Source organism: Salmo salar, chromosome ssa02 (assembly GCF_905237065.1).
Source record: "Salmo salar chromosome ssa02, Ssal_v3.1, whole genome shotgun sequence".
Classification (NCBI taxonomy): domain Eukaryota; kingdom Metazoa; phylum Chordata; class Actinopteri; order Salmoniformes; family Salmonidae; genus Salmo; species Salmo salar.
In genome coordinates this window covers 73,848,379-73,920,467 of record NC_059443.1, presented here as the reverse complement: position 1 = coordinate 73,920,467, position 72,089 = coordinate 73,848,379, and the positions used below count along the sequence as shown (strand labels likewise).

Sequence of the window (72,089 nt, the reverse complement as noted above, 5' to 3'; positions counted from 1 at the left end):
AATACATCAATTTTGGGGAGTGGACATTTATTGCCTAGGCATTAGAAAAGACTGGAACTATTGTATCTCTCTTGCAAGTTTATATAGCTGTGTATGCATGGGCTTGGTCTGAAGAGTAGAAGGTAATGACGTATGCAGTGACTTCACAAGGGTTGGACTTCAGGTTTAATAAAATAACTTGGGACCTTTTATATTTTGCAGAACTTACTCGGAAACATGCGTATGTTCCTGTTGTCAACTTCTGTCTGCAATTGCATTAATAAAGGTTTTTGAATGATTTAATTAAAGATATTGTCAGAATGTTAATTTCACCAATGAGCCAATGATTGACAAGGAACAAGGAAACGAACCACAACAAGAGCAGTCCATTGCTAACGTCATATCTTTTTTTTTTTAAATCTGCTCAGTGTCTTCACATACTGGGAAGCTCATGTTATAGACAGAATCGTGCTACATGGCAGACCAATCCGAACTCATCTCTCGGCATATCAAGCCCATCCATTATCTCAACCAATCATGGCTAGTGGGAAGGTTCCCCCCTTTTTCCGTGGCTAAACTGACTAGGCTCTTATTTGCAGATGGCAAATATGTTTTTTTTAAGGCATTTCTGCCAAACAAGCAGTGAAGTAGTGCCTAGCTTCTTGAATTGGGTTACATATGAACATTCTATCATTAACCTCTTGCATCTAGACATTCCGCTAGCGGAACGCCTCGCCAAATATCCAATGGAAGAACGTGGCGCGAAATACAAATACCTCAAAATGCTATAACTTCAATTTCTCAAACATATGACTATTTTACACCATTTTAAAGAAAAGACCCTCGATAATCTAACCACATTGTCCGATTTCAAAAAAGGCTTTACAGCGAAAGCAAAACATTAGATTATGTCAGGAGAGTACCCTGCCAAAAATAATCACACAGCCATTTTCAAAGCAAGCATATATGTCACAAAAACCAAAACCACAGCTAAATGCAGCACTAACCTTTGACGATCTTCATCAGATGACACTCCTAGGACATTATGTTATACAATACATGCATGTTTTGTTCAATCAAGTTCATATTTATATCAAAAAACAGCTTTTTACATTAGCATGTGATGTTCAGAACAAGCATACCCACCGCAAACTTCCGGTGAATTTACTAAATTACTCACGATAAACGTTCACAAAATACATAACAATTATTTTAAGAATTATAGATACAGAACTCCTTTATGCAATCGCGGTGTCAGATTTTAAAATAGCTTTTCGGCGAAAGCACATTTTGCAATATTCTGAGTAGATAGCTCGGCCATGACAGGCTAGCTAATTTGACACCCACCAAGTTTGGTGCTCACTAAACTCAGAATTACTATTAGAAAAATTGGATTACCTTTGCTGTTCTTCGTCAGAATGCACTCCCAGGACTTCTACTTCAACAACAAATGTTGTTTTGGTTCCAAATAATCCATAGTTATATGCAAATACCTCAAATCAAATCAAATGTATTTATATAGCCCTTCTTACATCAGCTGATCTCTCAAAGTGCTGTACAGAAACCCAGCCTAAAACCCCAAAACAGCAAGCAATGCAGGTGTAGAAGCACAATGGCTAGGAAAAACTCCATAGAAAGGCCAAAACCTAGGAAGAAACCTAGAGAGGAACCAGGCTATGAGGGGTGGCCAGTCCTCTTCTGGCTGTGCCGGGTGGAGATTATAACAGCACATGGCCAAGATGTTCAAATGTTCATAAATGACCAGCATGGTCAAATAATAATAATCATAGTAGTTGTCGAGGGTGCAACAAGTCAGTAACACAAGAGTAAGTGTCAGTTGGCTTTTTCATAGCTGATATTTGAGAGTATCTCTACCGCTCCTGCTGTCTCTAGAGAGTTGAAAACAGCAGGTCTGGGACAGGTAGCACATCCGGTGAATAGGTCAGGGTTCCAGCAGGTCTGGGACAGGAGGTCTGGGACAGGTAGTACGTCCGGTGAACAGGTCAGGGTTCCATTTTCCAGGGTTCCATTTCCTCCGTTTTGTTCGTGCGTTCAGGTCACTATCCGAAGGGTAACGCGCGAGCGCATTTCGTGACAAAACATTTCAAAATATTCCATTACCGTACTTAGAAGCATGTCAAACGCTGTTTAAAATCAATTTTTATGCTATTTTTCTCGTAAAATAGCGAAATATAAAAATGGAGAAGTCTCGTGAACGCGCATCTCCAGTCTCACTGTCCCCAGGCTGACCACTTACAAACTCTGCTCCTATACTTTGCCCAGAGACAGCAGACACCCCATTACACTTTCTGGCGGCTTTAGAGAGCCAATGGAAGCCTTAGAAAGTGTCACGTTACAGCACAGATGCTGTAATTTCGATAGAGATGCAACAGAAGGACAACAAATTGTCAGACAGGGCACTTCCTGCATGGAATCTTCTCAGGTTTTGGCCTGCCATATGAGTTCTGTTATACTCACAGACACCATTCAAACAGTTTTAGAAACTTTAGAGTGTTTTCTATCCAAACCTACTAATTATATGCATATTCTAGTTTCTGGGCAGGAGTAGTAACCAGATTAAATCGGGTATGTTTTTTATCCAGCCGTGAAAATACTGCACCCAGCCCAAAGAAGTTAAAGAAAGAACGTGATACAAAACACGGAAACAAAAACAACGACAAAAAAACTGTCTCGTAAGGACAAAATGACTATACAGAGAAACAACTACCCACAAATCCCATAGACAAAACACCCCTATTAAATAGGACCTTCAATTAGAGGCAACGAGGAACAGCTGCCTCCAATTGAAGGTCAACCCAATAAACTACATAGAAATGGATAAACTAGAACAAACATAGAAATAGACTAACATAGAACATACCCCAACAAACCCCGAAACACTCTAAACAAACACACCCTGCCACGCCCTGACCAAACTACAATAACAAACAACCCCTTTTACTGGTCAGGACGTGACAACAACAATATACAGATCCGTGCAACCACACTAAAAGTGAGTATTCAACTTAACTACCTTACTAATTAAATGTTGTACAACAATCTACTTAAAGTATTTGAATGACTGTAGCACAATATTAAGTAGACATTTTATTGATAACAGGTCTGTTAATATTTATGCGTAAATAATCATATGACTACAGTTTGTTTGTATTTATACATGTTTTAATATTGTAGAACAGTGAAAGGAGAAACATGGTTAGATTTTTACCTGAAACATTAACTTGTTTAGTGCAGAGATAGTGCAGTATACTGTACCTTGTTTAGTTCAGAGATAGTGTAGTACACTGTATCTTGTTTAGTGCAGAGATAGTGCAGTATACTGTACCTTGGTTAGTTCAGAGATAGTGCAGTATACTGTACCTTGGTTAGTGCAGAGATAGTGCAGTATACTGTACCTTGGGTCAACACCCATTTTATAGCAAGTTGTTGCTGTGAGGGACACACCTGCAGGTTTTTGTCAGGACTGACTAAGGTCACACTGCTTAGATGTTGCATGCATCAACCATTGGTTGACTGACAGATTGCTGAAACACATGATGTGGTTAGCTGATATGTAAAATACCTATCCTGTAAAATACCTATCAACCTATGTTGACACTGTCTGCAAAACTTCACTGGTCAATGCCAAGGTACACACACACACAGTTTTCAGAAGCCTTTTATCAAGACACTATCAACTCAAGCACTTCTTGTCTGTTTCCAGTTTCAGGGCAGCTCTCTGACTTGAGGACAGTTCTGATAGGGAAGACTGGATCAGGGAAGAGTGCAACAGGAAACACCATCCTGGGGAGGGAGGGGTTTAAAGAAGACTCCTCCCCTGAGTCTGTTACCTCACACTGTATGAAGCAGAGTGGAATGGTGGCTGGAAAGAAGATCAATGTGATTGACACACCAGGACTCTTCGACATGAAACTGACTGATACGGAAATGAAAAGTGAAATAGAAAAGGCCATCTACATGTCAGTCCCGGGACCCTATGCCTTCCTGCTGGTGATCAGACTGGGGAGGTTCACAGAGGAGGAGCAGAACACTGTTAAGTGGATCCAGAGGAACTTTGGAGAAGAAGCCTCAATGTACAGGGAAAATCAGTGGAGGAGTTTCTGGCTGAGAGCAAAGATCTACAGAAACTCATCAATATCTGTGGGGGCAGATATCACTCCCTAATCAATGACAAGAGAAAAGACAACACTCGGGTTTCAGAGCTGCTGAAGAAGATAGAGGAGATGGTGTCGAGGAATGGAGGAAAACACTACACCAATGAGATGTACCAGGAGGCCCAGATGAAGATCGAAGAGGAGGAGGAGAGGAAGACACAGGAAGTGGATAAGAGAGAGAAAGAGAGGCAACAGAAGGAGATAAAAAGCATCAGAAGAGAATAAATATTGTCTCGATGCAAGATATCAGCATTGGTCAGTTCGGCCGTATTGGGGTGGGGATACAAATTCTCCTCTCCATTGTGGTTAGCAGCAGGGTCTGTATAAGCCATTTTTGAAGGTTATCAATGCATGGATGCCTATTTCAATTGGGGTGGTTCTGACTCAAAAGAGCATGAGGAATAGGATTTCACCATCTCAGATTGTTCTGAAGTTAAGATTAGTTTTCAACCTATTTTTTTGTTGTGGAAATATAATTTGATCACTGAGAAATTAAGCTAATTGATTACACCCAAACTGGCTATTTTAATTGATAAGATATTCAACAAATATACAAAAGTATGTGGACACCCCTTCAAATTAGTGGTTTGGGCTATTTCAGCCACACCCGTTGCTGACAGGTTTATAAAATCGAGCACACAGCCATGCAATCTCTATAGACAAATATTGGCAGTAGAATGGCCTTACTGAAGAGCTCAGTGACATTCAACATGGCACTGTCATAGGATGACACCTTTCCAACAAGTCAGTTCTTCAAATTTCTGCCCTGCTAGAGCTGCCCTGGTCAACTGTACGTGCTGTTATTGTGAAATAGAAACGTCTAGGAGCAACAACAGCTCAGCCGCGTGTCTGTCCTCGGTTGCAACACTCATTACCGAGTTCCAAACGGCCTCTGGAAGCAACGTCAGCACAGGAACTGTACATCGGGAGGTTTATGAAATAGGTTTCCATGGCCGAGCATCGTACACAAGCCTAATATCACCATACGCAAAGTGTCGGCTGGAGTGGTGTAAAGCTCGCCGCCATTGGACTCTGGAGCAGTGGAAACACGTTCTCTGGAGTGTTGAATCAAGCTTCACCATCTGGTAGTCCGACAGATGAATCTGGGTTTGGCGGATGCCAGTAGAACACTACCTGCCCAAATTTTGTTTGAATTTTGTTTGTTTCCATTCCTGTCATAAATTTTTTTATCTGACCTGGACTTTACTTGCATAAAAATGTTGGATATGAAATGGCAAAGGAATTCGCGCCTCGACATCACATACACATAAAAAATATTCATATCATGTGTAATAGTACAGTATAAACACCATTAATCATATCAACTTTATAAGTCTAAAAACACTATTCCTTACATCTGCCAAGAGGAACAGAGATTTGTCCTTCTCTTTGAAGTGGGTCATCAACAAAAGAATGGCAGAATGGTCTTTTGGCTTTTAAAAATGTTGACAATTCTCTTACTCTTGTTCAGAAGAGCTTGAGTCAGGCGACTGTCAATCACGATGCCGAGGGGGGGGTATTTACATTTACATTTAAGTCATTTAGCAGACGCTCTTATCCAGAGCGACTTACAAATTGGTGCATTCACCTTATGATATCCAGTGGAACAACCACTTTACAATAGTACATCTAAATCTTTTAGGGCGGGGGGGTTAGAAGGATTACTTTATCCTATCCTAGGTATTCCTTAAAGATGTGGGGTTTCAGGTGTCTCCGGAAGGTGGTGATTGACTCCGCTGTCCTGGCGTCGTGAGGGAGCTTGTTCCACCATATGGGTGCCAGAGCAGCGAACAGTTTAGACTGGGCTGAGCGGGAACTGTGCTTCCTCAGAGGTAGGGGGGCCAGCAGGCCAGCGGTGGATGAGCGCAGTGCCCTCGTTTCGGTGTAGGGACTGATCAGAGCCTGAAGGTACGGAGGTGCTGTTCCCCTCACGGCTCCGTAGGCAAGCACCATGGTCTTGTAGCGGATGCGAGCTTCAACTGGAAGCCAGTGGAGAGAGCGGGGGAGCGGGGTGACGTGAGAGAACTTGGGAAGGTTGAACACCAGACGGGCTGCGGCGTTCTGGATCTGTTGTAGGGGTTTAATGGCACAGGCAGGGAGCCCAGCCAACAGCGAGTTGCAACGAGTCGCAGAGACATAACTTGGTGAAAAGGAAAGGGAAAAGGAAAGGCCACTGTTCCTGGAGGTCACTGATGCTTGGAGGAGGACAAGAGTCCTATCCATTGTTACAGATAATATCCATTCTTCATTTTCTTAAAAAATGACAAAGAAAAAAATGTTAGGCTATGTGCTGCACTCCATACCAGCACAAGAAGACAAACAAACAATTTAAAGAAACATTTGTATTATTTTGTACTTTTATGTATTTTTGGCATTTTTGTCCCATTTATTACATTTGCCTCGCTCCCTCATAGCATAAACCAACAAATTAACTATTTACAGAACCTTTTAAACCTTGTGTGTGTGTGTACACTCTTAGAAAAAGGGTTCCGAAAGGGTTCTTTGGCAGTCCCCATAGGAGAACCCTTTTTGTTTCCATGTAGAACCCTTTTGGGTACCATGTAGAACCCTCCGTGGAAAGGGTTCTACATGGAACCCAGAAGAGTTCTACCTGGAACCAAAAGGGTTATACATGTAACGTTACCTGGAATCAAAAAGGGATCTTCAAAGGATTCTCCTATGGAGACAGCCAAATAACCATTGTACGTTCTAGATAGCACCTTTTTTCATAACAATTACATACAAATGTTACATTCATCAATCAAGATCTCACCTTTTTGGTTGAAGGACTGAAGCAATTCCCGGCACTATATTGGCGTCAAATGGTCTTTTATGTCCTCCGGTTGAACATATTCAAGGTCTTTAATATTCTCCACTCTAACATTTGCCCTCAGATGCGCTGACAAAGATCTCACCGTCTCGGTCTCCAACTCGTGGAATTGGTGTTTAATTGCATCTTGAAGACCTTCCATGCCTACACTGGTTTAAGAAGAACACGCTGAGTGATGCAGGGAAACAACAGAGAAACCTGAAAGATCAACAAGAAAGATCAATGCAACAGACCGACATGTCAACTTGGCTACTGTTAGCTAACACAATCCAAACAAGCTAACGTTAGCTAGCTAGTTAGTAGCTTAGTTAAGCTGCTCAAAAATATTTAGGCGACTTTTCCACAAAAATAAAATAGCTTGAGTAGAACAGAAAGTCTTCCCTCAGAGACATTTACGTTATTTTACTGTGCATTCTACAGTGTTTTACTGTTGAAATTACAGAACAGTCTTACAGTGTACAGCATGGTCCAGCAAGTTCATGTTTTCTACAGTTTACTAAACCACTACTGATTTAGAACCATGAAGTTACCTCAAGTCAGCACAAAGACAACAGGAGCACTGCCTCCGCTATTCCAGCACCATTTTAACTTAAACATTGAAATATCATCAAATCAAGAAAGCTATATCTGCATAGTTTAATACACAGAAACACACATACCAAAAACAATTTAGTCCAATCAATGTTGATAAATATCATGTGGCTTCCCATGGTACTGATTTCTGTCTGTGTGCGTGTGTGCGCAAGTAAAACAAAACATGTTCAGTCACCCTACTTGTAGACTAGATGAACGCCAATGCCATCCTCCTCTCTTTCATGTTGGCTAAACGGTCTATGACTCTGTCATACAGTACACTTTACATTTTTTGTTGTCATAGGCTACCTAGCTAAAATGCTTGCTAGCTTAAACTCCTCACATTGGCAACAATGAACCAGCTAAGTTAGCTAGCTAGTTAAAGTGAGCCTACTAGGTTACATCTAGGCAAAGATAGAACTTCAATCTTCTTAGGCCAGTGGCACAACATATTCATTTATGGTTAGATCAGAATGCTGTCATAATCATTGACCTGTACAGAGAATTAAGTCAAAACTAAGTCTCCATCCATGGCTTAGGAAAGGGCCAATTTAGCAAGCTAGCTACTGCAGGACATCAACACAAACAGACCAGAAACAGACACGTTTTTCTGAAGATTACATTTTTCTTAGGATGTGATTTCATTGGTGTATCCAAACAGGCCTCCCTTGGGGCCGTTTTGCTGCACTTTATAATGTTTTTATCAAGAGAGGCCAATGCTTGCTGGCATCAATCAAATGCTATGGCGGCAACATGTTATATATTCTATTTTGGTCCAGACGACATCAGACACATGGGCTACACATACTGAGACAGAGGGGCGTTTTCCTCACTCGGATGATTTCTCCGTTGAGATTCAGCCACTTGCAAATTAACGGAAAATTATGTAAACGAAAGAGGAATTATTTTATAATTGTTATTCTTTTATTGGTAAAATATTTTTGGAAGTCTGGCTTCCATTGGCATCAATGAGTACACATCACTGCCCAAATGTTTGTAATTATAAGCAGAAACATATATCTAAAAAAGCCTGTCAAAATATCGCTCCGCCATTTCTGACTGTACAGCGCATTTTCTATATTTGCGGGTTACAAACGATTTATGGTCAATTCTTCGTCTGCGTTGGTTTTACAACATTTACAGTGATGCGCCTTTGCAGAACTCAGGGCATTCATACTTCTTGCGCTTTATACAAAATATTTGGATCGAAAATGTATGAATTACGTTTCTGTAAGCCTATACCTACAAAATAAATACAAAAAATTGGCGATAAAAATGTGCATATGCTGCACATTTTAACATAAGGAATAGTGTTTTGGGGATTTTTTATAGATTGTTTTTAAGGACGCGTAAATGTGGCTCATTTGGGCAACAAACCTCTCGTTAATTGATGGTGAATGCATATGTATGTCCGAAAAATGTCTGAAGGTCCGGTAAATTAAAATCTTCCCTGTCATGTTGGATGGAAACCTATCTATAGACCCCCTAAAGACTCTGGCAAGTGTGCTAGTCCAGTGTCAATTTGATTATGTTGCACATCATGGTTCACCAGCAGCCCCAAACATACAAAGAATATGCTACCAGCCAAACAAACTTGTAAGAATTGTACTTAAACTCCCACCTCATACTCATCTGGAAGTTGAGCATTTTTTTCGTCTCTATCTCTGTAATGTGTCTGTATCTCTATCATTGTATATGTATTTATGTAAAAAATAGGGACTACAATGGAAATAAACCCTTGACTTTATTATGTAATCCTGGTCACTTAAAATGTTTTTTTATATTTGATATTTGTAACGTTGGGGAGGGAGTTGCATTTTTTTAAAGTGTTGGTTAATGGGTCTGGCTGGTACACATATATACAATATCAATGTAAGAAAAACACAACAACATGATGCCAATAGAATATTACTTGGGAGAGTGTAATGAATACGATGGGAGACAGAGAGCTGGTTTCAAGTGCAGGGCGCAGCAGGTGTTTATTTAGTAAAGGACCACAGGAGGAGGCAGGTAGCTGGGTCCAGGGACAGGCAGAAGGTCATACACAGGGAATCCCAAAAGGTAAGAGTACAGGCAGGGAAAAAGGCTAATAACGTAGTCCAGGAGATCAGGCAAGAGGTTGATAACAGGAAATCCAATACGCAAAAGTACAGGCAGGGAATAGGCAAAAAGCGTTGGACTACACAGGACAGAGGACTAATACGGGAAAACCAGCACTTTGAAATGAAGTGTGTAACAAAACAAATCAATACCTCACAATGATGGGGTGCAAAGAACTGAACAAAGTAGTGTGTGTAAATGACATACAGGTGTGTAAACAGGTGATCAGAATTCAGGTGATTGGGATCTGGAGAGTGAGCTGCATTCAGGGGATCTACGTGTTTGAGAGTGTGAGTTGGAAGCAGACCTTACAAACCCTGTATAAATCATACTTTGACCCTGCTCAAATCTTACTTACATTACAGAGAGAGAAATCAATGTTGTTTGTCTAATTATTTTGTAATATGAAAGAGAAACCCGCACACTAATCTTGCTAGTATAACTTTTCTTTATAAAGCATTATTTTCTAAACACAATACTTAAACTATGGGTTTTTAAATTATTATAATTTTTTTAAATCACAAGAGACTTCTCAATCATCAACCAACATTTTATGGGTGGAAAAGAATGGTCAATTCATGATTCTAAGAAATAAAGTTAGCTCCATAATGCTGTCTCCAGCATCTTGTTGACCATTCTGCACTTTAACACTGAAAGGTCAGGGTACTAAAGGTCGAAGGGTCAAATGGTCATGGTCACTGTCAGTGGTCTCTCATCAGATGCAGATTGTTAGTATCCAGACAGACAGTGGTCTCTCCTCATAGATAGTTAGAATCCAGACAGACAGTAGTCTCTCCTCATAGATAGTTAGTATCCAGACAGACAGTAGTCTCTCCTCATAGATAGTATCCAGACAGACAGTGGTCTCTCCTCATAGATAGTTAGTTAGTATCCAGACAGACAGTGGTCTCTCCTCATAGATAGTTAGTATCCAGACAGACAGTGGTCTCTCCTCATAGATAGTTAGTATCCAGACAGACAGTGGTCTCTCCTTATAGATAGTTAGTATCCAGACAGACAGTGGTCTCTCCTCATAGTTAGATAGTTAGTATCCAGACAGACAGACAGACAGTGGTCTCTCCTCATAGATAGTTAGTATCCAGACAGACAGACAGTGGTCTCTCCTCATAGATAGTTAGCATCCAGACAGACAGTTGTCTCTCCTCATAGATAGTTAGTATCGAGACAGACAGACAGTTGTCTCTCCTCATAGATAGTTAGTATCCAGAGAGACAGACAGTGGTCTCTCCTCATAGATAGTTAGTATCCAGACAGACAGTAGTCTCTCCTCATAGATAGTTAGTATCCAGATAGACAGTGGTCTCTCCCATTAGATAGTTAATATCCAGACAGACATTGGTCTCTCCTCATAGATAGTTAGTATCCAGACAGACAGTAGTCTCTCCTCATAGATAGTTAGTATCCAGACAGACAGACAGTGGTCTGTCCTCATAGATAGTTAGTATCCAGACAGACAGTGGTCTCTCCTCATAGATAGTTAGTATCCAGACAGACAGTGGTCTCTCCTCATAGATAGTTAGTATACAGACAGACAGTGGTCTCTCCTCATGGATAGTTAGTATCCAGACTGACAGTGTTTTCTCCTCATAGTTAGATAGTTAGTATCGAGACAGACAGTTGTCTCTCCTCATAGATAGTTAGCATCCAGACAGACAGTGGTCTCTCCTCATAGATAGTTAGTATCCAGACAGACAGTAGTCTCTCCTCATAGATAGTTAGTATCGAGACAGACATTGGTCTCTCCTCATAGATAGTTAGTATCCAGAAAGACAGTAGTCTCTCCTCATAGATAGTTAGAATCCAGACAGACAGTGGTCTCTCCTCATAGATAGTTAGTATCCAGACAGACATTGGTCTCTCCTCATAGATAGTTAGTATCCAGAAAGACAGTAGTCTCTCCTCATAGATAGTTAGAATCCAGACAGACAGTGGTCTCTCCTCATAGATAGTTAGTATCTAGACAGACAGTAGTCTCTCCTCATAGATAGTTAGTATCCAGACAGACAGTGGTCTCTCCTCATAGATAGTTAGGATCCAGAAAGACAGTAGTCTCTCCTCATAGATAGTTAGTATCCAGACAGACAGTGGTCTCTCCTCATAGATAGTTAGAATCCAGACAGACAGTGGTCTCTCCTCATAGATAGTTCGTATCCAGACAGACAGTGGTCTCTCCTCATAGATAGTTAGTATCCAGACAGACAGTAGTCTCTCCTCATAGATAGTATCCAGACAGACAGTGGTCTCTCCTCATAGATAGTTAGTTAGTATCCAGACAGACAGTGGTCTCTCCTCATAGATAGTTAGAATCCAGACAGACAGTAGTCTCTCCTCATAGATAGTTAGTATCCAGACAGACAGTAGTCTCTCCTCATAGATAGTATCCAGACAGACAGTGGTCTCTCCTCATAGATAGTTAGTTAGTATCCAGACAGACAGTGGTCTCTCCTCATAGATAGTTAGTATCCAGACAGACAGTGGTCTCTCCTCATAGATAGTTAGTATCCAGACAGACAGTGGTCTCTCCTTATAGATAGTTAGTATCCAGACAGACAGTGGTCTCTCCTCATAGTTAGATAGTTAGTATCCAGACAGACAGACAGTGGTCTCTCCTCATAGATAGTTAGTATCCAGACAGACAGACAGTGGTCTCTCCTCATAGATAGTTAGCATCCAGACAGACAGTTGTCTCTCCTCATAGATAGTTAGTATCGAGACAGACAGACAGTTGTCTCTCCTCATAGATAGTTAGTATCCAGACAGACAGACAGTGGTCTCTCCTCATAGATAGTTAGTATCCAGACAGACAGTAGTCTCTCCTCATTGTTAGATAGTTAGTATCCAGACTGACAGTGGTCTCTCCTCATAGATAGTTAGAATCCAGACAGACAGTGGTCTCTCCTCATAGATAGTTAGTATCCAGACAGACAGTGGTCTCTCCTCATAGATAGTTAGTATCCAGACAGACAGTAGTCTCTCCTCATAGATAGTGTCCAGACAGACAGTGGTCTCTCCTCATAGATAGTTAGTTAGTATCCAGACAGACAGTGGTCTCTCCTCATAGATAGTTAGAATCCAGACAGACAGTAGTCTCTCCTCATAGATAGTTAGTATCCAGACAGACAGTAGTCTCTCCTCATAGATAGTATCCAGACAGACAGTGGTCTCTCCTCATAGATAGTTAGTTAGTAACCAGACAGACAGTATTCTCTCCTCATAGATAGTTAGTATCCAGACAGACTGTGGTCTCTCCTCATAGATAGTTAGTATCCAGACAGACAGTGGTCTCTCCTTATAGATAGTTAGTATCCAGACAGAGAGTGGTCTCTCCTCATAGTTAGATAGTTAGTATCCAGACAGACAGACAGTGGTCTCTCCTCATAGATAGTTAGTATCCAGACAGACAGACAGTGGTCTCTCCTCATAGATAGTTAGCATCCAGACAGACAGTTGTCTCTCCTCATAGATAGTTAGTATCGAGACAGACAGACAGTTGTCTCTCCTCATAGATAGTTAGTATCCAGACAGACAGACAGTGGTCTCTCCTCATAGATAGTTAGTATCCAGACAGACAGTAGTCTCTCCTCATAGATAGTTAGTATCCAGATAGACAGTGGTCTCTCCCATTAGATAGTTAATATCCAGACAGACATTGGTCTCTCCTCATAGATAGTTAGTATCCAGACAGACAGTAGTCTCTCCTCATAGATAGTTAGTATCCAGACAGACAGACAGTGGTCTGTCCTCATAGATAGTTAGTATCCAGACAGACAGTAGTCTCTCCTCATAGATAGTTAGTATCCAGACAGACAGTAGTCTCTCCTCATAGATAGTTAGTATCCAGACAGACAGACAGTGGTCTGTCCTCATAGATAGTTAGTATCCAGACAGACAGTGGTCTCTCCTCATAGATAGTTAGTATCCAGACAGACAGTGGTCTCTCCTCATGGATAGTTAGTATCCAGACTGACAGTGGTTTCTCCTCATAGTTAGATAGTTAGTATCGAGACAGACAGTTGTCTCTCCTCATAGATAGTTAGCATCCAGACAGACAGTGGTCTCTCCTCATAGATAGTTAGTATCCAGACAGACAGTAGTCTCTCCTCATAGATAGTTAGTATCGAGACAGACATTGGTCTCTCCTCATAGATAGTTAGTATCCAGAAAGACAGTAGTCTCTCCTCATAGATAGTTAGAATCCAGACAGACAGTGGTCTCTCCTCATAGATAGTTAGTATCCAGACAGACATTGTTCTCTCCTCATAGATAGTTAGTATCCAGAAAGACAGTAGTCTCTCCTCATAGATAGTTAGAATCCAGACAGACAGTGGTCTCTCCTCATAGATAGTTAGTATCTAGACAGACAGTAGTCTCTCCTCATAGATAGTTAGTATCCAGACAGACAGTGGTCTCTCCTCATAGATAGTTAGGATCCAGAAAGACAGTAGTCTCTCCTCATAGATAGTTAGTATCCAGACAGACAGTGGTCTCTCCTCATAGATAGTTAGAATCCAGACAGACAGTGGTCTCTCCTCATAGATAGTTAGTATCCAGATAGACAGTGGTCTCTCCCAATAGATAGTTTGTATCCAGACAGACATTGGTCTCTCCTCATAGATAGTTAGTATCCTGACAGACAGTAGTCTCTCCTCATAGATAGTTAGTATCCAGACAGACAGTAGTCTATCCTCATAGATAGTTAGTATCAAGACAGACAGTAGTCTCTCCTCATAGATAGTTAACATCCAGACGGACAGTGGTTTCTCCTCATAGATTGTTAGTATCCAGACAGACAGTGGTCTCTCCTCATAGTTAGATAGTTAGTATCCAGACAGACAGTAGTCTGTCCTCATAGTTAGATAGTTAGTATCCAGACAGACAGTAGTCTGTCCTCATAGTTAGATAGTTAGTATCCAGACAGACAATGGTCTCTCCTCATTGTTAGATAGTTAGTATCCAGACTGACAGTGGTCTCTCCTCATAGATAGTTAGAATCCAGACAGACAGTGGTCTCTCCTCATAGATAGTTAGTATCCAGACAGACAGTGGTCTCTCCTCATAGATAGTTAGAATCCAGACAGACAGACTGTCGTCTCTCCTCATAGATAGTTAGTATCCAGACAGACAGTGGTCTCTCCTGATAGATAGTTAGAATCCAGACAGACAGTAGTCTCTCCTCATAGTTAGATAGTTAGTATCCAGACAGACAGTGGTCTCTCCTCATAGATAGTTAGTATCCAGACAGACAGTGGTCTCTCCTCATAGATAGTTAGTATCCAGACAGACAGTGGTCTCTCCTCATAGATAGTTAGTATCCAGACAGACAGTGGTCCCTCGTCATAGATAGTTAGTGTCCAGACAGACAGTGGTCTCTCCTCATAGATAGTTAGTGTCCAGACAGACAGTGGTTTCTCCTCATAGATAGTTACTATCCAGACAGACAGACAGTGGTTTCTCCTCATAGATAGTTAGTATCCAGACAGACAGACAGACAGTGGTCTCTCCTCATAGATAGTTAGTATCCAGACAGAAAGTGGTCTCTCCTCATAGATAGTTAGTATCCAGACAGACAGTGTTCTCTCCTCATAGATAGATAGTTAGTATCCAGACAGACAGACAGTAGTCTCTCCTCATAGATAGCTAGCATCCAGACAGACAGTTGTCTCTCCTCATAGATAGTTAGTATCCAGACAGACAGTGGTCTCTCCTCATAGATTGTTAGTATCCAGACAGACAGTGGTCTCTCCTCATAGATAGTTAGTATCCAGACAGACAGTTGTCTCTCCTCATTGTTAGATAGTTAGTATCCAGACAGACAGACAGTGGTCTCTCCTCATAGATAGTTAGTATCCAGACAGACAGTGGTCTCTCCTCATAGATAGTTAGAATCCAGACAGACAGACTGTGGTCTCTCCTCATAGATAGTTAGTATCCAGACAGACAGTGGTCTCTCCTCATAGAAAGTTAGTATCCATACAGACGGTGGTCTCTTCTCATAGATAGCTAGTATCCAGACAGACAGACAGTGGTCTCTCCTCATAGGTAGTTAGTATCCAGACAGACAGTGGTTTCTCCTCATAGATAGTTAGTATCCAGACAGACAGTAGTCTCTCCTCATAGTTAGATAGTTAGTATCCAGACAGACAGTGGTCTCTTCTCATAGATAGTTAGTATCCAGACAGACAGTGATCTCTCCACTTATATAGTTACAAAACAGAGATGCTTGTTCTAGGTCCCAAGAAACAAAGAGATCTTCTGTTGAATCTGACAATTAATCTGGATGGTTGTACAGTCGTCTCAAATAAAACTGTGAAGGACCTCGGCGTTACTCTGGACCCTGATCTCTCTTTTGAAGAACATATCAAGACTGTTTCAAAGACAGCTTTTTCCATCTACGTAACATTGCAAAAATCAGAAACTTTCTGTCCAAAAATGATGCAGAAAAATTAATCCATGCTTTTGTTACTTCTAGGCTGGACTACTGCAATGCTCTACTTTCCGGCTACCCGGATAAAGCACTAAACAAACTTCAGTTAGTGCTAAATACGTCTGCTGAAATCCTGACTAGAACCAAAAAATTTGATCATATTACTCCAGTGCTAGCCTCCCTACACTGGCTTCCTGTTAAGGCAAGGGCTGATTTCAAGGTTTTACTGCTAACCCACAAAGCATTACATGGGCTTGCTCCTACCTATCTTTCCGATTTGGTCCTGCCGTACATACCTACACGTACGCTACGGTCACAAGACGCAGGCCTCCTAATTGTCCCTAAAATTTCTAAGCAAACGGCTGGCGGTAGGGCTTTCTCCTATAGAGCTCAATTTTTATGGAATGGTCTGCCTACCCATGTGAGAGACGCAGACTCAGTCTCAACCTTTAAGTCTTTACTGAAGACTTATCTCTTCAGTAGGTCCTATGATTAAGTATAGTCTGGCCCAGGAGTGTGAAGGTGAACGGAAAGGCTGGAGCAACGAACCGCCCTTGCTGTCTCTGCCTTGCCGGTTCCCCTCTCTCCACTGGGATTGTCTGCCTCTAACCCTATTACAGGGGCTGAGTCACTGGCTTACTGGTGTTCTTCCATGCCGTCCATGGGAGGGGTGCGTCACTTGAGTGGGTTGAGTCACTGACGTGGTCTTCCTGTCTGGGTTGGCGCCCCCGGGTTGTGCCATGGTGGAGATCTTTGTGGGCTATACTCGGCCTTGTCTTAGGATGGTAGGTTGGTGGTTGGAGACATCCCTCTAGTGGTGTGGGGGCTGTGCTTTGGCAAAGTGGGTGGGGTTATATCCTGCCTGTTTGGCCCTGTCCGGGGGTATCATCGGATGGGGCCACAGTGTCTTCTGATCCCTCCTGTCTCAGCCTCCAGTATTTATGCTGCAGTAGTTTGTGTCGGGGGGCTAGGGTCAGTCTGTTACATCTGGAGTATTTCTCTTGTCTTATCCGGTGTCCTGTGTGAATTTAAATATGCTCTCTCTAATTCTCTCTTTCTCTCTTTCTTTCTTTCTTTCTCTCGGAGGACCTGAGCCCTAGGACCATGCCTCAGGACTACCTGGCATGACAACTCCTTGCTGTCCCCAGTCCACCTGGCCGTGCTGCTGCTCCAGTTTCAACTGTTCTGCCTGCGGCTATGGAACCCTGACCTGTTCACCGGACGTGCTTGTTGCACCCTCGACAACTACTATGATTATTATTATTTGACCATGCTGGTCATTTATGAACATTTTAACATCTTGACCATGTTCTGTTATAATATCCACCCGGCACAGCCAGAAGAGGACTGGCCACCCCTCATAGCCTGGTTCCTCTCTAGGTTTCTTCCTAGGTTTTGGCCTTTCTAGGGAGTTTTTCCTAGGGAGTTTTTCCTAGCCACTGTGCTTCTTTCACATGCATTGCTTGCTGTTTGGGGTTTTAGGCTGGGTTTCTGTACAGCACTTTGAGATATCAGCTGATGTACGAAGGGCTATATAAATACATTTGATTTGATTTGATTTGATTGACACCGGCCAAACCCTAACCCGGACGACGCTGGGCCAATTATGCACCACCCTATGAATAAGCACAAACTGAATGAGGTCTGTTACAACTAAAAATATATAAATACCAAATTATCAAAGAAGTGTCTACTGTATTTGTCAAAATGTAACTTGTCTATAGCGTAATATCATTTTTGAGTCTCTCTGGATTTATTATTTATTTATCTATTATTTATTTACAAAAAATGTTGTGTGATATCTTTATATTGTATTGTACAATGCTCGTGTAAGGCAATGTTTTTTTTAAGCCTATGTCTCACTTCCGCATCTGTTGTGAAATGTGACAGAGTTAGAGCAGCGTTTGTCAGGCCATGAGACATCTTGAAAATCAGTCTTCTCACAACACCGTCTGAACAAACTACAAACTATTATGACCCCTTCTATGGAAAGATGAGACTCACATGGCGAACACAATAGTGTTCTCCGTTTTGCTCTATGACCTCCGCAAGCACCTTGGGACTCGTCTGACCTTGGTACAGCTGACCAGCCAACGTCTGTCGGTAGCGTCTGAACAGTTTGGGCTACACACTAATATGACCAATCTGAACAGGTGCATGTTGGTAGGGTTGTTCTAGGACGCCCACAGGCCTCACAAACCTCATCGGAACGTCCCCCAGTATCAGTTGAAAGAATGAATAGAAGTATATATGGAGACTGTTTAGTTCCAAAAATAAGGGGTTAAATACATGTAAAACAAAATGTTAACGAAAGTTTTCTGATCTTTTTCATATGTCTCAGATATAGGACAGACTTCAGAACTAACTACATTTAGATTTTTGGGGGAGATCCATGTAGTGAGTCTGTTATTCAATGCGACACATAAACTACTGCAGCATAAATACTGGAGGCTGAGACAGGAGGGATCAGAAGACACTGTGGCCCCATTGTAAATAAGAATTTGTTCTTAACTGACTTGCCTAGTTAAATAAAGGTTAAATAAGTAAAATAAATAAATTCAGCAATCTGAATTAACCTAGAGGGCTCCCGAATGGTGCAGCGGTCTAAGGCACTGCATCTCAGTGCAAGAGGTGTCACTACAAACACTGGTTCATTCCAGGCTGTATCGCATCCGGCCGTCATTGGGAGTCCCGTAGGGCAGTGCACAATTGGCCCAGTGTCGTCCGGGTTAGACGGTTTTGGCTGGCTGAGGTTGTCATTGTCACCAAAGCCCCATATACAGTGGGGGGGAAAAGTATTTGATCCCCTGCTGATTTTGTATGTTTGCCCAATTACAAAGAAATGATCAGTCTATAATTTTAATGGTAGGTTTATATGAACAGTGAGAGACAGAATAACAACAACAAAAAATCCAGAAAAACGCATGTCAAAAATGTTATAAAATGATTTGCATTTCAATGAGGGAAAAAAATATTTGACCCCTCTGCAAAACATGACTTAGTACTTGGTGGCAAAAACCCTTGTTGGCAATCACAGACGTCAGACGTTTCTTGTAGTTGGCCACCAGGTTTGCACACATCTCAGGAGAGATTTTGTCCCGCTCCTCTTAGCAGATCTTCTCCAAGTCATTAAGGTTTCGAGGCTGACGTTTGGCAACTCGAACCTTCAGCTCCCTCCACAGATTTTCTATGGGATTAAGGTCTGGAGACTGGCTAGGCCACTCCAGGACCTTAATGTGCTTCTTCTTGAGCCACTCCTTTGTTGCCTTGGCCGTGTGTTTTGGGTCATTGTCATGCTGGAATACCCATCCACGACCCATTTTCAATGCCCTGGCTGAGGGAAGGAGGTTCTCACCCAAGATTTGACAGTACATGGCCCCGTCAAATGATGCGGTGAAGTTGTCCTGTCCCCTTAGCAGAAAAACACCCCCAAAGCATAATGTTTCCACCTCCATGTTTGACGGTGGAGATGGTGTTCTTGGGGTCATAGGCAGCATTCCTCCTCTTCCAAACACGGCGAGTTGAGTTGATGCCGAAGAGCTCCATTTTGGTCTCATCTGACCACAACACTTTCACCAGTTGTCCTCTGAATCATTCAGATGTTCATTGGCAAACTTCAGACGGGCATGTATATGTATTCTTGAGCAGGGGGACCTTGCGGGCGCTGCAGGATTTCAGTCCTTCACGTCGTAGTGTGTTACCAATTGTTTTCTTGGTGACTATGGTCCCAGCTGCCTTGAGATCATTGACAAGATCCTCCCGTGTAGTTCTGGGCTGATTCCTCACCGTTCTCATGATCATTGCAACTCCACGAGGTGAGATCTTGCATGGAGCTCCAAGCCGAGGGAGATTGACAGTTCTTTTGTGCTTCTTTCACTTGCGAATAATCACACCAAATGTTGTCACCTTCTCACCAAGCTGCTTGGCGATGGTCTTGTAGCCCATTCCAGCCTTGTGTAGGTCTACAATCTTGTCCCTGACATCCTTGGAGAGCTCTTTCGTCTTGGCCATGGTGGAGAGTTTGGAATCTGATTGATTGATTGCTTCTGTGGACAGGTGTCTTTTATACAGGTGACAAGCTGCGGTTAGGAGCACTCCCTTTAAGAGTGTGCTCCTAATCTCAGCTTGTTACCTGTATAAAAGACACCTGGGAGCCAGAAATCTTTCTGATTGAGAGGGGGTCAAATACTTATTTCCCTCATTAAAATGCAAATCAATTTATAACACTTTTGACATGCGTTTTTCTCGATACTTCTGTTGTTATTCTGTCTCTCACTGTTCAAATAAACCTAACATTAAAATTAGAGACTGATCATTTCTTTGTCAGTGGGCAAACGTACAAAATCAGCAGGGGATCAAATACTTTTCCCCCCCACTGTACTACCCACCACTGCGACCTGTACGCTCTCGTTGGCTGGCCTTCGCTTCATAATCGTCGCCAAACCCACTGGCTCCAGGTTATCTACAAGACCCTGCTCGGTAAAGTCCCCCCTTATCTCCGCTAACTGGTCACCATAGCAGCACCCACCTGTGGCACGCGCTCCAGCAGGTATATCTCTCTGGTCACCCCCAAAGCCAATTCCTCCTTTGGCCGTCTCTCCTTCCAGTTCTCTGCTGCCAATGACTGGAACGAACTACAAAAATCTCTGAAACTGGAAACACTTATCTCCCTCACTAGCTTTAAGCACCAGCTGTCAGAGCAGCTCACTGATCACTGCACCTGTACATAGCCCATCTATAATTTAGCCCAAACAACTACCTCTTCCCCTACTGTATTTATTTATTTATTTTATTTTGCTCCTTTGCACCCCATTATTTCTATTTCTACTTTGCACTTTCTTCTACTACAAATCTACCATTCCGGTGTTTTACTTGCTATATTGCATTTACTTTGCCACCATGGCCTTTTTTTTGCCTTTACCTCCCTTATGTCACCTCATTTGCTCACATTGTACATTGACTTATTTTTCTACTGTATTATTGACTGTATGTTTGTTTTACTCCATGTGTAACTCTGTGTTGTTGTATGTTGTCGAACTGCTTTGCCTTGATGACAGCTTTGCACACTCTTAGCATTCTCTCAACCAGCTTCATGGGGTAGTCACCTGGAAGGCAGTTCAATTAACAGGTGTTAAAAGTTAATTTGTGTGAATTTCTTTCATAATGTGTTTGAGCCAATTAGTTCATTTTTAGTCATTTAGCAGACGCTCTTATCCAGAGCCACTTACAGTAGTGAATGCATACATTTCATACATTTTTTTCCTTTTTTCGTACAGGGTATCATTCACTATGTTTCATTCTAAATGGACTAGACAAGTGATTGATTAGCAGTATAAATTGCAAATACAACAGTGCTAAGGTTACACCACATAACACGTGGAGACAATACAATCCTTTTCGTATTTTTTTAATAATTTTTTTAACCCAAAAATATTATGGTTAGCCTGTTTTAACAGTCTAGACTAATTATTTTAGGTCACAGAAGAAGTCTAAGATAGTTACTTACTGGCCAGGCGAAACTGAACGGCAAAACTATCCTGGATCTTTCATTCTTCGCAGAGCTCTTCAAAGAAAATCCATTCCCTCCCAGGACAGGCGTAGACCCGGACCCGAAGCTGCAAGGACCCGCAGCCGAGACCCGCGACTGGTATTCCTTCAAACACACTTTAAAATACGTATCACACTCATCCATCCTGCATTTCCGATCCCCGGCGATCCGTGAACCGTCACAACACTGCCCGTTAAGAAGCTCTCCGTTCCGGTTGTTCATAGATAAGATTTCCAACTCGAATTGTCCTGTTCCCTCGGCCACCTTTGCATAAAACCACAACAATAATGCATGGAAGCAAAAAACAGCAATGCCAACAACCGAGCCCAGTCTCAAAATCATGCCTCCGGTGTTGTCTTGTCGCTCCGCTAGGAAACTACACCGCGTCTGTCCGGTTAAAAGCACCAATGCACTTCTCCAGCGTAAACATGCACGGAGTAGAGAACAAGACACAGCTTTACAACACAGATTACATTTTTAAAAAATGCTTCCTTTTTCGTCTGTCTGCTCAAGTTCTTCTAGTTAGTTCGTATCGTTATATTCCTTTGCTATCCATTTCTTTCTTTCTTTATTTGCAGGTTGGTATACTCTGTCTGTCCACAACTGATCTGAACGCTTGTCCTAACTAGTTGTGTTGTGACAAGGTATATACAGAAGATAGCCCTATTTGGTAAAAGACCAAGTCCATATTATGGCAAGAACAGCTCAAATAAGTGAAGAGACATGACAGTCCATCATTTCATTTAGACATGAAAGTCAGTCAATCCGGAAAATGTAATGAACTTTGAAAGTGTCTTCAAGTGTAGTCACAAAAACCATTAAGCGCTATGATGAAACTAGCTCTCATGAGGAAAGGAAGACACAGAGTTACCTTTGCTGCAAGTTCATTAGAGTTTGTTAGAGTTAACTGCATCTCAGATTGCAGTCTAAATAAATGCTTCACGAAGTTCAAGTAACAGACACATCTCAACATCAACTGTTCAGAGGAGACTGCGTGAATCAGGCCTTCATGGACAAATTGCTTCAAAGAAACCACTACTAAAGGGCGCCAATAAGAAGAAGAGACTTGCTTGGGTCAAGAAACACGAGCAAAGGACATTATGGAAATCTGTCCTTTGGTCTGATGAGTCCAAATTTTAGATTTTTGATTCCAACCTCCGTGTCTTTGTGAGATGCATGAACGGATGTTCTCCGCATGTGTGGTTCCCACCGTGAAGCATGGAGGAGGAGGTGTGATGCAGACCAGAGAGTGTTGTGTTCAAGGTCACCACTAGAGGGACCAAGCAGACCAAAGAGTGTTGTGGTCAAGGTCACCACTAGAGGGTGTGCCAACTTCTGTTTGTACCGTTTGGGCTTCAAAATAATGTGATCCCACTGTGGAAAGGGGAGATTCTCACGAACTCTGTTTTGCTCTACGACCCCCACAAGTGTCATGGGACTCGTCTCAAGGTAACCCAAACAAACAAATGAAAGTATGGATGTATTTCTCCAATCATCTCCACTCCTCCTGTTCTTTCCTCCAACAATTGGAACAAACAGACTATAGCATGTCAACATAATTTAATGTAATTATAGTACTGTTGACAATATGGCAGAAATCATACAACACTGGACACACCCTGATTAACCTCAAATCATAAAAAATAGGAAAATCAAATGAAGTCTACATTAGGATTTGTAAACAATAAAATACACATGACTAACTGGTTATTATTTTTTTCTTAATATATTATTTTTGGGGGTGGGGATGTATGAACAGAAATAATCAAGAAATGTGTACTGGAAAATATATTATTATTATTATTATTATTATTATAATTATATAATTATCTCCCCCCTCCTGTTTGCACTGACCATTGAACAGTTTGCAGAAAGAATTAGACAGGACTCAAACGTAAGGTATCAGTATGGGTAAACATGAATATAAACTAAACTTATTTGCAGATGATCTCCTGATATACCAGACCAATATTGAAAAGTAATGCCCCCTTTACTAAAAGTATTTTCAGAAGGAGATGTCTCTAAAATCTCAGGATATAAAATGTATGTGGGAAAAATAAAATGAATACCTCAGTATCTACAGCAATCCTTTAACAAAACATATGAAATACAAAAAACACACACAGTACCACTCAAAAGTTTGGACACCTACTCATTCCGTGTTTTTCTTTATTTTTACTATTTTATACATTGTAGAATAATAGTGAAGACATCAAAACTATGAAATAACACATATGGAATCATGTAGTAACCAAAGTGTTAAACAAATCAAAATATGTTTTATATTTGAGATTCTTCAAATTGCCACCCTTTGCCTTTGACAGTTTTGCACACTCTTGGCATTCTCTCAACCAGCTTCACCTTGAATGGTTTTCCAACTGTCTTGAAGGAGTTCCCATTTATGCTGAACACTTGTTTGCTGCTTTTCCTTCACTCTGCGGTCCGACTCATACCAAACTCTCTCAATTTGGTTGAGGTCCGGTGATTGTGGAGGCCAGGTCATCTGATGCAGCACTCCACCACTCTCCTTCTTGGTAAAATGGCCCTTACACAGCTTGGAGGTGTGTTGGGTCATTGTCCTGTTGAAAAACAAATGATAGTTCCACTAAGCCAAAACCAGATGGGATGGCGTATCGCAGCAGAATGCTGTGGTAGCCATGCTGGTTAAGTGTGCCATGAATTCTAAATAAATCACAGACAGTGTCACCAGCAAAGCATCCCCCACCATAACACCTCCTCCTATCCTCATGCTTTACGGTGGGAAATACAGCTGCGGATCATCACAAAGACACGGCGTTGGAACCAAAAATCTCCAACTTGGACTCCAGACCAAAGGACTCATTTCCACCATTCTAATGTCCATTTCTCATGTTTCTTGGCCCAAACAAGTCTCTTCTTATTATTGGTGTCCTTTAGTAGTGGGGGGCGGCCGTGGTCCCTATGTTGCTTATGCCTAGGGCTAGCTCTGCCTTCGTATTTGGTTGGTGATTTATGATTGTATGTCCACAGGATGGAAGGAGGCAGGGAGACATGACCCTCCACTGCATCACTATGTGACCCGTTTCAAGAAGCTAGGCATTTGTCACACGTCACTACTTCACAGAATAAGCATTTGAATATTTCAATTTTTTGTTTTTATGAAAATGTGTTTTTTGGCAGACATGCCTTGCAGATCGTATGAACTTTAATGTACCTGAATACCAAACTTGTATGCCATCTGTAAATATGAGTACAATTGTAAGAGTTACGGAAAAACCACTGGATCTTCAGCTATTTCTAGTTACAGAAAAACCACTGGAGCTGGAAAACTATAGACTGTAGCTATTTCAAGTGCATCCGCAAGGAAGAAGATGTCAATATGTGATGCAAGTTTGTACTACTATAGTACTTTTATACATGTCTATCGTGTCAGTAACTTGGAAAGTGTTACAGGTTTGTTATCTTTTTATGTGTGAACCCTTTATTCACCACTGCCCAGGGAGTCAGGCATCTGAACTGAGATACCAAACTAACTTTAAAACACACTTTGAAAATAACAACAACAAACAGTGGCGGCTCTACCATCAGGGCAGAGCCGTAAGATGTTATAAATGAACATTGGTGAAATGGAAAATTATCAACTACAATAAGATATTAATGAACATGTTTTTAAGTACAGTAAGATATTATTAATGAACATTTAGGAAATATAATGTTTTCAACTACAGTAAGATATTATTAATGAACATTTAGGAAATATGATGTTTTCAACTACAGTAAGATATTATTAATGAACATTTAGGAAATATAATGTTTTCAACTACAGTAAGATACTATGCTGTCACTGGCCGGTGCCTGAACTTTGACACATAGGTTTACATTGAAACCTTGCGGCCACTGTAGGAAAGTTCAGTGGAGAAGAAGAAGACTGTTTGTTATAAACTCCCTCAGATTGTTACATTTTATTGAAAGGGAGTTGGGTCAGCAGGAAGTTAGAGAGAGAGAAATGACAGCTAGTGAGTACATTCTGTCTCATATGATTGCTGAGTGTAACACTAAGCATGCTGAAATTAATAAATGTTGATAAACATTCAGAAATAGCTAAGTTGATTTTGGTCAAATTAAGCAGTTACCTTTGAAACGCTATAGAGCTAGCTAGCTACCAGCTTCTTACTCTGTGTCAAAAAACATGAATTCAGGAAGCCAAATATTATTGGCTTATTGTATGATAGATGCAGTGTCACATTTAGGACGCATTCCTCTGCACAGGCGTTGCTGACACATGTCAGCTCTTACAATATGTATCAGCTAACAATACTATCATCTAACAATACTATCACCTAACAATATTATCAGCTAACAATACTATCATCTAACAATACTATCACCTAACAATATTATCAGCTAACAATACTATCAGCTAACAATACTAAAAGCTAACAATACTATCAGCTAACAATACTAACAGCTAACAATACTATCAGCTAACAATACTATCACCTAACAATACTATCAGCTAACAATACTATCACCTAACAATACTATCAGCTAACAATACTATCAGCTAATAATTCTCTCATCTAACAATACTATCATCTAACAATACTATCACCTAACAATACTATCATCTAACAATTCTATCAGCTAATAATACTCTCATCTAACAATACTGTCATCTAACAATACTATCAGATAACAATACTGTCAGCTAACCACATCATAGCCATCTGGTGCCCGATGCCACATTCGATGACATGGCACGCAACCATTGGTTGATGAGTCTGAGCAGGGGTTCCTTATCCCCTCATTTTAATACAACATTGGTAACGTCTTATTCTCTTATCACATTTAAAATACTGTTAACCATCCTTAACTTCGTAGAAGGTGTTGTTTACAACGCTAGATAGTCTACTGGTGCTAAGAACCTACAGTCAAGGCGAGCTCCAACTGTCAGTCAAGGCGAGCTCCAACTGTCAGTCAAGGCGAGCTCCCCTCCCACTCAGTCTATTAGCTCCTTGTCCACTCAGCTTGTCCTCTCAGCCCTCTAGCGGACTAGTGCCCAAAAACCTGTTTTAGCATGGGCAGTGCCATTGAGGAACTTTCACAATTTGTAAGTAGTCAACTGGGTGGGACTTCCTATGGGTTAAGAAAGGATCACATAATTCCATCCAGGTCGTCAGGAGGGATCAGCTAATGAATTATACTTGTGAGCAAACATTCCACAACTTCAGATGGCAGTAAATCCCCAACTTTGGCTTTATACCTGTTCAAACAACACACTCCAGGTGGCAGTGTGCACCCTTTCAGTTTGTTTACTAACTCAACGCTCATAGAAGTAGTAGAAGAAGAATATTGACTACATCCTTATGGAGATGGCCTCAATGGCACTGCCTAGTTCAGGGGTGGGCAAACATTTTGTCTCAAGGGCCACATTCAGCTTTTGAAACCAAGTGAAGGGCCACATACTATATGTGTGACAAAACATATGAAGCCTTTGTTCAAGTTGACACACAACTAGTAGTGTACTGTAACTGTACATATGCTGCTAAGATTGCAGAACAATTCTGTCACTGTATTATCTCTACCTACAATCGGACTCACAGCCACAAAAAGTAAGTGCAAACTTCTGAAATATGAAAAACCATGTTTATATGACTGGAAACAGCAGATGTCTGATACAGACCATCTCCGTTACTAAAGTACAGTCTGAGTGACACAAATAAGAGCTACAAGTATAGAATTTGAGTTCATATTGAATGGGCTGTTTATGACAGCATATTATGGAACAGTTTTCATTTTAATTCCACCCTAAAAAATAATATTGTGAGCCACATACAGAGCATACACAGAACAACATTTGGCTTCATGTTGATATGTAGATGGTCTATAACTCTTTATATTAAAGCAGATTACTGAACAGTTCTCAAATCATCTCAGCCCAAACAAAGTACAATCTGAGCCATTGTAGTAAGTGTTCAATGTCAAATGAATGGAGACAAGTGCATTGATAATTCTCACTGCAATAACCATCACCATAATAATAATGAAATAATGTTGAAAACAGGCAAAGAAAACATAAGCCTGGCTCTTGGTGATTCTGGTCTTAATGTGAGCAATGAGTCTGGTCACCTCTCTTGGAAAGGGCATCAAAGTCTGGTGTCATTTCTGAAGTATAGATCCTCAGAACAGCTGACAAGTGGTGATTTGTTCAATTTGACCTGTTAGGGGATTTGTTGTAGTTCATGATTGAGAAAGTTTTCACACACATATGTGGACCCGAATAAAACAGCATCCTCTGGGCTTTTTCATGTTTGGAAACTTTGTTTCATTCAGTGAGCCATAGAACTGGTCTATTGTTGCTGTTTTGTACTTCTCTTTTGAAGCACTGTCACATTGGATGGCGATGAGCTCCAATTGTGTATCTGGTGGTGCTTTCTCACTGTTGAAAGACAGGGGGCATGATACAAGCTCCAGCTCAGTCTCAATCATGGTGAAGTATGAGAAGCTGGAAAACTCAGCATGCAGGTCAATCAAAGTGCAATCAAAGGGAGCGTTCAGTGCGGCACTGCGATGTGGGAGCGTTCAGTGCGACACTGCGATGGGGGAACGTTCAAGGCGGTTCTGCGATGTGGGAGCGTTCAGTGCGGCACTGCGATGGGGGAGCGTTCAGTGCGGCAACTGCGATGGGGGAGCGTTCAGCGCGGCACTGCGATGGGGGAGCGTTCAGTGCGGCACTGCGATGTGGGCCTGTTCAGTGCGGCCAGAGTCGGAAAATGAGTGAGAGACCGGCTGCTCATTTGTCTGGAGAACAACATAAGTTTGGCCTTGCATGCTTCACGTTGGAATACAGTTCATGCACAAAAACACAATTTCCCTGCAGTTTCACATTTAGATGGTTCAGATGCCCCAATATGTCCACAACGAAAGCAAAGTCGCCCTGCCAGTCTGTGTCTTTCAACTCAGAGATGTCATCAGCTTTACCAACCGTATCAAGGAACATACCTATCTTCCCTCTCAGTTCCAACACACGGCGAAATACTTTTCCCAGGCTTAGCCAGCGCTCATTTGAATGGTCCTGGTGCTCTGCCTCTGTGTCATTGAGCAGCTGAATGAACTGACGATGCCCATTTAAAGTTGACAAGTTTTACAGCCACTTTGACAACATTTTCCAGCTTTAACACACTGTTACACAGGGATTCCTGATGAATAGTCAATGCCTCCGTGTTAGTGGATTCTCCTTTTACTTTGTCTTGTCATCTTTTTAGTAGGCCAATGTTTTCACCGGTTAGATTTGGTGATTCATCTGTTGCAAATCGCACACTCCATTAAAACTTGAGGCATCTATGGCATTGTGTTGTGTGACAAAACTGCACCTTTTAGACTGGCCTTTTAATGTCCCCAGCACAAGGTGCACCTGTGTAATGATAATGCTGTTTAATCAGCTTCTTGATATGCCACACCTGTCATGTGGATGAATTATCTTGGCAAAGGATAAATGTTCACTAACAGGGATGTAAACACATTTGTGTACAAAATGTGAGAGAAATAAGCTTTTTGTGCATATGGAAAATTTCTGGGATCTTTTATTTCACCTCGTGAAACATGGACCAACACTTTACATGTTGCATTTATATTTTTGTTCATTGTAATATTGTGTGTTGCCTTGTATTTGTTCTGGATTGTCTTTAAGCTTTTTATAAAATATTTCAATTGAAAGTTGTCATTTTTATGAGTTTGCCAGATGTACAGTAACTGACTATCCCTTGGGGAGTATGTTTGTTGTCATGTACTGCATAATATAAGCTGTTTTCCTTTAGATGTTTCTATCATAGTTGCTTAGTTGAGATTTACTTGATGTTAGTGTGTATTCAGTGTCTGTAATTTCCATGATAATCAACAATAATTTAACACAACTAAATTATGATTAACAAAAACATTTCCCTTTCTCAAATTTCCTGTAAAAACAATTATGACGTTTTCAACTGGCCATTTGGCTTGTTTTATTTGTCTCAGTCTCCACTCAATAGCCCAACCATCAACCACATAGTAAAAATAGACATGCAGGTATTGCATGGAATCACCAATCGCCTGGAACAAAGCGTATACATATTTTCTGTAGTGCAATCATTCTCTTGTTAATTATTTTCACGAATTGTTATAATTTTAACGACAATTTTAAAACTTGTGTGTTTCCACAGATTCAGGGATGCCTTCTGACCTGAGGATAGTTCTGCTGGGGAAGACTGGATCAGGGAAGAGTGCAACAGGAAACACCATCCTGGGGATGGAAGAGGCGTTTAAAGCAGAGGCGTCTCCAGGGTCTGTCACTGCAGAGACTAAGAAGAAGAGAGGAGAGATGGATGGGAGGAAGATTGAAGTCATCGACACCCCAGGGCTCTTTGACACATCAGTGGATGCAGTGAAGATGAAGGTAGAAATAGACAAGTGTATTGAGATGTCAGGTCAAAAAGCTGCTGTTGATGATAGAGAAGATGGTGGAGGAGAATGAAGAAAAATACTACACCAATGAGATGTTCCAGAGGGCCCAGGAAATACTGGACTGGGAACAGAATCCGGTTGTAAAATTAGTCAAATCATGTAATGTATCTGTAAGAATACTAACAACACCATTGTGGTTCCCTGTAGTTCTGGGAAAGCAAATGCGAAAGCAAAGAATTGGCATGAACAAAAAGTTCAGGGATTTGCTGTGGGGAACACATACAATCAGGGAGGAGATCAGAGAAAGTGCAGACTTATCAAATCAAGAAAATATAGTGGACTCAGGAGCAAAGACAGGTTCTGACGTTCTTGTATCAACCCAAGCCGGCCCAGTATCAGCCCCTGCTGCCACAGCTGCCCCTATCCCAGCCGCCATCATGGCAACCACCTTTACAGTCCCCATTCCACCACTTGCAAATGCATCTCTCTATCTGACAGTGGGAGCTGTTGTAGCGTGCATCTTTGCAGTATATGTAGGTCTATCTTTGATGGGATAGAAGTAACAATAGATGGGAGAGATAAGATGTGGAGCAATCCACTATAGATTATTTAGTGTTGCAGTTGATTAGAGTGCAGCAGTAGTACTGTTATAGTGTACTGCATGTGATCTGTAGTGAGTAATGTTATGGTGTACTGTATGTGGTCTGTAGTAGTAATATTATAGTGTACTGTATGTGGTATAGGCTCATCAAAGAGAAGGTCAATTACAATAAAATTGAGCACACAGCCATGCAATCTCCATAGACAAACATTGGCAGCAGAATGTCCTTACTGAAGAGCTCTGAGTTTCTATGTGGCATCATCATAGGATGCCACCTTTCCAACAAGTCAGAGAGCAGGACAATGATAACTTGAGATTGGAAGATCAGCCATTTTGATTACCAGTATCTACATTCCAATGAGTTTATTACAGCATGCAATTGTTTGTGTTTGTATTTTTTTTAGCAATCAGTTCCACTTTATTTCAAATATATACTTTTATTATGTCTTCAAAAATTATATGAAAGTAATAATCTATTTAAAAATAATGTACATTTAGCATTTAGCTATCTGTATTTCATGGTTGATTTCTTAAGTATTTTTGGTGGCTGGGACAGGTGCCCACAGCGTGAAAAGACAGGGGGCTTGTCTGCGAGGACTGCGGGTTCCCGCACAGGCGTGTCACCTGACTGTCTAAGGGGAGTATTGATGGGTGAGGGAGCGGCCGACCTGTGATCCCCTGGCTCTTCGCCCAGTGCCTCAGGCCCCATGTGACTTGCTGGGGTTCTGTCTTTTGTCATGCGACCCCTTTGACCATCAGGGTTCTGAGTAGGTGCTGGCTCAGCAATCCGAAGGTCAACCTTGTTACAACGGTACAGTGATCCATTCACTTCGACCAAGTAGAAGCGTGGTGCCACTTTCTGTACACAGGATCCGAGTCTCCAGAGGCCCGTCCGGTCCCCTGGTAGTGGCTTCATCCGCACCGTTTCACCCACCCTGAGCTCAGGTAAGTCTTTTGCTGATTTGTCATAGATGAACTTAGAGACCTGTCTTCTGTGATGTAGCTTCACCAGCACGTCTGTCACCACACATGGCTCCAAGAGAGCGCTGGCTACTGGCAGAGCTGCTTTTAAGCGCCGTGCCATGAGGCGCTGGGCCGGGCTGCTATCCATGCCTTCTGTCGGGGTATTGCGCCACTGCAGGATTGCTTTCCAGGCATCTTTGCCCTCTCGCAGAGCTTTTTTTGCAGAGGTTCTTTGCGATTTTGACCCCGGACTCCGCCTTCCCATTAGCTTTTGGGTGTCGTGGTGATGAAGTGATGTGCTCGAATTCCCAGTCTGCAGCAAATTTTCGGAACTCAACTCCGGAGAATTGGGGTCCATTGTCTGAAATTACCCTATCTGGCTGGCCATAGCGGGCACACCGAGCCTTGCAGCGTTTGATCGTTGTCTCTGCTGAGAGGTCGGGGAGGAGGTCAATCTCCCAGAAGTCTGAGTAATGATCGACTACCAGCAGAAAGTCTTTGCCACTGTGCTGGAAGAGATCTAGACTTACTATCTGCCAGGGGCGCATCGGTAGCTCGTGGGACATCATCGTCTCTCTCTGTTGCTCAATGGCATATTCATTGCAGATTGTGCATTTACTGACATAGTCTTTGATTTCACTCTTCATTCCTGGCCAATACAGTGTGTCACATGCTTGTCTGTAACAGGCCTCACCTCCTATGTGACTTGAGTGCACGCGCGCCAACATCTCAAGTTGCACAGACTGGGGAATAACGACTCTCTGACCCTTGAATATTACTCCTTTTTGAACACTGAGCTCCTCTTTGACTGGCCAATAATCTCTGACGGCTAAAGCAGTTTCTTCCTTGCAGTCGGGCCAGCCCATCAGAATCACAGACCTCAATGCCTGGAGTTGCTCGTCCCTGTCTGTGTGCTGTCTGATTTGTATAAGGCGCTGGTCCGTGACATTGAGGTAGTCAGCCATGTTGATGTGTTCAACATTCACTTGCTCTGTTTATAAGCTGCACACAGCGTGTCATTCATGCATGGAGCGTGTGTGAGTGCCTGATGCAGTAGCCCTGCTGAACGTGTCACTCACATACATCTCTGGCCCTGGCTTATATACCACCTTGAGGTTGTAGTTTTGTAGGGCCAGTAGCATGCTCTGCAGTCGTTTCGGGGCATTCAGGAGAGGCTTGCTGAATATAGCAATAAGGGTGTGATCTGTCTCTGCGTTAATATTGTTGCGCCCGTACAGGTAGTGGTGGAAGCGTTGGCATGCAAACACAATGCTGAGGCACTCCTTCTCTATCTGGGCATAGTTCTGCTCTGTTGGGGTGAGTGCCCTAGAGGTGAATGCCACAGGCTGGCCCTCCTGCATGAGGCAACAGCCAAGTCCATACTGGCTTGAGTCAATCTGAATCGTGACAGGTTTTGACACATCGTAGTATCGCAGTACATGTGTCTGGGTGACCAGTTGTTTTATTTCCCTCAGCGCTCACTTCCATGTTTTGGGAGCCAATGCCAGATGGTGTCCTTGTCCATGAGCCTTCTTAGTGGCTCACACACTCCAGAGAGCCGCGGTAGGAACTTGGCCAGGTAGGTGACGAATCCGACAAAGCGCTGCACTCAGATGGGTGGGGCATTTCCAAGACAGCCTTCACTTTTTCAGGATCCGCCTTCAATCCGGTGGAGGACAAGATGTGCCCATGAAAGCGAACCTCTGGCACTTTAAACTGAAGCTTTTTTATGCTTAGCCTTAGCTTGACCTGTCTACATCTGAACATCAGGGCCAGCAGCTTGGCGTCATGGTCACATTCTGCCTCCTCATCACTGTCCCCACAGCCGACTACGAGGATGTCATCCGCTATGGGTTCCACGCCACTGAGTCCCATCAACAACTTGTGCTGTTTCCGCTGATACACCTCTGGAGCCACGGAGACACCAAACGGGAGCTTCAACCACCTCTTCCTGCCCCAGGGTGTCCAAAAGGTGGTCATGTAGCTGCTGGGCTCGTCGAGCTTGCACTGCAGGAAGGCATCTCTGGCATCCACGAGCGTGAATACTCTGGCCTTTGGGAGCTTGTAAAGAACATCCTCCAACGTGGGCATAATGTAATGTGAGCATCGCAGAGCCCGGTTGAGGTGTTTAGGATCAATGCATATCCGTAGCTTGTCTGGTTTCTTGAAGATGACCATATTACTTATCCAGTCTGTAGGCTCGATGACGGATATCATGTGGCCGTCTGCTTCGGATTTGTCAAGCTGAGCCTTTGTAGCTGCTTTCATGGCCACTGGTACATTGCAGGGTGCACACTGGACAGGCTAGTTTGCTGCGTCCAACTCAAAGTGGACTTCGCCGGGAACTGACTCGACCGGTGCGTTGAAGACATCATGGTACTTGCTTAGGAGTGTCTCCTTGCTCAGGGGCCCAGCCTGGTCTATAATGTTAAGATCAGCTGGGATGGTGAAGTTAATAAGCCTAAGGCGCTCGCATGTAGAACCTGACAGTAATGGCTGTTGACTAGCCTCAACGATTTCAAACTCAAGGGTGTGTTTCTGGCCACGTAAAACACACTCTGTCACAAACAGGCCTAAAGAGGTCATGAACTGGCCTGAATACAGTTTCAGCTTGGTGCTACTCTGTGTGAGTTTGTCTCTGGGCGCGAGCCTCCTTTTATCTTTAAGGCTCATAACGTTACATGTGGCCCCTGAATCTAGCAGGCATTGCTGTGGTTTATTATTAACCTCTATGGGCTAGGTGGGACGCAAGCGTCCCACCCGTGGTGCACTCCATCAACAGCAGGTGCATTTCAAGAGCGGCAAATTTGAAGCCAAATAAATGTCAAAATTCAAATTTTTCAAACATACAACTATTTTACACCCTTTGAAAGATAAACATCTCCTTAATCTAACCACGTTTTACGATTTCAAAAAGGTTTTACGGCGAAAGCATAAATTTAGAGTATGTTAGGACAGTACATTTACAAGAGTTGTGTGTAATGTTGTGCCAATTCAAAGACAGGCGTCACCAAAACAATAAAATCAGCTAAAATTATGCACTAACCTTTTACAATCTCCAACAGATGACACTCCTAGGACATTGTGTTAGACAATGCATGCATTTTTAGTTCTATCAAGTTCATATTTATATCCAAAAACAGCGTTTTACTGTGGCGTTGATGTTCAGGAAATCGTTTCCCTCCAATAACCGGCATTCAAGTCACCACCACAAATTAAATAATTAAAATTAGAAAACATTGGTAAAATATTATATTGTCATTTAAAGAATTATAGATTTACATCTCTTTAACGCAATCAACTTGCCAGATTTAAAAATAACCTTACTGGGAAATCACACTTTGCAATAATCTGAGCACTGCGCCCAGAAAAATACGCGTTGCGATACAGACTAGCCGCCATGTTGGGGAGATCTAAAATCGAAAATACTATGTAAATAATCCATTACCTTTGATTCTCTTCATCAGATGTCACTTCCAGGTATCACAGGTCCATAACGAATGTAGTTTTGTTCAAAAAAGCTCATCATTTATGTCCAAAAATCTCCGTCTTGTTAGCACATGATCTAAGCCCGCCGGACTTCACTTCATGAACGAGGGGAAAAAATATATTTACGTTCGTTCAAACATGTCAAACGTTGTATAGCATAAATCATTAGGGCCTTTTTTAACCAGAACATGAATAATATTCAAGGTGGACGAATGCATTCTCTTTTATAACGTATTGGAACGAGGGTACCCAACATGAACTCGCGCGCCAGGTGTCTAATGGGCCATCATCGTTCCATGGCTCTTGTTCGGTCAGATCTCCCTCCAGAAGACTCAAAACACTTTGTAAAGGCTGGTGACATCTAGTGGAAGCAATAGGAAGTGCCAAAATATTCCTCAGCCCCTGTGTTTTTCAATGGCATAGGTTTAAAGGTAATACAACACATCAGGTATCCACTTCCTGTCAGAAAATGTCTCAGGGTTTTGCCTGCCAAATGAGTTCTGTTATACTCACAGACACCATTCAAACAGTTTTAGAAACTTTAGGGTATTTTCTATCCATATACAATAAGTATATGCATATTCTAGTTACTGGGTAGGATTAGTAACCAGATTAAATCGGGTACATTTTTTTATCCAGCCGTGCAAATACTGCCCCCTAGCCCTAACAGGTTAACCTGTTAGGGCTAGGGGGCAGTATTGACACGGCCGGATAAAAAACGTACCCGATTTAATCTGGTTACTACTCCTGCCCAGTAACTAGAATATGCATATAATTATTGGCTTTGGATAGAAATTTATCGTGAGTAATTTAGTAAATTCACCGGCAGTGTTCGGTGGGAATGCTAGTCACATGCTAGTCACATGCTAATGTAAAAAGCTGTTTTTTGATATAAATATGAACTTGATTGAACAAAACATGCATGTATTGTATAACATAATGTCCTAGGGTTGTCATCTGATGAAGATCATCAAAGGTTAGTGCTACATTTAGCTGTGGTTTGGGTTTATGTGACATTATATGCCATCTTGAAAAATGGGTGTCTGATTATTTCTGGCTGGGTACTCTGCTGACATAATCTAATGTTTTGCTTTCGTTGTAAAGCCTTTTTGAAATCGGACAGTGTGGTTAGATTAACGAGAGTCTTGTCTTTAAAATGGTGTAAAATAGTCATATGTTTGAAAAATTGAAGTTTTTGCATTTTTGAGGTATTTGAATAACGCGCTACGGGATTCCACTGGCTGTTACGTAGGTGGGACGAAATCGTCCCCTGGCCCTAGAGAAGTTAAGAGTTTCCCCAGTATATGCCTGATGTTTATACATTGTACGTGGTGTGGAAAATATCCAAATCAAAGAGAATGTTTTGGTAAAGATGAAATGTGAAGTTAGTGTCTAAAATTGGATTTGAGTAAAATCCAGGCCTTGCTCTTAACGTGGTACGCCCAGAGAACTGCCCTAAAGGCGGTTACGCCCACTTCTGACCCGAGGGTATAAGACAGGAGATTGGAGAATTAACATTAGACTAAGAGACCCCAAGCTGCAGCGAAGGTCTAAATGGTCAACGAACCCAAAAACGAAACACAAGGAAGAAGACCAAGGAATCCTTTTCTACACAAGCTATGGATGAGTAGCTGTGTCTAAGCGGGTGATTTCAAGCCGAACCACCTAGCCTCCACTCTCCATCGAATCGTGGTATCTACACTGTGAGCTCTGAGCTACAGAGCTGTCTGTCCTCAGGCGACACCACAGAGAAAAGGGAAGAAATCAGACCACCAAGCCAAGAAGGACACTGACATCGTGAGGACAATCAGAGAGTTGCGTCGGAGCTCTGCGCCTTTGAGAAGCCTAAACGAGCCACGCGGGACGCCCATCTGAGACCTCCAACACGTAATTACATCATTATATTCTGACCCATAAGAGCGGCAGTTCGGGGCATGGCTAGGTTTAAATAAGCATAGCTGACAAATTAACTCAAATGTATATTTCTCTCGTGTACTTTCTTTGTTTCTCTCTCTTTTGAAATCCCCATTTTGGGTAACACGCGCCACAGTGTGTTGGCCCGTTATACTAAGTCCTAATCAATAGCCTAGACTGTGTTTTGTGTATGTGTATTTTTATCATCATTTTAGCTTGCTAGTAAATAAATAATCAACTAAGATTGGTGTGGTAAACTCATTGGTGTAGCCCGGGTTCGTGCAGATTCCTGGATTATGCGACATCAGAAATGAGACATTAGAGGAAATTGTTTGAAGTAGCGACTGTTGTAAAATCGATATTCTGATATTCTTTGAGTTAATTTGGGAAATAGAAACTCAATAAAACTAATTTTCCCATGGTGCCCCAAGTTAATGAGTTAATAATTGCTTGATTCATTGCTTGATTCATTTAACCACGCAATTATAAACAGTTAATCATTCGATGAGCAACAGTCGTCACATTAACTAATACAACGTCACGACACTAGCATTAAACTTATCTTAGAAAAAACAATCAATCTTAACATAATCACTAGTTAACAACACATGGTTGATGATATTACAAGTTTATCTAGCTTGTCCTGCGTTGCATATAATGGATGCGTTGCCTGTTCATTTATCATTGAATAACAGCCTACTTCTCCAACCAGGTGATTTAACCTCTATGGGACCGGCGGGACGAATTCGTCCCACCTACGTAACAGCCAGTTGAATCCTGTGGCGCGATTTTCAAAACCTTTGAAATGCTATTACTTCAATTTCTCAAACATATGACTATTTTACAGCTATTTAAAGACAAGACTCTCGTTAATCTAACCACACTGTCCGATTTCAAAAAGGCTTTACAACGAAAGCAAAACATTAGATTATGTCAGCAGAGTACCAAGCCAGAAATAATCAGATACCCATTTTTCAAGCTAGCATATAATGTCAGAAAAACCCAGAAGACAGCTAAATGCAGAACTAACCATTGATGATCTTCATCAGATGACAACCCTAGGACATTACGTTATACAATACATGCATGTTTTGTTCAATCAAGTTCATATTTATATCAAAAACCAGCTTTTTACATTAGCATGTGACGTTCAGAACTAGCAAATTCCCCGCAAACTTCCGGGGAATTCGCTAACAATTTACTAAATTACTCACGATAAACGTTCACAAAAAGCATAACAATTATTTTAAGAATTATAGATACAGAACTCCTCTATGCACTCGATATGTCCGATTTTAAAATAGCTTTTCGGTGAAAGCACATTTTGCAATATTCTCAGTAGATAGCCCGGCATCACAGGGCTGGCTATTTAGACACCCAGCAAGTTTAGCACTCACCAAAGTCAGATTTACTATAAGAAAATTGTTATTACCTTTGCTGTCTTCGTCAGAATGCACTCCCAGGACTTCTACTTCAATAACAAATGTTGGTTTGGTCCCAAATAATCCATTGTTATATCCAAATAGCGGCGTTTTGTTCGTGCGTTCAAGACACTATCCGAAAGGGTAAATAAGGGTGACGAGCATGGCGCATTTCGTGACAAAAAATGTCTAAATATTCCATTACCGTACTTCGAAGCATGTCAACCGCTGTTTAAAATCAATTTTTATGCAATTTTTCTCGTAAAAAAGCGATAATATTCCGACCGGGAAAGCGTGTATACGTACAAAGAAAATAAAAACATATCGTGCCCTCGTGCATGAGCCTGAGTCTCAGAGTACTCTGACCGGCCACTATCCAAATGCGATAATGTGTTTCAGCCTGGGGCTGCCTCGATATCATTCAGCTTTTTCCCGGGCTCTGAGAGCCTATGGGAGCCGTAGGAAGTGTCACGTTACAGCAAAGATCCTCAGTCTTCAATAAAAAGAGCCAAGATGAACAACAACTTGTCAGACAGGCCACTTCCTGTTCAGAATCTTCTCAGGTTTTTGCCTGCCATATGAGTTCTGTTATACTCACAGACACCATTCAAACAGTTTTAGAAACTTTAGGGTGTTTTCTATCCAAAGCCAATAATTATATGCATATTCTAGTTACTGGGCAGGAGTAGTAACCAGATTAAATCGGGTACGTTTTTTATCCGGCCGTGTCAATACTGCCCCCTAGCCCTAACAGGTTATTAAACTAGGGAAATTGTGTCACCTCTCTTGCGTTCTGTGCATGTAGAGTCAGGGTATATGCAGCAGTTTGGGCCGCCTGGCTCGTTGCGAACTGTGTGAAGATCATTTCTTCCTAAGAAAGACCATAACTAATTTGCCAGAATTGTACATAATTATGACATAACATTGAAGGTTGGGCAATGTAACAGCAATATTTAGACTTAGGGATGCCACCCGAACGGTTCCGTATTTCCCTGAAAGAATAAACATTTTGTTTTCTAAATGATAGTTTCTGGATTTGACCATATTAATGACCTAAGGCTCATATTTCTGTGTGTTATTATATTATAATTAAGTATATGATTTGAAAAAGCAGTCTGACTGAGCGGTGGTAGGCAGCAGCAGGCTCGTAAGCATTCATTCAAACAGCACTTTCCTGCATTTGCTCTGCTTCAAGCATTGCACTGTTTATGACTTCAAGCCTATCAACTCCTGAGATTAAGCTGGCAATACTAAAGTACCCATTAGAACATCCAATAGTCAAAGGTATATGAAATACAGAGAAATATTTTATTTATCTGTTATTTTACCACATAAGTTGGCTGAGAACACATTCTCATCACAGCAACAACCTGGGGAATAGTTACAGGGGAGAGGAGGGGGATGAATGAGCCAATTGGAAACTGGGGATTATTAGGTGACCATGATGTTTTGAGGGCCAGATTGGGAATTTAACCAGGACACCAGGGTTAACAGCCCTACTCGTACAATAAGTGCCATGGGATCTTTAATGACCTCAGAGAGTCAGGACACCCATTTAACATCCCATCTGAAAGACAGCACCCTACACAGGGCAATGTCCCCAATCATTGCCCTGGGATAATATTTATTTTTTACACCAGAGGAAAGAGTGCCTCCTACTGGCCCTCCAACACCACTTCCAGCAGCATCTGGTCTCCCATCCAGGGACTGACCAGGACCAACCCTGCTTAGCTTCAGAAGCAAGCCAGTAGTGGGATGCAGGGTGATATGCTGCTGGCTAAATAGTCCTATAAAAACTACAACCTAAAACTTCTCACCTGGGAATATTGAAGACTCATGTTAAAAGGAACCACCAGCTTTCATATGTTCTGAGCAAGGAACTTAAATGTTAGCTTTTTTACATGGCACATATTGCACTTTTACTTTCTTCTACAACACTTTGTTTTTGCATTATTTAAACCAAATTGAACATGTTTCATTATTTATTTGAGACTGAATTGATTTTATTGATGTATTATATTAAGTTAAAATAAGTGTTCATTCAGTATTGTTGTAATTGTCATTATTACATTATATATATATATATATATATATAAAAATCGGACAATTAATCGGTATCGACTTTTTTTTGGGTCCTTCAATAATCGGTATCGGCGTTGAAAAATCATAATCGGTCGACCTCGTACACTGCTGTAGTTGGTGGCGCCAAACGGCCTGTGGTGTGTGTGTGTGTGTGTGTGTGTGTGTGTGTGTGTGTGTGTGTGTGTGTGTGTGTGTGTGTGTGTGTGTGTGTGTGTGTGTGTGTGTGTGTGTGTGTGTGTGTGTGTGTGTGTGTGTGTGTGTGTGAGAGAGAGAAAGAGAAAGAGAAAGAGAAAGAGAAAGAGAGCTGTATCTCAAGGTTGAAACCAAGACTGTTCTCAGGGCAGCTCTGCCGGTTTTGACTAGCAGAAGATACTTTTCGTAGCAGGTTACGAGAATTAACGCAGCAAGTTAGGATAATTAGGTAAAGGTTAGGGAAAGCTAAAATACTAACAATGTCCCCGACGCGACTCGAATCTATCTACAACCAGGCCTGCCCTGAGAACAGACTTGATTTCCACTAATGCGATGCTCCTCGCCAAACGGTCTGTGAGGAAGACTCATGAGAAAATAAGCTTTCTGTTCTACTCTAGCTATTTTATTTTTGTGGAAAAGCCTAAATATTTTTGAGCATCTGATAAGTTTGTAGTAATTCCATATACTATATTCTTCTATATACCTACTGCAGGTTTTCTTAACTAAGCTACTAACTAGCTAGCTAACGTTAGCTTGTTTGGATTGTGTTAGCTAACAGTAGCCAAGTTGAAATGTCAGTCTGTTGCATTGATCTTTCTTGTTGATCTTTCAGGTTTCTCTGTTGTTTCCCTGTCTCACTCAGTGTGTTCTTAAACCAGTGTAGGCATGGAGGGTCTTCAAGATGCAATTAAAAACCAATTGCCTGAGTTGGAGACTGAGACGTTGAGATCTTTGTCAGAGCATCTGAGGGCAAATGTTGGAGTGGAGAATATTAAAGACCTTGAATATGTTCAACCGGAGGACATAAAAGACCATTTGATGCCAATATAGTGCCGGGAATTGCTTCAGTCCTTCAACCAAAGAGGTGAGATCTTGATTGATGAATGTAACATATGTATGTAATTGTTATGAAAAAAAGTTGCTATCTAGAACGGTAAATGGTTATTTGGCTGTCCCCATAGGAGAATCCTTTGAAGATCCCTTTTTGATTCCAGGTAACTTTACATGTATAACCCTTTTGGTTCCAGGTAAAACTCTTCTGGGTTCCATTTAGAACCCTTTCCACCAAGGGTTCTAGCTGGAAACAAAAAGGGTTCTCCTATGGGGACAGGCAAAGAACCCTTTCGGAACCCTTTTTCTAAGAGTGTACACACATGTTAAAAAGGTTCTGTAAATAGTTAATTTGTTTTCCCTCAAAATAAATGGTTTATGCTTTGAGGGAGCGAGACAAATGTAATAAAAGGGACAGAAATGACAAAAATACATAAAAGTACAAAAATATACAAATGTTTCTTTAAATTGTTTGTTTGTCCTCTTGTGCTGGTATGGAGTGCAGCACATAGTCTAACAGTTTTTTCTTTGTCATTGTTTAAAGAAAATGAAGAATGGATATTATCTGTAACAATGGATAGGACTCTTGTCCTCCTCCAAGCACCAGTGACCTCCAGGAACAGTGGCCTTTCCTTTTCACCAAGTTATGGCTCTGCGACCACTTCAATACCCTCACTGGCATCGTGATTGACAGTCGCCTGGCTCAAGCTCTCCTGAACAAGAGTAAGAGAATTGTCAACATTTTTAAAAGCCAAAAGACCATTCTGCCATTGTTTTGTTGATGACCCACTTCAAAGAGGAGGACAAAACTTTGTTCCTCTTGGCATATGTAAGGAATAGTGTTTTTAGACTTATGAAGTTTATATGATTAATGGTGTTTATACTGTACCATTACACATGATATGAATATTTTTTATGTGTATGTTTTGTGATTTTAGGTCACTGCAACTCGGGTTGATATCGAGGCGCGAATTCCTTTGCCATTTCATATCCAACATTGTTATGCAAGTAAAGTCCAGGTCAGATAAAAAAATGTTATGACAGGCATGGAAACAAACAAAATTCAAACACAATTTGGCCAGGTAGTGTTCTCCTGGCATCCGCCAAACCCAGATTCGAACTACCAGATGGTGAAGCTTGATTCAACACTCCAGAGAACATGTTTCCACTGCTCCAGAGTCCAATGGCGGCGAGCTTTACACCACTCCAGCCGACACTTTGCGTATGGCGATATTAGGCTTGTGTACGGATGCTCGGCCATGGAAACCTATTTCATAAAACTCCCGATGAGCAGTTCCTGTGCTGACGTTGCTTCCAGAGGCCGTTTGGAGTGTTGCAACCGAGGACAGACACGCGGCTGAGCTGTTGTTGCTCCTAGACGTTTCTACTTCACAATAACAGCACTTACAGTTGACCAGGGCAGCTCTAGCAGGGCAGAAATTTGAAGAACTGACTCCTCTTGAACTGCACTGTTGGTCAAGGGCTTATAAGTAAGTAGTTCACGGTAAGGTCTACACTTGTTGTATTCGGCGCATGTGACAAATAAAGTTTGATTTGATTTGTATCTGACGTCTGTTGATTCTCATTGTACAGTATAAATCTACTCTACTGCTACACTTAAACCACTGAGTGTATTCCCCACTCCAACCTCTTAATTTCCACATCTTTATATGTCAGGGTCTTTCAGTCTTTTTAAAGACATTTAACCCTGAAAATACCCCGTTAAAACACTTGTAACGGGATCTACTACTGGAGCTGCTACCATCGTCAGAACAACTGCTGTTGCTGTCAACACGCCATCTTAAATCTGCTTCTTCTTGACTTTATATTTCCACTCATTCTGTTTCCTGTTCTTTCCTACACCATCCCCACTAAATACACACACTACCATTTTAATATATACTATATATCCCCACTAAATACATACACTACCATTTAATATATACTATGTATCCCCACTAAATACATACACTACTATGTACTATGTATCCCCATTAAATACATACACTACCATTTAATACATACTGTCATGACGTTGCCCTGTTGGCGGAGGTTTATGACCCCCCCCCATAAATACCTTTCCCCTTTTTCTCTCCACTCTACAGAATGGACTCTTGGAAAGCCCTTTGGTAACATAGAGTATGGTAACATCAAAAGGTTGGGAACCTAACAATATCTCGGTAATCCAACCAGTTGAAAGTGTCCGTTGGTACTTAAAAAATGTGATGTCAGATCAGTTGTCGTCTGAGACATTATTACTGATGATTGGACAACATAAACTGTATCTTGGAAAGTCTACACATTCTAGTTATCAGATTCACATGGAATTGTTGTGCAATTTAAATGTTTAAATATGAAACTATTTGTGAAAAGATTTAAATGTAATTTTAGCTTCTAAATGAAAGAATTGTTTTCTTAAGTGAACTATGCTCACACAGTGGCCCCGCCCAAGTGAACAGGCATTGGTTGTGAACTATGAAACATGCCCTTCTCTCCCTCACTACAAATGCCCATTGACGAAAGTCAACCTCTTATAGTCCCGATGACGTGAGGACTGCTGTCCATACTTTAAAAAGGGCGAATTTCAATGTGGAGGTGACGATCGACACGCTGAAAGGATGAATTTCGACTATACCAGCCAGAATATAGCATGAGCTTATGGTATAGCAACTTGGTATGAACTTTGAAGTGATACATCCTGGCCGTCGAGTTATCAGCAGCAGCTGTGGACGTGCGTGGCCTGGGAAGGGACGGAGAATCTCTTCGGAACGACAGGGTACTACATCGTATCCGTTCTACCACCGAACAACAGGGTATTACATGGTATCTGTTCTACCACCAGATGAACGACTACAACGTATCTGCCCAGAAATACTCTTCAAAGGACAAGGGAGATCTCTGCTGGGCAACCCAGCCTTCCATCTTCAACCAATCTATCGAAGCGCAGCTCAGAGTAAATATACTGCTCAAAAAAATAAAGGGAACACTTAAACAACACAATGTAACTCCAAGTCAATCACACTTCTGTGAAATCAAACTGTCCACTTAGGAAGCAACACTGATTGACAATAAATTTCACATGCTGTTGTGCAAATGGAATAGACAACAGGTGGAAATTATAGGCAATAAGCAAGACACCCCCAATAAAGGAGTGGTTCTGCAGGTGGTAACCACAGACCACTTCTCAGTTCCTATGCTTCCTGGCTGATGTTTTGGTCACTTTCACTCTAGTGGTAGCATGAGACGGAGTCTACAACCCACACAAGTGGCTCAGGTAGTGCAGCTCATCCAGGATGGCACATCAATGCGAGCTGTGGCAAGAAGGTTTGCTGTGTCTGTCAGCGTAGTGTCCAGAGCATGGAGGCGCTACCAGGAGACAGGCCAGTACATCAGGAGACGTGGAGGAGGCCGTAGGAGGGCAACAACCCAGCAGCAGGACCGCTACCTCCACCTTTGTGCAAGGAGGAGCAGGAGGAGCACTGCCAGAGCCCTGCAAAATGACCTCCAGCAGGCCACAAATGTGCATGGGTCTGCTCAAACGGTCAGAAACAGACTCCATGAGGGTGGTATGAGGGCACGACGACCACAGGTGGGAGTTGTGCTTACAGCCCAACACCGTGCAGGACGTTTGGCATTTGCCAGAGAACACCAAGATTGGCAAATTCGCCACTGGCGCCCTGTGCTCTTCACAGATGAAAGCAGGTTCACACTGAGAACGTGACAGACGTGACAGAGTCTGGAGACACCGTGGAGAACATTCTGCTGCCTGCAACATCCTCCAGCATGACCGGTTTGGCGGTGGGTCAGTCATGGTGTGGGGTGGCATTTCTTTGGGGGCCGCACAGCCCTTCATGTGCTCGCCAGAGGTAGCCTGACTGCCATTAGGTACCGAGATGAGATCCTCAGACCCCTTGTGAGACCATATGCTGGTGCGGTTGGCCCTGGGTTCCTCCTAATGCAAGACAATGCTAGACCTCATGTGGCTGGAGTGTGTCAGCAGTTCCTGCAAGAGGAAGGCATTGATGCTATGGACTGGCACGCCCGTTCCCCAGACCTGAATCCAATTGAGCACATCTGGGACATCATGTCTCGCTCCATCCACCAACGCCACGTTGCACCACAGACTGTCCAGGAGTTGGCGGATGCTTTAGTCCAGGTCTGGGAGGAGATCCCTCAGGAGACCATCCGCCACCTCATCAGGAGCATGCCCAGGCATTGTAGGGAGGTCATACAGGCACGTGGAGGCCACACACACTACTGAGCCTCATTTTGACTTGTTTTAAGGACATTACATCAAAGTTGGATCAGCCTGTAGTGTGGTTTTCCACTTTCATTTTGAGTGTGACTCCAAATCCAGACCTCCATGGGTTGATAAATTGGATTTCCATTGATTATTTTTGTGTGATTTTGTTGTCAGCACATTCAACTATGTAAAGAAAAAAGTATTTAATAAGATTATTTCTTTCATTCAGATCTAGGATGTGTTGTTTAAGTGTTCCCTTTATTTTTTTGAGCAGTGTATATTTCTTGGATTTTCCTTTTCCGAATGTGTGGTTATTTAGAATGCATAAGATTCTGTACTTACGATATCATAGCTTCATAAGGTCCGATAGAGACCCAATCCTTTTGTTCCTCAGTCTTCCCGCACTTTCATTCAAACCCAACCCCCTTTCTTTTTGTAACCAGCCGTCATATCGGTTTCGTCCGCTAGGGACGTTTCCCTTTATGACATAATTAGTAATCAATGTATGATCCATCCTGTATATATGTAATTCTGTGTAATTATTTAGGTATTTTGTAAATAAATAATTAAACCAAATGTTGTATTGCAGATTCAACTTGTTAGCCAGGGTTCGTGAAGATAACCAAGAATTTTACGACTTTCAGATGAGACTGAATAAGGTGATGATTAATAATTGGCTGCTATTGATATAAAAGATTACCAGGTCTTTAAGAGTTTATTAGAAAGACAACAGCTCTATAAACATTATTCTGTGGTGCCCTGACTTCCTAGTTAATTACATTTACATGATTAGTTTAATCAGGTAATATTAATTACAGAGAATTGATTTTATAAAATAGCATGTCATATCATTTAATCCATAGTAAAGACACGACAATACTATATATCCACACTAAATACATGCACTAAGATAAACATGGTCAACTCCTGGGCTGCTTTCAAAAACTGTCATGATTTGAGTTGAGGAACAATGTAACTATAGGTGATGAGAGGGTGATTGTGTACAGTGCAGCAAGAGTTTTGTTAACATTTTCCACGTTCCCACCCTGCTAGGGCCATCCTGCCACACGGCTAGCATATCTATAACATTGCAAATGGTTTTGAAAGAACTGTTATATCATTCAGTAAGTACCGTTGCCATTCGTATTGAAAAGTTAAGACCAACTGAACGCACACCTGGTGTTTTAAAAGCCTAGCATCTCCTTAGTGCATTCAAACCCTTGGCTGAAGCCTGCAGCTAGACCTGCTGCCACCAATACTGGTGAAGCAGACAACATCCCTAGTCCTGCTGTGGCTAGACCGCCATACGCTGCCAGTTTACAGTAAAACGTAATATCACTGGTCTTTCTCTGAGCCTCTTCATAGTCAGCACTGGTGTAGTGTTCTCCTCCATTGTCCTCCACCACCATCTCCTCGATCTTCTCCAGCAGCTCTGTAACCTGAGTCTTGTCTTCTCTCTTGTCATTGATTAGGGAGTGATATCTGCCCCCACACATATTGATGAGTCTCCGTAGCTCTTTGCTCTGAGCAAGAAACCCTTTGACTGTTTTGCCCTTCAGTTGATCTCCATGTGTGAACAGCAAGATGGTGTACATTGACGCATCTTCTCCAAAGTTCTCCTGGATCCACTTAACAGTGTTCCTCTCCTCCTCTGTGAACCTCACCCCCAGTCTGATCACCAGCAGGAAGGCGTGGGGTCCTGGGACTGACATGTAGATGGCCTTCTCTATTTCTCTTTTAATCTCTTCTTTAGACATTGTTGTGTCATAGAGCCCCGCGGTGTCGATGACATCAATCTTCCTCCCAGCCACCACTCCACTCTGTTTCTCACTCTGAGCAGTCACAGACACTGGAGATTCCTTCACCTCAAACACTTTTTTACCCAGGATGGTGTTTCCTGTTGCACTCTTCCCTGCTCCAGTCTTCCCCACCAGAACTATCCTCAGGTCAGAAGGCTGCCCTGAAACTGGAAACAGACAAGAAGTGCTTGAGTTCATAGTTTTCAGTAGCCATTTATCAAGACACTATGTGTGTGTTCATGTACAGTATGTGTGTGTGTGTACCTTGGCATTGACCAGTGAAGTCTTGCAGACAGAGTGTCAACAGGAACATAATCTTCAGAGTCCCTCCTGTACCTTGTTCCATCTCTACTACTGCAGCCAATCAAAAACATGGAAACAGGCAATGACCTCAATACAAAATACAAAGTCCACATTTCTTCAGTGACTCATCCAAAGGGTTTGGCCAAGTTCCAACATTCACAGATGAGGAAAGACTAAATTATTTATTTTTTCAGCTATTTGACTTGTAAACAATAAAAACTAGAAAACTAGAAACTATACTGTATGATATGCTGTACAACTGTTGTAAAACACAGTACATTCCCTAATATAGGGCGTACATAACGTAGTCATATATGGCGTGTCAAATGACATTCTAAACATGGCTATTATTCTACCGTTGCCTGGCTGCTACATATTAAGACCAGATAGACCAGTTAGAGGGAGTGTTCCCATTACCATCAAATATCACATCTACTGTGTAGACAGACAGGAAAAGTTCAAACAATAATTAAGTAGAATCAGTATAACTGAAACCAGTGCTTAATGAGTAAATTGGGAGGTGTCGGGAACACAAAAGGTGCATTTCTCTGCTCAGACTTTGCTGACGCTAGATCTTACAACGCCAGGAGAGGTATTTTACATATCAGCTAACCACATCATGTGTTTTAGCAATCTGTCAGTCAACCATTGGTTGATGCATGCAACGTCTAAGCAGTGGAACGCGACCTTAGTCAGTACTGTCAAAAACCTGCAGGTGTGTCCCACACAGCAACAACCTGCTATAAGATGGGTGTTGACCCAAGATCAGCCTCCTTGAACGAGACACGGTATACTGCACTAGCTCTGCAGTAAACAAGCTAAATGTTTCAGGTAAAATTTTAACCATGTTTCCCCTTTCACTGTTAAACAATATGTATAAATACACACATATAGCAGAATGTGATCGTTAACAGCTACATGATTTTACTGTTTTGACATAATCATGATTATTTATGCATAAATGTTAACAGACCTGGTATCAATAAAATGTCTACTTAATATTGTGCTACAGTTATTAAAATACTGTAGAGTAGATTGTTATACAACATTTATTTAGTAAGGTAGTTAAGTTGAATACTCACTTTTAGTGTGGTTTCACAGATCTGTTAATTGTTGTCCCCTGTTGTCACTGAGAGAACTGAAGCAGTGGGCCTGCTGGTTTTGCATAGCCAGATGCCGCAGGTGGGTGGAGATTTACCTCAACGACCAATGGAATGGTCTATAACTCATGCAAAACTAAAGCGCCCAATATGCTGCACCTTACATTCTGTTAAGTTTCATTTTCCCAGCAACTAGTCATTTCTAGCCAATGAGAGAGTGCTGCTAGGCAAATATTATTCTACTCAGGACTGAATTCTGATTGGATGTTGCTTTTTAACTTTAACCTTGGCTACTTGCCAGAATCAGAAGATAGGCCACATCTTTGGGTAAGACGAAATGTGTTGGACACATGGGACACAAAAAAAGGTTAAAAATGTAATAACATATAAAACTGCATTTTCAAATGTAACTTTATACTTGCCTAGCCTGGTCCCAGATCTGTTTGTTCTCTTTAAAGTATTGTAACAAAACTGTCTTGATACATATATTTAGACCGGTTGTGACATATCTTACATTATTTTAAGGCTGGTTATGACACCTACATAAAGAGTCAAAACCCACAGAACCTACCACTGTAGTTATTTTATGGATGGTTATGACACCTACATAAGAGTCAAAACACACAGAACCTACCACTGTAGTTATTTTATGGATGGTTATGACACCTACATAAGAGTCAAAACCCACAGAACCTACCACTGTAGTTATTTTATGGTTGGTTATGACACCTACATAAGAGTCAAAACCCACAGAACCTACCACTGTAGTTATTTTATGGCTGGTTATGACACCTACATAGTCAAAACCCACAGAACCTACCACACAAGGCAAAACATTCCATTACAACATAGCCTATATCATTTTCTGAAATTGACCTTTGACCATTAAATGATCATTGTAATTGCGCACACATTGATGTCATACATGCACCTACCCCAATGCTCTGCTGCTGATGACTGGGATGAATGCAGAATTTTGTCATGAGACTGAGAGAAAGTCATGTTTTTTTTCCATCATACCTTAAAATAAACTTGTAGAAAATACACTTTATGAGACGATAAAGAAGCATTATGACCATCCTAATCATATAAGTCAGATAGGCCTATCATGCCCTTATGTCAGTCATCAGTCAAAAATAGGGTGTCTTGTCCTGCTCCTGAAATATGCTCCTCCATTCATCCAACTTTTTGCCTTGTGTGGTAGGTTCTGTGGGTTTTGACTCTGAAAAGTGCAAATCAATCCCAGAACAACAGCAAAGGACCTTGTGAAGATGCTGGAGGAAACAGGTACAAAGGTATCTATATCCACAGTAAAACGAGTCCTATATCGACATAACCTGAAAGGCCGCTCAGCAAGGAAGAAGCCACTGCTCCATGGGGACAAAGATCGTATTTTTGGAGAAATATCCTCTGGTCTGATGAAACAAAAATAGAACTATTTGGCCAAAATGACCATCATTATGTTTGGAGGATAAAGGGGGAGGCTTGCAATCCAAACAACACCATCCCAACCGTGAAGCATGGGGGTGGCAGCATCATGTTGTGGGTGTGCTTTGCTGCAGGAGGGACTGGTGCACTTCACAAAATAGATGGCATCATGAGGATGGAACATTTTGTGTATATATTGAAGCAACATCTCAAGACATCAGTCAGGAAGTTAAATCTTGGTCGCAAATTGGTCTTGCAAATGGACAATGACCGCAAGCATACTTCCAAAGTTGTGGCAAAATGGCTTAAGGACAACAAAGTCAAGGTATTGGAGTGGCCATCACAAAGCCGTGACCTCAAACCTATAGAAAATGTGGGCAGAACTGAAAAAAGCGTATGTGAGCAAGGAGGCCTACATACCTGATTCAGTTACACCAGCTCTGTCAGGAGCCAAAATTCCCCCAACTTATTGTGGGAAGCTTGTGGAAGGCTACCTGAAACATTTGACCCAAGTTATACAATTTAAAGGCAACGCTACCAAATACTAATTGAGTGTATGTAAACTTCTGACCCACTGGGAATGTGATGAAGGAAATAAAATAGAGGCAAAATAATTACAATTTAGCATTAACACTGGATTGATAGATGTGCAGATGATGTGCAAGTAGAGATACTGGGGTGCAAAAGAGCAAGTTAATTAAATAACAATATGGGGATGAGGTACTTGGGTGTGCTATCTACAGATTGGCTGTGTACAGGTACAGTGATCGGTAAGCTGATGCTTAAAGATAGAGAGGGACATAAGTCTCCAGCTTCAGTGATTTTTGCAGTTTGTTCCAGTTATTGGCAGCAGTGAACTGGAAGTAAAGGCGGCCAAAGGGAGTGTTGGCTTTAGGGATGACCAGTGAAATATACCTGCTGGAGCGCGTGCCACAGGTGGGTGTTGCTATGGTAGCCTTCCACAAGCTTCCCACAATAAGTTGGGTGAATTTTGGCCCATTCCTCCTGACAGAGCTGGTGTAACCGAGTCAGGTTTGTAGGCCTCCTTGCTCACACACGCTTTTTCAGTTCTGCCCACACATTTTCTATAGGTTTGAGGTCAGGGCTTTGTGATGGCCACTCCAATACGTTGACTTTGTTGTCCTTAAGCCATTTTGCTACAACTTCGGAAGTATGCTTGGGGTCATTGTCAATTTGCAAGACCAATTTGCAACCAAGCTTTAAATTCCTGACTGATGTCTTGAGATGTTGCTTCAATATATCCCCAATTTTCCGTCCTCATGTTGCCATCTATTTTGTGAAGTGCACCAGTCCCTCCTGCAGCAAAGCACCCCCACAACATGATGCTGCCACCCCCATGCCTCACAGTTGGGATGGTGTTCTTCGGCTTGCAAGCGTCCCGCTTTTCCTCAAAACATAAAAATTGTTATTTTTTTGCCAAACAGTTCTATTTTTGTTTCATCAGACCAGAGGACATTTCTCCAAAATGTATGACCTTTGTCCCCATGTGGAGTTGCAAACCGTAGTGTGTCTTTTTTATGGAGGTTTTGGAGCAGTGGCTTCTTCCTTGCTGAGCGGCCTTTCAGGTTATGATGATATAGGACTCGTTTTACTGTGGATATAGATACTTTTGTACCCGTTTCCTCCAGCATCTTCACAAGGTCCTTTGCTGTTGTTCTGAGATTGATTTGCACTTTTCGCACAAAAGTACGTTCATCTCTAGGAGACAGAACGCGTCTCCTTCCTGAGCGGTATGACGGCTGCGTGGTCCCATGGTGTTTATACTTGCGTACTATTGTTTATACAGACGAACGTGGTACCTTCAGGCATTTGGAAATTGCTCCCAAGGATGAACCAGACTTGGAGGTCCACATTTTTTTCTGAGGTCTTGGCTGATTTCTTTTGATTTTCCCATGATGTCAAGCAAAGAGGCAATGAGTTTCAAGGTGGGCGTTGAAATGCATCCACAGGTACACCTCCAATTGACTCAAATGATGTCAATTAGCCCATCAGAAGCTTCTAAAGCCATGGCATCATTTTCTGGAATTCTCCAAGCTGTTTAAAGGCACATTCAACTTAGTCTATGTAAAGTTTCTACTCACTGGAATTGATACAGTGAATTATAAGTGAAATAATCTGTCTGTAAACAATTGTTGGAAAAATTACTTGTGTCATGCACAAAGTAAATGTCCTAACTGACTTGGCAAAACTATAGTTTGTTAACAAGAAATTTGTGGAGTTGTTGAAAAACAAGATAATCACTCCAAACTAAGTGAATGTAAACTTACGACTTCAACTGTAGGTTATCAGTTGTAGTAAACTGGCATATTTATGTTTACCAATAGATGGCGGTGTTGGCTCGATGGGGGTTTGCTTTCCGCTCTCCGTAGCCATTTCCTATGTCTGCCTATATAACCGTAATTAAGAAAGCTTCAGGTAGCTTATGCCAGGTGCATTAGCGAATGTTATTCTAAGTTACAATTAAATACTAAACCGTACTTACGTGTCAGGAGTCATCAATCTAAGAAGCCTCTAAGGATATTACATATTTGGCGACAAGGATAACTATGGAGGACTGCGTTGGATTTTTTTGCCACGCATTTAATGGAGTGTTTGGCATGCGACGCGGGATGTGAGACTCAAGTGAGCGGTGGAAGATTCTGAAGGCCTGATTTCCTGGATACGGGTAGGACAAATTATTGACTGTGTGAGGGGAGAGAGAATCGGAAAAGATGGCTTTGGCAACAATAGGCTCGCTACCACCATTTGATCCTATAAATCAGGAATGGGAGGAGTACTGTGAAATAATGTAACATTTCTTTGCTGCTAATGAAATAACTGATGCTCTGAGTAGGCTGCCCGTTCCAGAAGTCATCATTCAGGAAGAAGAAAATTACCAGGTCTTGATGATCGATGTGTCGGATGATGTGCCGGTGAACACCGTACAAATCAGGCAATGGACTTCAAAGGATGTGACATTATCACAAGTGCATGAATTTATCCTGAAAGGATGGCCTACAGTGACAGAGCCTCAGATCAAGCCTTACTATGCTCGCTGCTTGGCCTTGAGTGTTGGAGATGGGTGTGTTCTGTGGGGTTCAAGAGTAGTTATCCCATTGCAAGGGCGGGGTATTATTATTTTACCTTTATTTATCTAGGCAAGTCAGTGGGGTAGGGGGCAGTATTTTCACGGCCGGATGATAAACGTACCCAAATTAAACGGCCTACTACTCGGGCCCAGGAACTAGAATATGCATATTATTAGTAGATTTGGATAGAAAACACTCTGAAGTTTCCAAAACTGTTTGAATGATGTCTGTGAGTATACTACTGATTAATTTTTAGAATGTGGAAGAACAGTATATATCCAGTGATGATTTCAGTTTGTGGAAGAACAGTATATGTGACATTTTGCATGACACTTGTAAGATGTCCTTTTTAACACCTGATATGATGTTTTAAGTACTTTCAAGTACAGATGCCCTTCCTGTAAATAACTTAAATGCAATATGTAGTTAATTCATTTGTATGGAGGTTCATTTAAAGGTGGTCTATCAACTTTAGCACTGATGACTTTTCTTAAAAGTTGAGTCATGAAATCTTAGTCTCATTTAAAATGAAGCCCTCAATGTGAACATACCATAGAATAACTACAAAAATAGAATACAATTAAATTAACTCAATCAAAAGAAGCACAACTTGTACATATCAAATATGGATCAATGTGATGTGCCAATATGCATGTCCATTATGCAGGTCCCTAAGGTCAATATTACAAAACGTTCAGAAAACCATTCTCTTTGCGTTTAACACTATGATCAGCAATTAAGTTTTGAATTGCGTTAAACCCATGCTAAAGGCAAGAAATGTCCTTCTGTACTGAGGTGACAGCAGTAAATAAGTATTAACTGCTTAGAGTTAATGCTAAATGTGGTGACAGAGAGATGTACTGTATATTGTAATGAATAAAAAAAGGGAATCATTAGGATATTTTATTGTTAGAACAACATGTTGCATGTTGATGGGATGTTAGTAAACTATTTTCTGTGCAATACCTGTGACTTTTAACCACCTCACTGAGGTGATCTGTAGTCCAGCTGGTCGCTTGAGGACAGAATCTGGAAGGTGCCTGAAGACTTCACATTGCATCCTCATCACCTTGAATGGTTTTGCTGGTTGTGCTTCAAGTATCATCTTTGAAACATCATCAGGTGTATGAAGGACTGACTCCTTGCACCTCTTCTCGATAGTGGCAAAAGATCGATCACAAGGAAGAAAAGAATGACCAGAGACCATGAACTTCTGCTCAACTTGGGTAAAGTAACCCATAGAGACGAGCATCGACATCAGATTGAGCATCCGCCAGTTGTTATTCTGCCCACTGCATCTGTCACTGAAGATGATCAACTTGCGCACCTCTGGTTTGGTGAGTGGCGTGAATTTTGTCTTCACCCACTTCAATATGCAGCTTGCTACCTCAATGGACCCTCGGTGTGCAATCCCCTCATGCCAAACACACGTGTATGCAGGATCTTCTTTTCCAAGTTCCTGGATGCAAAGGTTAAAATTTGACAGCTGCCGCTGGTAGTAGACATTGGAGTGGGTCAGATTAGGGGTGTACATCACCCCCTGTAGATCCACAGAAATGACATGGTAGTCAGCATTGGCTTTAGCCCACTCAGTGTCACTTTGAAGCTGTGTGTAGGCCTTTTCGGCTTTTCGATGGTGCAACTCACTTTCAACTGCAATCTTCCTCTTCTCCTCTTCAGATGTTTCTGCTGACATCTTAGTGAAGAATGCGTCACATTTGCCACAGGTGTCACTCCTGGGTTGGCCGAAATTGAGACTCTGCTGTTTGAAAATGTCCCTATAAACCCAGAGTTTTGCAGATGATGTGGTATTCTTCTCTTTGTAGAACATATACATGTATTGATAGTAAAACATATACTGTAGCACATTCAGGCTATTGCTTGATCAGGACCCCCATCTTTCACACACTCCCAACCGATACACAGAATGAGTTTGTATTGCACCATTGTGTAACACTGCACTTTTAGAGTTAACGTTAATGTACGTATCATTACTGTGAAAGTTAAACTATGCAAGTGTTCAATATAGCTATTATAATAGGAGTTTTGTCCTATTTCTAACCTGTTCTAAGCCGGAGAGAATCAACGCTTGTTGTTTCTAGTATGGGACAGTGTAGAAACTGTTGAACAGATGCAGCTTGCGCTCATCAGTCAACTTTCCACAATCCTTTCTGCACGTCGTGGAACACACTCTTCCCTGCAGGATACAGTGTAACGTTACATATAACTAGCTAGCTACTGTAGCCATGTCGAATCATCCGGTGGATGGAGAAAAAGTAGCTAGCTATGTTTCCTCTATAATCAAGTAATAACATTTGTAACGATAATGTATAAATTAGTAGCCAACGAACTTTAGCTAATATGTTTTCTCTATAGTTACAAATTAGACAACACAGAACATACATGTTAGTTACTGTACTCTATAGCTAGCTAGCTTGATTGTTTGATATACGGTTCTTCCACATACCTCTTTTGGACAGCTTTTCACAGTTTTTTTCTTGACCCTTAAGATTTGTATAGGGTTTTCCCGCATTCCGTAAGATCTTCCTTTGCCTGTCTTTCCATTCTTTTAGTTTTGTTTTACGTTTCTTTCCCACATTTCGGCGATTTTCATCAGCAACAGAAAAGTTGTGCGCTTGTCCATCCATTCTGAGTGGTGCACATAAACGGTTATTCCACGAGAGCCTATCTTTAAAGTTAAAATGATTGTTAATTAGTGCGTGGAAAGCTTGTGAAACCGGTTCACTATAGAAAAAGAGTGTCCAATAATGATTTTTCATGTATATCTCTTTTTTTTTTTAAATGTCACATATACGGTTCTTCGTCTGTAGGATTCAATTGTTGTGCTGATTCACCGGCAGTATTGGAGGCAAAATATTTTATGAACGTCACGCGCCAATGTAAAATGCTGTTTTTGGATATAAATATGAACTTTATCGAACAAAACATGTGTGCTTTTTCTTGTGTTGGAACTGTCCTAACATAATCTAACTTTATGCTTTCGCCATAAAGCCTTTTTGAAATCGGACAATGTGGTTACATTAACCTGTTATGGCTAGGGGGCAGTATTTTCACAGCCGGATAAAAAACGTACCCGATTTAATCTGATTATTACTCCTGCCCAGAAACTAGAATATGCATATAATTATTAGCTTTGGATAGAAAACACTCCAAAGTTTCTAAAACTGTTTGAATGGTGTCTGTGAGTATAACAGAACTCATTTGGCAGGCCAAAACCTGAGAAGATTCCATGCAGGAAGTGGCCTGTCTGACAATTTCTTGCCCTTCTTGATTATCTCTATCCATTACAGAGGATCTCTGCTGTTACGTGACACTTCCTACTGCTCCCATGGGCTCTCAGAAGGCAGCAAAAAGCTGAATCGTGGCATTGCAGGCTCTGGTTGAAAAAAAGTAGCGCGTTTGGGTAGTGGCTGGTTACAGTACTGTGAGACTCAGGCTCGTGCCCGCGTCGACAGAATGCTTTGTTTTCTTTCGTCTGTTTACCTGAACGCAGATTCCCGGTCGGAATATTATCGCTTTTTTACGAGAAAAATGGCATAAAAATTGATTTTAAACAGCGGTTGACATGCTTCGAAGTACGTTAATGGAATATTTAGAAATCTTTTGTCACGAATTGCGCCATGCTCGTGACCCTTATTTACACTTCGGATAGTGTCTTGAACGCACGAACAAAACACCGCTATTTAGATATAACGATGGATTATTTTGGACCAAACCAACATTTGTTATTGAAGTAGCAGTCCTGGCAGTGCATTCTGACGAAGACAACAAAGGTAATCAAACTTTTGTAATAGTAAATCGGAGTTTGGTCAGTGCTAAACTTGGTCGGTGTCTAAATGGCTAGCCGTGATGGCTGGGCTATCTACTGAGAATATTGCAAAATGTGCTTTCACCGAAAAGCTATTTTAAAATCGGACATATCGAGTGCATAGAGGAGTTCTGTATCTATAATTCTTAAAATAATTGTTATGTTTTTTGTGAACGTTTATCGTGAGTAATTTAGTAAATTCACCGGATGTTTGCGGGGGGTATGCTAGTTCTGAACGTCACATGCTAATGTAAAAAAGCAGTTTTTTGATATAAATATGAACTTGATTGAACAAAACATTCATGCATTGTATAACATAATGTCCTAGGGTTGTCATCTGATGAAGATCATCAAGGTTAGTGCTGCATTTAGCTGTGGTTTTGTTTTTTGTGACATTATATGCTAGCTTGAAAAATGGGTGTCTGATTATTTCTGGCTTGGTACTCTGCTGACATAATCTAATGTTTTGCTTTCGCTGTAAAGCCTTTTTGAAATTGGACAGTGTGGTTAGATTAACGAGAGCCTTGTCTTTAAAATGCTGTAAAATAGTCATATGTTTGAAAAATTGAAGTTTTCGGATTTTAGAGGAGTTTGTATTTCGCGCCACGCCCATCATTGGATATTGGAGCAGGTGTTCCGCTAGCGGAACGTCTAGATGTAAGAGGTTAATTAAGGAGACGTGTACCTTTAAAATGGTGTAAAATAGTCCTTTGTTTGAGAACTTTGAATTATGACATTTTGTGGTTTTGAATGTGGCGCTCTGATTTTTCACTGGCTGTTGAATAGTATGAACCGTGGGTGGGACGCTAGCGTCCCACCTGCCCAAGAGAGGTTAAGAAAAAAATCTTATTTCAATGATGGCCTAGGAACAGTGGATTAACTGCCTTGTTCAGTGGCAGAACAACAGATTTTACCTTGTCAGCTAGGGGACTCGATTTTACAACCTTTTGCTTATTAGTCCAACACTCTAACCACTAGGCTACCTGCCGCCCTGACGTTGGTGCATCAGTTTCATCCAGGTATGTCGAGAATGAAAGACCTAGCGAGGTCATACATCTGGTGGCCAAAGATGGACCACGATGTGGAAAATGAGGTTAGCCGGTGAGCAGATTGTCAGAGTAACAGGAAGTCACCCCCCACCACGCCATTACATCCATGGGAATGGCCAGAAAAACCATGGACACGACTACATGTGGACTACGCTGGACCTTTCCTAGGAAATATTTTCCTTGTGCTGATTGATTCTAATTCAAAGTGGATGGATGTTTACCCCATGAACACGTCCACATCGTACGCTACAATTAAGAAGTTGAAACAAAGCTTCAGTGTTATGGGATTGCCTCAAATGTTGGTAAGTGACAATGCTACTTGTTTTACAAGCACTGAATTCACAAGTTTCATGAAACAAAATGGAATTCAGCATGTAACGTCGGCCCCTTTTCACCCATCTTCAAACGGATTAGCAGAACGTGCGGTTCAGACCTTGAAGGAGGGGATGAGGAAGATGCAAGGGCCCAGCATTGAATCAAAGGTGTCAAGATTCTTGTTTAGCTACAGGATTACTCCTCAAGCTACAACTGGGTTGTCACCTGCAGAAATGTTGATGTCAAGGAGGTTAAGATCAACCTTGGATCTCATCAGACCAGACCTGAAAGTGAAAATACAACAAAGGCAATGGAATCATGACAACCAAGCCAAACTCAGAAGTTTCTCACCTGGAGATGATGTCTATACAAGAAACTATGGGTTTGGTCCTAAATGGATTCCAGCTACCATTGAGGATTGCTCAAGACCAGTATCCTATACTGTGATCATCGGAAGTGGACAAAGACTAAGGAGACACGTGGATCAGATCCGAGCTAGAATTCCAGTTCCATCCGGGGATCTGGATCAATGCTTAAACGAGCAGGACAGGACATTGGAACGTTCCCCAGAGTTGCAGTTGGACAAACCACCTGAGACCAACAATGCTCAACTTCCTGAGACCACCAGTCCGGGACTACCTCCTCCTGTGAAGTCTCCACAAAAGGACTTCGTTTCACCATCAAGGGGTGAAGATCTGGTGGCACCAGCTACACCACCTCTGAGACGCTCTATTAGAGAGAGACGTCCGCCAGGCTTTTTCACATCCTAAAGGAGATCATGTTTAAAAAAAATAATATATGAAAATAGCATAGCTCAAAAAGGAATTATGTTGGGTTATTAGCTTTAAAGGGGGGGAATGTAGTAACCTGGTATATTTATGTTTACCAATAGATGGCAGTATTGACTCGACGGGGGTTTGCTTTCCGCTATCCGTAGCCATTTTCTATGTCTGCCCATATAACCGCGATTAAGAAAGCTTCAGGTAGCTTAAGCCAGGTGCATTAGCGAATGTTATTCTAAATTACAATTAAATATTAAACCGTACTTACGTGTCAGGAGTCATCAATCTACATCAGTAGTGATGGGGACTGTTATCATCAGTGATGGGACCTGTTATCAGTAATGATGGTGCTTGTTATCAGTAGTGATGGGGCCTGTTATAATTAGTGATGGGCCTGTTATAATTAGTGATGGGCCTGTTATCATTAGTGATGGGGATATCAGTAGTGATGGGAACTGTTATCAGCAGTGATGGAGCCTGTTATCAGTAGTGATGGGGCCTGTTATCATTAGTGATGGGGCCTGTTATCAGCAGTGATGGAGCTTGTAATCAGTAGTGATGGGGCCTGTTACCAGTAGTGATGGAGCCTGTTATCAGTAGTGATAGGGCCTGTTACCATTAGTGATGGGGACTGTTATCAGTAGTGATGGGGCCTGTTATCAGTAGTGATGGGACCTGTTATCAGTTGTGATGAGGCCTGTTATCAGTAGTGATGGGCCTGTTATCAGTAGTGATGGGGACTGTTATCAGTAGTGATGGAGATTGTTATCAGTAGTTATGTGACCAGTTATCATTAGTGATGGGGCCTGTTATCAGTAGTGATGGAACCTGTTATCAGTAGTGATGGAGCTTGTTATCAGTAGTGATGGGGCCTGGTATAGGTAGTGATGGGCCTGTTATCAGCAGTGATGGAGCATGTTATCAGTATTGATTGAGCTTGTTATAAGTAGTGGTGGAGCTTTTATCAGTAGTGATGGGAACTGTTATCAGTAGTGATGGAGCTTGTTATCAGTCGTGATGAGGTATGTTATGAATAGTGATGGGGCCTCTTATCATTAGTGATGGAGCTTGTTATCAGTATTGATTGAGCTTGTTATCAGTAGTGATGGAGCCTGTTATTAATAGTGATAGGGCCTGTTATCAGTAGTGTTGGAGCCTGTTATCAGTAGTGATGGAGATTGTTATCATTCGTGATGCGCTAGCGGGATCAAATTCGACAACATCCGGTGAAATCGGAGCGCGCCAAATTCAAAATACAAAATCGTAATATTAAACATTCATGATAATACAAGTGTCATACATGATTCTTCAGCTGAGAATCTTGGCAATCGAACTGCGTTGTCAGATTTCAAAAACGCTTTACGGCAAAAGCATTCGATTGTCTGAGGACAGCGCCTCACATAAGCATATTTTCCAAACCAGTGCAGGCGTCACAAAATAACAAATAGCAATAAAATAAATCACTTACTTTTGAAGATCTTTTCAATCCCAAGGGTCCCAGCTAACGATGAATGGTCGTTTTGTTCAATAAAGTCCTTCTTTATATCCCAAAAACGCTGTTGAGTTGGCGCCATTGAATTGAATGATCCAGTCCTTCAACATGCATACAAAGGGTTCCAAAAAGTTCCCAGCAAAGTTCGTCCAAACGAGTCAAACGATGTTTTTTATTAATCCTCAGGTTGTGTAATATCTAAATAAACGATAATATTTCAGACGGAGTTTACTATGTTCAATAGCAAAGGAAAAGAACGAAGAGCGCACCCACGTTCACCCGCGCAAAAAGACTACTTTTGCCCTGGTGCTCAACTTGGAAAGACTACAAATACTTCTTCATTTTACAAAAAAACAAGCCTAAAACCTTGTATAAAGACTGTTGACATCTACTGGAAGCCATAGGAACTGCAATCTGGGAGGTGGAAATTAGATCTTTCAATAGCATTGCATTGGAAGTCATTCAGAGCTCAAAAAAAATAATTCCGGATCGATTTTCCTCGGGTTTTTGCCTGCTATATCAGTTATGTTATACTCACAGACATTATTTTAACAGTTTTAGAAACTTCAGAGTGATTTCTATCCAATTCGACCAATTATATGCATATCCTAGCTTCTGGGCCTGAGTAACAGGCAGTTTACTTTAGGCACGTCAGACAGGTGGAAATTCAGGAAACTAGCCTTACTCGCAGAGAAGTTATCAGCAGTGATGGAGCTTGTAATCAGCAGTGATGGGGCCTGTTATCAGTAGTGATGGGGACTGTTATCAGTAGTGATGGAGCCTGTTATCAATAGTGATGGAGCCTTTTATCAGTAGTGATGGGGGACCAGTAGTGACAGGTGCTGTTATCAGTAGTGATGGGGGCTGTTATCAGTAGCGATGGAGAATGATATCAGTAGTGATAGATCCTGTTATGAGTAGTGATGGGGGCTGTTTTCAGTAGTGATGGGGATGTTATGAATAATAGTGGAGCTTTTTATCAGTAGTGAAAGACAAATTCAACTCCATCTTTCATCGAATCATGGCTTATTCATCACAAAACCATTTGATGTTGCCAATTATTTTCATGATTACTTCAAAGATGGCAAACTTAGGCAGGAAATACCACCAATGAACAGTGAGCCATCATATTCCTGCATAAAAAAATTGTAAAAGAAAAGCATTTTCTGGTTCTAACAGCAGACCTTGCTCCCAGCTCTGAGCAAACAGTTGGAAAAAAATGTGTTTGACCAAATGCTATTTCTGTGTAAACAAATTCACAACAGGCTTTCAGCATGCTTATAGAGAAGGGCACTCAACATGTACTGCACTGACACAAATGACTGATGATTGGTTGAAAGAAATGAATTATAACATGACTGTGGGAGCTGTACTATTAGATTTCAGTTCAGCCTTTGATATTATCAGTGGTGTAAAAATATTTGTATATATCAATCAGGGCTGGTAGGACCCCTGGGGGTACTTGGCCTTTCCAAAGAGGGTACTTGAGAAGACTCATGAGACAATAGGCTTACTGGTAAAATCGCATGAGGGGGTTCTTCAGGATTAATCCGGGCAGAGCAAAATGTACTTGATGGTACAGTAAACGAAAAAGGTTAAGAAACACTGGCCTTCTTATTTAGTGTCGTGTTCAAGGTCACCACTAGAGGGACCCATAAGACCAGAGAGTGTTGTGTTCAAGGTCACCACTAGAGGGACCCATCAGACCAGAGAGTGTTGTGTTCAAGGTCACCACTAGAGGGACCCATCTGACCAAATCAGGACAAAGAGCCAAAGGACAATGATGAGTTCAGTTGTTATAAAGTATTTATTATAAACTCCTCACAATAGTTTACATATATTTTCATAAATGGTTTTCCTTCAGAAATAATTTTGTGTAAAAACAAAAGACAGTCTGACCTAAACAAGTGACAGAGAAGTTTACACTACTGTTTGTAGATATTTTCAAAAAATGTTGATTCTTCATCCGAATATGAATCTTTAGATGCTTTCCCCTCCCTATCACAAGTCATTGGCCGTGGTTAAAATCAGTGAAATGCGTCCTGCTTCCTAACCTAATTATATCGCTACTGATGTTGTCGGCAACTCAATTGGTGACACAAGCTCTGCTGTTCCAGCGATTAAAAAACAAGTTCCTACCTTTGCTACGGCTTTCCCTAACTTTCAATCTTTCGCCAACTGTCTGTCTGTTCTTGGGCTCTCAGAGCTTCCTGATACATCTCACTGGTGTAGTACTGTCCTCCATTCCCCTCCACCATCTCCTCTATCATCTCACTGGTGTAGTACTGTCCTCCATTCCCCTCCACCATCTCCTCTGTCATCTCACTGGTGTAGTACTGTCCTCCCTTCCCCTCCACCATCTCCTCTATCATCTCACTGGTATAGTACTGTCCTCCATTCCCCTCCACCATCTCCTCTATCATCTCACTGGTATAGTACTGTCCTCCATTCCCCTCCACCATCTCCTCTATCATCTCACTGGTGTAGTACTGTCCTCCATTCTCCTCCACCATCTGCTCTATCATCTCACTGGTGTAGTACTGTCCTCCATTCCCCTCCACCATCTCCTCTATCATCTCACTGGTATAGTACTGTCCTCCATTCCCCTCCACCATCTCCTCTATCATCTCACTGGTGTAGTACTGTCCTCCATTCCCCTCCACCATCTCCTCTGTCATCTCACTGGTGTTGTACTCTCCTCCATTCCCATCCACCATCTTCTCTATCATCTCACTGGTGTAGTACTCTCCTCCATTCCCCTCCACCATCTCCTCTATCTTCCTCAGCAGCTCTGTGACCTGAGAGCAATCTTTTGTCTGGTTGTTGTGAGAGTGATTTCTAAATCCATAGATGTTTATAAGATCCTGAAGCTCATCGCTTTCTCCCACAAACTTCGACTAATTACAATTTAACTGATCTTCACCAGTGAATAATATAATAGTATATTTTGAAGGCTGTCCTGAATCTGTAAACCAAACATGAAAAGTAAAAATTACAATGCAAGCCATTGGTTTTGCTTCACATTTTCTTTTGTAATTGTGAGAAATTAAGAGAAATTCTAGACTCTAGACTTCTTCTCCAAAGTTCTCCTGGATCCACTTCACAGTGTTCCTCTCCTCATCTGTGAACCTTGTCAGTCTGATCACCAGCAGCAACATGTCCTGGCTTGTCTATACATCCATCTCACTCTTCATTGCCTTTTCAGCGAGTGTTGTGTCAAAGAGACCAGGGCCCGGTTTCCCAAAAAGCTATGTTCATTGTTAGAACCTTTCATAGGAGCATTGTTAAAGCTCTGAGCTGTGGTGACTGCAACTGTGCTGTCAGATTGTACATTCATAAATTCAGTGTTTCTAGTTCAGAGCGCACACCGGACTCTCTGGGCGATGAGTAGGGTTGATCCGAACATTCTGACCTCACAACTGCAGTCAAGCACCCAAGCTAACTGGCTAACATTGGCTAGCTACTTCCAGACACATAATGAGAGAACACCCCACTCTGACCATTTTACTCACCCTAGCAGAGCTGGTTAGGTTGTTTTCATTTTATCGAGAGTGTTGGTGACTGTAACTGTGCTGCTGGCAAAAATTTAATTTCGCTTATTTGACGACGTTTACTGACAACGGCCATATTTAATTGGTGTTGAGCGTTCGTAAATTCATAAGTTATTTTGCTCTCTCTGGCACACTGAGACGAGAGTGCTCTGAAATCGGAGTAGATTGTCAGACTGAATTTACGAATGCACCCGAAATGTTTACTTGCATAGTGGAGTCTTTTGTTAAGATAAAAAAGCGTTGAGCCTAGAGTGCCAGCTATCACACAGTACAATACTGCTAGAGTTGACATCTCCATTAAGGATTTAAAATGTTATTGTATTTATAAAGCTTTTATGTAACTTTTGATTGTTTCCTCGTGTCATATTTTATTTTTTATTTGTAGATAAATAATGAACCATAATCCCAACTCATGATGTTACTACCCTGCATGAATCTGCAGGTAGCTAACCAACCAGGTTCAATGTTAGCTAGCTAACATTAGGCTATAGCTAGCCAAGCAAATAGCTCTGAGATATGAATAATAAGATCATACACGTAACGTTAGCTAGCGAGCCAGCCAGCTAACATTAGCTAGCTAACTATGTAAACAATGAACCATAATCACAACTCATGATGTTACTACCTTACAAGAATCTGAAGGTAGCTAACCAACCAGGTTCAATGTTAGCTAGCTAACATTATGCTATAGCTAGCCAAGTAAATGGCTCTTTCTGTCAAAATTAGAAATGTGTAATATCTGAAAATGTAGCCAGCTAGACTATTTTACACGTATACATCATTCATGGTTGGACGCGTCTCCTGTCGGATGCCATGCTTGCCCTTAGTTTGAAGATTTAATCCGGCGACAGGTGTTTTCCCCATCTCCTTAGCTATCATACGGCAGGGTAGCCCAGTGGTTAGAGCGTTGGACTAGTAACCGAAAGGTTGCAAGTTTGAATCCCCGAGCTGACAAAGTACAAATCTGTCAGTCTTCCACTGAACAAGGCAGTTAACCCACTGTTCCTAGGCCATCATTGAAAATAAGAATTTGTTCTTTACTGACTTGCCTAGTTAAATAAAGGTAAAATAAATATTTTTGGAAAAAATACTCTAATTCCACTGATTTCAAAACTCAGTCCTCCAGAAAGTGGAGAGCAACACTAATGCAGTTTTAATACACAATACATTTGTTTTTTAAATGTGTTAGACAGGATTACCTAGACATACTGAACAGCTCAAATAGACAGAAGCATGCTAAATGGCAGACCAATCCAAACTTAGCTCTCGGAATGTCCAGCCCACTCATTATCTCAGCCAATCATGGCTAGCGGGAAGGCTGCCAACTTTTTCTTTGGCTAAACCAACTAGGCTCGTAATTTAACAATTGTATTCGTACTTACAGATGGCATACAAGTTTGTTATTAAGGCACATGAAAGTTCACATGTTTCAGAAGGCATTTTTGCCAAAAAACGCATTTTGATAAAAATATAAATGTTTAGGTTCCAACGGCCCTCCTGTGAAGTAGTGACCCACGACATACACCTAGTTTCCTGAAACCGGTCACAAATGTCCTCAAAGGTTGTCCATGTTCATCAAAGATTGACAAATCACAAAACATTATACAGCACAAGCATGAAACAAAAAATATACGAATAATGGATAATCTGTCAATTATTAAAACAGCTCAGACATTTTCAGATAGCCGTGGTAATCAACTCGGGGCTCTACGACGTGCTAGCGTAGTGAAACTTAACCTTCCACAGAGTTGCATTATTTTCAGAAAACGCATAGAGAGCCCAGAGATGATTATCCCTTTTATACTATGGCTACAATTTAGCATATTTGCAGCTGGAAATGTGTTCATTTGTAGGAAGAAATGTGTTCAACATCCACTGAAGTTGCTAGCAAGTTTATTAGCTAGCTACTGTAGTTGCCTTGGTAACCAAACAAACAGACTCGCTAGTTTATCTAACCAAAACATCAGTCATAGCTTTCTATTATGAAAATTGAATTCAACAATGCCAAACGTAGAACATGTAAGAATGAACTATAGCTATTGAGTTCTACCTTACAAATATACAGTGTGTTATATACAGTTCTAACTTATATATCAGGAAATAATGGATGCTCTAGAATGCCCGTCAAGCCAATCAGAAATGAGTATTCAACGATGTCATGGTATGAACCGGATTAAACACATACAAAAATGCAATTATATAATATAGAAGTTATTTTATTGTAATTGCTGAAGTAATAATTGTTCTACTTAGTGCTGAGCCAGGGAGGGTAAAGGGAGAACATAGACCAGGGAGGGAGGATAGAGGGAGTACACAGACCAGGGAGAAAGGGTAGGGGAGGTACACAGACCAGGGAGAAAGGGTAGGGGAAGTACACAGACCAGGGAGGGAGAACACAGACCAGGGAGGGAGGACACAGACCAGGGAGGGAGGACACAGACCAGGGAGGGAGGATAGAGGGAGTACACAGACCAGGGAGGGAGGATAGAGGGAGTACACAGACCAGGGAGGGAGGATAAAGGGAGTACACAGACCGGGGGAGGGAGGATAGAGGGAGTTCACAGACCAGGGAGGGAGGATAGAGGGAGTACACAGACCAGGGAGGGAGGATAGAGGGAGTACACAGACCAGGGAGGGAGGATAGAGGGAGTACACAGACCAGGGAGGGAGGATAGAGGGAGTACACATTTTTCTGAACAGCCTCCTATGTTATTATCCCTGATGCTCTGAATAATAAACATGTTATATAACTAATCATGTTAGAAAGTGTTGAACAACCCCTGATGGTTGTCATTGTACAGTATTAATCTACTGCTACTACTTGACATTAAGATGAGGAAGAGAGTGGTACTTCACACTGCCACCTCTTCCTCATCTTTACTTACTGAGAATCTTGTAAATGTTCAATTAGATCTTCAGCTACCTCTTTTGCAAGTACAGCAACTCCAACTGGAATTGCTGCTGGTCCTGCTACCACCGCTGTGGCAACAGTTGCTACCAATCCCACAACTTTTCCCCATAGGTCCTTTGACTTCTTCTTCCTCATCTCCTCTTGTCTCTCCTCTTCTTTCTTCCTTTCCTCCTCTCTCGCCTCGTCTACCTGTTTCCTGATCTCCTCCTGTTTCTTCCTTTCCTCCTCTCTCGCCTCGTCTACCTGTTTCCTGATCTCCTCATGTTTCTTCCTCTCCTCCTCTCTCACCTTCTCTTCCAGTTTTCTGATCTCCGCTTCCTGTTTCTCCCTCTTCTCCTGTTCTCTCTTCTCCTCTTCCTGTTTCTTCCTCTCCTCCTCATCTTCGATTTTCCAATGGACCTCATGGTACATTTCATTGGTGTAGTGTTGTCCTCCATTCTTCATCACCATCTCATCTATCTTCTTCAGCAGCTCTGTGACCTGATTGTTGTCATTCTTCTTTTTATTATTGAAGACATGATTTCTGCCCTCAAAGACCTTGACGAGTTTCTTAAGCCCCTGACTCTCATTCACATAGTCCTCCATTGATATGTCCTCCAGCTGGTCTCCACCGGTGAACAGAATGATGGTGTACATTGAGGCTTCTTCTCCAAAGTTCTCCTGGATCCACTTCACAGTGTTCCTCTCCTCCTCTGTGAACCTCCCCAGTCTGATCACCAGCAGGAAGGCGTGGGGTCCTGGGACTGACATATAGATGGCCTTTTCTATCTCACTTTTCATCTCTTCTTGAGACATGGTTGTGTCATAGAGCCCCGGGGTGTCGATGACATCAGTCTTCCTGCCCTCCACCACTCCACTCTGTTTCTCACTGTGATCAGTGACAGACTCAGGGGAGAAGGCTTCTTTAAACGACTTTCTCCCCAGGATGGTGTTTCCTGTTCCACTCTTCCCTGATCCAGTCTTCCCTACCAGAACAATCCTTAGTTCAGAGGGCTGCCCTGAATCTGTGAAAACAGAGAAGATAAACGTTTCTGCCATTGTTGTTCAGAACCCACTGCTCGCAAGTTGTCAAGTTCACCACCCCCCACCCCGTCCGCTGGTTGTGCCTGTTTCCCAGTCTGACCTGTAAAGAGACACTCAGCTTGAGAGACCTTAACATTTATTCAACACTTGATTTAGCCTACATCATCATCTGTATTCAGTCTGATTGGCTGATAGGAGCAGCAGATAGAGGAAGAAAATACTTCAGTCTGATTTACTGATAGGAGCAGAGAGAGAGAGAGAGAGAGAAAGAAAAGACTTCAGTCTGATTGTCTTTTCTTCTTCTGTATGCTCCTATCAGACAAAGGTAAATTACAATCAGTAAAATAAATAAAGCTAACCAGCAGATTAACATCAATCACCAACATCAATGATCAGCTGATAGCCCGCCTTCTTTTCCCCATATCAATCATGTCTTTAGGAGGCACTGAACTGAGTGTGTTGTTGCAGAAATAAATAGGCCTATGATAAAAATGTACACTACAGAGGCATTTTTTTTTTTTAGCACCTGCCCCTGAAAGGTCTGTGCATGGCCCTGGTGTGTGTACGTGCATGCATGTGTGTACGCGGGTGTGTGTGTATACCTTGGCATTGACCAGTGAAGTCTTGCAGACAGAGTGTCAACAGGAACAGAATCTTCCGAGTCCCTCCTCGTCCTCGTTCCATCGCTGCTACAGTCGGCCAATCAAAAACAATCAGAAACAGACGATGACCTCATTACAAAAAAACTAAGCCCACATAAACTAAATTGGAATTTCTTCTCAGCTATTTCACTTTAAAACAATATGAACTAAAAGAAGAGTAATGCTATGTGGTGTAACTGTCGTAAAACAAAGTACATTCCCTAACAACATAACCAGCATCAGGTAAACATAATGTACTCATATAGGGGGTGTCAAATTACGTTCTAAACGTGTATCATTCTACATTTGACATTCTGCTACGTGTTAGGACCAGATGGACCAGTTCCTGTGCACATGGGATGGCAACTCCAGTTCTCTGGGGCCTGATTGGTGTCACACTTTTCCCCCAGCCCTACATCTAAAACACCTGATTCAACTAATGACATTCTAACCTGAAGACCATCATTAGTTGATTATTGGAGTCAGGCGTGTTAGCTGGGGCTAAAGTATGATCATGTTTCCCTGCACAGGAGGTTCATTGCATCAACCTATGGTTGCATGCCACATCATCAACTGTGCTGTCGGGCACCAGATCGCTATAGCATATGATGTGGATATTTGATATCTGTGGAGGCTGGTGGGAGAAGATATAGGAGAATGGGCTAATTGTAACGGCTGAAATGGAATCATTGGAACGGTGTTAAACACGTTGTTTCCATGTGTTTGATGTGTAGGAACCATTAAATGTATTCTATTCCAGCCATTACAATAAGCCATCCCTCCTACAGCCTCTGGCTGGTATGTAAAATACCTATCCAGCCGTTGTAATATCTGTCATGCATCATCAATGTAGTCAGGCAGGAATGCACTCAAAGTCACCAAACAGGCCCCAGATGAATGGAGATGCCCATCCCTGCTGTACACTGTGGCATAATGACCTGTCCCTCAGTACCAAGAAACCTGCAGGTGTCCCTCAGTACCAAGAAACCTGCATGTCAGTCCCTCAGAGCAACAACTTGCTATAAGGTGTGTTGACTCAAGGTTTGCCCACTTCAATAAGATATTTTTACAATTTAGTCATTTAGCAGACGCTCTTACCCAGAGCAACTTACAGTAGTGAATGCATACATTTCATGCATTTTTTTTCTTTTTTTCTTCTCCATACTGGCCCCCCGTGGGAATCAAACCCACAACCCTGGCATTGCAAACACCATGCTCTACCAACTGAGCCACAGGTGAAGACAGCAGGGTCACCCAACTCACGGCCCACAGGCTGAATTTGGCCAGCAGGTGGTTTAATTTGGCCCACCAATTTTTACTGTAACAACACGAGGAAATCAGCTCCAATACGTTTTTATTTAAGAAATCTGTTCCCAAGTATTCCCACACATAATAGAGAGACGTGATCGTACACAAATTAAAGTCAAACATATCTGTTTGGGCTTCTTGCGGTCAATTTGCAGTCTACAAATGATTTGTAATTATGTTCCGGCCCCCCGACCATCCCCTACAAAAAAAAACAATCGGACCGTGGCTGAATCTAGCTGATGATCCCTGCAGTATAGGCTACTTAACCCGAGAACTCTCTTAGGTAAATATCATAGACCCTGACCTGTGCTACACTATCTTGTCCTAGACTCTCTGGTTTCTATTTAATGAAACAAGATAAATGTTTCAGGTAAAATTGAAAAACATAATTCTCCTTTCATTGTTATACAATATTAAACCACATGTTTAAATACAAACAGAAGAATGTGATTGTTGACTTTCCAAGAAACTTGTTTATTTTGATTGAATTGTCCTGACATGTCTAGTGATGTCATTGTTTGATTATGTATGCATCAATGTCAACAAACCTGGTATAAATAAAATGTTTACTCAATATTGTGCTACAGTTATTAGAATACATTGTTGTACATTTAATTAGTAAGGTAGTTAAGTTGAATACTCACTTTTAGTGTAGTTGCACGTATCTGTTAATTGTCCCCTGTTGTGACCGTGAGAGCTGAAGCTATGTGCTGCACCTTATAGTCAGAGTTAAGTTTAATTTCACCTGTAACTAGTCATTTCTAGCCAATGAGAGAAATAATTCACCTCAGGACAGGCAGAGGCTGAATTCTGATTGGGTGTCACTATTATCAACCTCCTCTGACAACTCAATCTTGGATAAGCCACAACTCTGGGTAAAATGAAATTTGTTGGACACAGATGTCTTCTTCTGGGAAAAAGGTTAAAAATAAAATAGCAAATAAAACATTTTCAAATGTAACTTTATATTTGTCTAGCCTGGTTCCAGATCTGTTTTTCTCTTTCCAACTCCATTGATCACTATCAAGCCATGACAATGAGTGACAAGGAGATGTAATGATATCACACACAGACTGCCACTTTGTCTCATAGTTGTCTAGGTCTTCTAATGTAATTGTTTTAGTCATAACTGTCCTGCTCAGTTTATAGAGGAAAAAGTGCTGTCTAGAACCTCAAATATTTTTTTTATGTTTTTACATTTTATGTCATTTAGCAGACGATCTGATCCAGAGTGACTTACAGGAACAATTAGGGTTAAGTGCCTTGCTTAAGGGCACATTGACACATTTTTCACCTGTTGACATTTATGCAGACATAATCAAACGATGACATCACTAGACATGTCAAGACAAAACAATCACATAAATAGAGGCACACTCGTAGGAAAAAGGGTTCCAATATGGTTCTTTGACTGTACCCATAAGGGAACACTATTTTGTTCCAGTAGAACCCTTTCCACAGAGGGTTCTACATGGAACTCAAAAGGTATCTACCTGGAACCAAAAAGGGTTTTCCTATGGGGGAAGTCGAAGAACTCTTTTGGAACCTTTTTTTCGAATAGTATACTTCTGGCGCCGGAGGGGATGGCTGCCGTTTTACGGGCTCCTAACCAACTGTGCTATTTTGATACTTTTTTTTTTTGTTTCAAAAATGTTTTACCTATTT

The 72,089-nt window shown here is 41.7% G+C and overlaps 2 protein-coding genes and 2 pseudogenes across 3 annotated transcripts; 2 read left to right on the top strand and 2 right to left on the bottom strand.

The window, feature by feature from the left end:
• Positions 1-3,604: 3,604 nt before the first annotated feature.
• Positions 3,605-4,379, top strand: LOC106592536 (GTPase IMAP family member 7-like; annotated as a pseudogene).
• Positions 4,380-46,612: 42,233 nt separating this feature from the next.
• LOC106591005 (GTPase IMAP family member 7) lies at positions 46,613-49,160 on the bottom strand. Its single transcript, XM_014182177.2, has 3 exons — positions 48,989-49,160; positions 47,868-47,957; positions 46,613-47,770 (listed from the first exon to the last, which is right to left on the bottom strand). Exons 2-3 carry the CDS (start codon positions 47,947-47,949, stop codon positions 46,989-46,991), a joined length of 864 nt encoding a protein of 287 aa, XP_014037652.1. The 5' UTR covers positions 47,950-47,957; positions 48,989-49,160; the 3' UTR covers positions 46,613-46,988.
• Positions 49,161-53,520: 4,360 nt separating this feature from the next.
• LOC123738035 (uncharacterized protein K02A2.6-like) lies at positions 53,521-59,486 on the top strand (annotated as a pseudogene).
• A 6,931-nt stretch (positions 59,487-66,417) lies between these two features.
• LOC106596984 (GTPase IMAP family member 7-like) lies at positions 66,418-71,169 on the bottom strand. 2 transcript variants are annotated; one of them, XM_014188221.2, is made up of 3 exons: positions 71,069-71,169; positions 69,078-69,164; positions 66,418-68,456 (listed from the first exon to the last, which is right to left on the bottom strand). In XM_014188221.2, the coding sequence occupies exons 2-3, from the start codon at positions 69,157-69,159 to the stop codon at positions 67,423-67,425; spliced, it is 1,116 nt and encodes a 371-aa protein (XP_014043696.2). In that variant the 5' UTR covers positions 69,160-69,164; positions 71,069-71,169; the 3' UTR covers positions 66,418-67,422. The 2 variants fall into 2 exon arrangements, with proteins under 2 accessions (XP_014043696.2, XP_014043697.2); XM_014188222.2 differs by having other exon boundaries at positions 69,078-69,161; positions 71,069-71,125.
• Between the last annotated feature and the right edge of the window lie 920 nt (positions 71,170-72,089).

Bases quoted from the DNA above. Each gene is read 5' to 3' on its own strand.
- LOC106596984 (XM_014188221.2), bottom strand. From the start codon at position 69,159: ATGGAACGAGGACGAGGAGGGACTCGGAAGATTCTGTTCCTGTTGACA. The intron at 68,457-69,077 runs GTATACACACAC...CTGTTTTCACAG, and splicing joins CTTCACTGGTCAATGCCAAG to ATTCAGGGCAGCCCTCTGAA.
- LOC106591005 (XM_014182177.2), bottom strand. From the start codon at position 47,949: ATGGAACAAGGTACAGGAGGGACTCTGAAGATTATGTTCCTGTTGACA. The intron at 47,771-47,867 runs GTACACACACAC...GTCTGTTTCCAG, and splicing joins CTTCACTGGTCAATGCCAAG to TTTCAGGGCAGCCTTCTGAC.